This window comes from Nuphar pumila, chromosome 9 (genome assembly GCF_984573655.1).
Source record: "Nuphar pumila chromosome 9, dmNupPumi1.hap1.1, whole genome shotgun sequence".
NCBI lineage: Eukaryota > Viridiplantae > Streptophyta > Magnoliopsida > Nymphaeales > Nymphaeaceae > Nuphar > Nuphar pumila.
The window spans coordinates 121,760,547-121,832,635 of record NC_143257.1 but is presented as its reverse complement, the minus strand read 5'-3'; the positions used below and the strand labels follow the sequence as shown (position 1 = coordinate 121,832,635).

Below are 72,089 nucleotides of genomic sequence, written 5' to 3'. Positions count from 1 at the left end.
CAAAATCAGATGATTCAAGAGTGGGTTCTTATGAAACAAATCATGTAGATCACATCAGATTTAAGAGAAAAGAACAAACAATCTATGAAAATCGTGATTTACACATTAGTTCTATATTCTAGTGACTATATATATATATATAAAGAGAGAGATCACTTGCTAATAGGAAGAGGTCTACCACTTTATACTTTCTTGGTCCTTTAACTTTTTCAGAGGAAATATACACAAAAAATTTTATTTAAGAATTTTATTTTCTAGTTGGTTTACCTAAAATCTTAAATTAGATAAAGAGCATATATATATATATATATATATATATATATATATATATATATATATATATATATATATATATATATATAGGCTCTGTTTGGAAACTGGACGCCCGAGGCAGCTGTAGTGAGAAGTGGGGAATACTGGGTGCCAAAGTTGTTTGGGATGGATGCATTTGTAGGAAATGATGGAACTGGTGTGGTATTGACTTCTCAGGTTTACATTTCACTTCCTACTTAGATGAGGCAGTAGTTCCCTTACGACTACTCCGACTCCCTTTTCAATGTTCTTCTAGTTCTAGTTGGTCTTTTTTGGTTTTTTGACAACATTACAAACCACTCATGTTCTTTAAACCAATAGATTAGATGTGTCAATGACGGTGAATCCTTTGCTATTTATGGTTGTAGATCCCATATTGACACTAAAATTTGCATGAAATCAATCACATTTGATAAATTAATCATTGAATCAAAATTAAAATGATTCATTGTAGTATACTAGTTATAACTCCACACATCAATAAATATTTGTCCCAATTATTGCACACTTAAATCATTGAATACATGATTATAAATTGTAATATATAACTAGCTCTTTTATAAACATGCTTCATGCATACTCACATATCACAAATTAATCATTTAATCAATATTTAAATTGATTCATTGTAGTATAATAGTTACAACTACACATATTAACAAATAACTGATATAATTAATGCACACCTAAATCATTGAATACATGATTATGAATTGTAATAATATATATATATAAAGCTCTCTTATAAAGATACTTTATACACACTCACATATCACAAATCAATCCTTGAATCAACAATAAAATTGATTCATTATAGTATACTAGTTACAATTAGACATCAATTGTATGAGTTAAAAAAATATTGCAATTTTTGTAGCCTTATAAAAAACTTATTATATGTTGTATCCAAACAATCCAAGAGTTGATTCCCATTAGATCACATCTATAAGGTCAATTTCATGAAAAAAATAAAAGAGGTGCTTTTACCTCATGATGAGATGTGTAAATATTAATCCTTTATATAGGGTTAATTTAACATTAGATAAATTTAACCATATTGCATATTGTAGACCATTGATTTTTTAAGCCTTATAAAAAACCTAATGATATGTTGTATCCAAACAATCCAATAGTTGATTCCCATTAGATCACATCTATAAGGATAGTTTCATGAAAAAAAAGGTGCTTTTACCTCATAGCATGATGTGTAAATATTAGCCCTATATATAAGGGTTAATTTAATATTAGATGAATTTAACCATATTAAAATAACTAAAATACCTTTAAAAAGGTGATAATTTTTAGAATGTATGATTAATTTTGAGGTTAAAAAGGTAAATTTGATGAATTCATAAAGTTATTTTTTTAAAAAAGGTGTTTGACTTTTCAATTCCTTTAAAATGCAAAACAACTTGTAATGCCTTCAAAATAGGCATGCATTTCCAAAAGTATCCTTCTTTTAAGGGTATTTTAGTTATTTTCATAAGGTAAATTTATCTAGTGTTCAATACAACTAGTTTAATGTTATATTGACCCATATATATAATAGAGTGTAATATGTCGTTAATGGACATGCGGCCAATGCTGATTTAAACAAAAAAAAACACTTTTAGCAGCGGGTTTAGTACAATCAACTTTACCTACAATCTAGTTTGAATCTCACGAAGCAATTGTTTTGACACAATCTAACCTCACAAATGTGTTCAACATGCTCGATTTAGTAGGAATCAATTTTTGGATCATATTTTTTTGATGAAAAGATATGTTTTTATGAGTCAAGAAAATTGATGCCTTCGTAGCCGTTAATTTTTGGATTGATAAAAGAACTTGTATACTGGTCAGATTTCGGTTATCCAAAGGCTGGTTCTCACTAAACAAAATCAGTAGATCACATCTATGGTGTTAGATATGAGAAAAAAACAAACAAACAAGGGGATCCACCCCATTTGCTAGGTTGTTTGCACCTGACAAGCAATATATATATATATATATATATATATATATATATATATATATATATATATATATAATCACTAGAATATGAGAACTAGAAATATGGGCATTTTCAACATTTTTTTTGCAAATCCAACCATGTAGATGTGTTTGGCATGGCGTATTTGCTAAGTATCAACCAGTGGATCATGTATTTTTTTTATGAAAAATAAGAGTTTTGAATGCTTGAATATTTATGAAGATTACCATTGATTTTAAAGCCTTGAAAAAACCCCGTTTATGCATCAAAATCAGATGATTCAAGAGTGGGTTCTTATGAAACAAATCATGTAGATCACATCGGATTTAAGAGAAAAGAACAAACAATCTATGAAAATCGTGATTTACACATTAGTTCTATATTCTAGTGACTATATATATATATATATATATATATATATATATATATATATATATATATATATATATATATATATATATATATATAAAGAGAGAGATCACTTGCTAATAGGAAGAGGTCTACCACTTTATACTTTCTTGGTCCTTCAACTTTTTCAGAGGAAATATACACAAAAAATTTTATTTAAGAATTTTATTTTCTAGTTGGTTTACCTAAAATCTTAAATTAGATAAAGAGCATATATATATATATATATATATATATATATATATATATATATATATATATATATATATATATATATATATATATATATATATATATATATATATAGGCTCTGTTTGGAAACTGGACGCCCGAGGCAGCTGTAGTGAGAAGTGGGGAATACTGGGTGCCAAAGTTGTTTGGGATGGATGCATTTGTAGGAAATGATGGAACTGGTGTGGTATTGACTTCTCAGGTTTACATTTCACTTCCTACTTAGATGAGGCAGTAGTTCCCTTACGACTACTCCGACTCCCTTTTCAATGTTCTTCTAGTTCTAGTTTTAGTTTTAGTTTTAGCTTTTCAGTTGCATTCCCATAATCACGGGTCAAGCCTACCCCGTCTGTCATGAGTTGGGTTTGGGTCAAGGTTTTAAGCTTAGGCTCATTAGTTACCAGACTCAAATTTGGTCCGTTATATACATGGGCCGGATCTGAGTCGGCCATGGGCTACCGAACCGGTTCAATGAGCTTAAGCTATTTATTAATTTTTAATAAAAAAAATAATTGCATAGTAACTTGTAATTATTACCTAATTAGTTGCATTAATTTTATAAAAACTAAAAAAATAATTAATCGGGTACATGAGAACTTATTAATTAATTGCACTAATTAATTGGGTTTGGGCTGATCCCCCCTCCCCCATTGGGCCAATGGGCCCATGACTCCTCAAACCCGAGCCTGTTAAGAACCGAGCCAAAGCCCTGCCCGTTAGTAAATGATTCAAGCTATTTCCAGGTCAGGCCGCACTTAAAGCCCCACGGGCCGAGCTCTAAATGGGCCCGGCCCGGCCCGGCCCGGCAGGGGCATTTTTTCATAAAAATAATCGTGTCTTTGTGAGATGGCAACAAAATGCCATGTGGTGTCATGTTCGTCATAAAATGGACAAAAATGCCACATTCATGACAACGAATTTATAACGTCCAGCTATGGTAACCAAATTCTTCAAATAAGGTGGTGTTTCTTAATTCTTAATTATCCAGAAAATTAAGATAAATCGAGTTATTGCATTACGGGAAGCGGCACAATAAACGAACGGTCCTGCTTTTCTGGATAAGTGGGTGTATCCAAACACCACCGAGGGGATTTATTTCCACAGGACTACTGTTGTTATAGGAAATGTTGTCAGTATCGGTATCGGCCTTGAATCGTTGGGCTGCCGATTCAGCTGTATCGGCAGATACTCAGAAAAAAAATCAAAATAATATTCAAAAAATATATTTAGGTATTTTTTAAAAATATTGTAAATTAGCTGAATCAACCCTGGATCGTATCGAAATTCTTCCGATACGCACCGATACTGATAACATTAAGTGCATGAACATTGGAAGTATGCAATCTCCCAAGTTGGGGGTGTCAAGGGATCGGGTGTCCCGTATCAGATCCGGTAGGGTCAGGGTTTGGTAACAAAGGAAGGGTTTAATTAACTATCCAGATGGGACCTGCGAGGTGCGGTTAGCATATGGATCCGTGTATGGTATATGAAATTTCATATCAAACGCGGGTCCCGCATAAGTTCTGATACATATCCACAATTTCTCAATGTAAAAGACATTAAAAATATATATATATTATTTTCTGGGCATGGACTGGGTTTGGTATATGCAATTTTTATCAGACCCAAGCATGGCTTTTCTTTTGGTAGATCCAATCGAGCTCAGGTCCAGATCCCGTACTTGGACCTCTTAGTCGGGTCCAGGTTTGGAGACCCACCCAATTCTGGCCGAGGTCCAACCCGTTGACATCCATACTTCCAAGTGTTCTCATAGGCTGTGTTTGGATCTGTTGGAACTACTCTTATGCTGTAGAGCTTCTAGTTGGTGGGAGATGGGTTTCGCCGGCTTGACGGAACTGTGACCGGCACCTATCCAGATGGCCACTTAATTTCTGGCCGACTCTGTGGAAAACAAGCTCCATGGAATTCATTTACCACCTATTCAAACATTTCCTCAATGGAGACCAAGAGGAGAAAATGTAAATTTACCAGGTATTACCAGTAACAGGGACACTCTTTTTTTGGCTCGTGTCAAGTGAGACATATGGGTAATATGTTATTGTTTATAATAATTTCTAAATTGTTTTCAATAATATCTCCAATAATAAACATATCCTTATATATTTCAAACATGTATTGTTAAACAATTAAATAACATAAATTGTGTCCTCTGTGTGTTATTTTTAAAATTTGTTGTGAACTTGCGTCCTGAACTGGCACAGGATCATGATTCGTGTCCGTGTCTTTGTGACATAGGGTATTACTTGAATAGGTGATACTTCTGTGTCCATTCCACAGAGTTCACTTTTGTCCTGTTTCCAATAAAAGTTGCACTGCAGGCAGGGGAAACAAACAAAGCAGTGGATCTCATGATTCTATTGTCACTTGTGTTTTTGGAGTACACGGTTTGGACCGTATGGTACTAGAGTCTTGACCTACTAAAGTGGGCCCCATTAGACTTATAAAACCCTAGTAGTAAATGGGTCCTGGACTGATTTATAATTATACAAATCATACATGAGTCTGACTTAGTACCCAATTAACATCCTGAAATTTACATGTAGAATGTTACAAAAAATTATGGTTTTCACTGTCTTGATCTTACCATTTGGACTGAATCTGGATCTGGTCCTGCCTAGACAGGTCTGATTTGACCCAAACCAAGTGTCAGCACCTCAAAGTTAGATCTGGATCTGGATCTGGATCCACCTTGGGTCTTAACTCTAACCTGTAGAGAGCCCTGATTCCACTGCCTATGTCTAGGTTGCTTCTAGTTGGGCCTAGAAGGCCGACTAGACCAAGAGTATTCCAGTTGATAAGGCCAAATAAACTTGGATTAATTCGTAACCCAAGTGGATCCAGACACGGATACATAATCTACTGGTCTGGTACCTGATCTAGATCAGTTCCAAACACATCCTGATGGACCTGTAATTATAACTGCAGCCAAATTCACCCAGATCCTACTTTTTGATAGGTTTCGTATACAAAGAAGTGACCATGTTTGTGTTGGACCTGGGCCTGGTTGTGTGGCCCAGATCCCGTTGTCATCATGGTTAGATTTATTTGAGAGGTTCATAAACATAACCCATTTTTGTATTGACCCTGATTTTGGGATATGGTGACCCATTAGGGGTGGGCAAAGAAGCTGACCCATCAACAAGCTGCGGCCTAGTCCGAGCCTAGGCTGCCCACCCTTTTCAGAGGGTAGGTCACAGGCCGGGCCCAGATAGCTTGACACAAGTGCATTTCGGACCCAGCCTCCCAGTCCATTCGCAGGCCGCAAGCTTGTTGACCAGCCCATTGCCCGTATGGAGGGGATAGACTGGGACCCCAAGAACCGGCCATGTAGGGACGTCAACGGTTTTGGCATGACCTGATCCTGACCCTTATCGGATACCGTAGGATCCAGGTTTGGTAATATATAAGAAGGTCCATTTAACAATTTTGATCAAACTAACAAGGTCTGATTAGTATATGGAGCCAGGTATGGTTTATGAAATTTCATACCAGGCCCGGGTCCGATCTGAGTTTAAATTAATATTCACAATTTTAGATGTAAAAGAACATAAAAATATATTATTTTACTGGGTATGGACCGAATCTAGTTTACTTTATCTTTACAAGACCTATATATTGTTTTTTCTATAATAGGCTCAATTGGACCTTGATCTGGAACAGTACCAGCACCTCAAATTCTAAACTCGGTTAAGACCCACTCAAGTCCAGTGAAGGTCTGACCGTTTGACACGGATGTAGCAAATATCACGATATTTATAAAAATATCACCAAAAAATCATGAAAACTTACCTACAAAATTTAAACAGTAATTTCTAATGACGTTTTCAAATTATTGCAGTTTTTTTGTAAAAACAAAAATATCACATTTTAAACATGATATTTATGTTTTTTAACATCTTTTTATCATGGAAAAATGTGTTTTTTTTTATTAAATATTTTTATTTTTATTTCTTCATAAAAAATATTAAATTTTTTTTATTTGTTTATTATTGCAAAAACAAAAAAACTCCACGAATGTATAACTGTTTAGTTATACACTGCTGGTCCCAAGCCCGAATAAAGGAGGAGGGTTGCGGTAGGCCTGTGACAGCCAGCATAAAAACTTAGTCATACCCTATGAATATGAACCAAATTTTCTTTTTTGGTTCATATCGCCAACCCCAATTGTTTTGGGATGAAGGCGTAGTTGTTGTTGTTGTTGTATTATTACAAAAAAAAAACATGAGTTTTTTTTTTAAAATATTCTCATGAGTTTTTGGCTGCCGATATTTTGCTATTTTTAACTTTTGTCACTATGTTGAAACCAATACGACTTAGGCAACTAACCGAGGCCCAAAGGGGTAGGGCCATGGGTGGTTGTGCCAGCTCCATCAATTTGGTCTTAATCTCATGCATATAATTACAAATAATTTAGGGATGTAATAAATTGTGCAGTTCATGGTTTTCTTTCAAAATATTGGGAAATTAGTGACACATATAAAACTACATGGCAAACATATGGCATATACAAAATTTGCAAAAAACAATTTTAGTGTATTATTTTAAAAAATGTAAATTTTAAAATATTGTTTTTTTAATAGCAAAATAAGGGTCATCGGAAATAACATGTTAAATTCACAAAAACAACAGAATAGTTATGTTTGGATAAAACGTCCTCCCTTTCTCTATATATCAGTGACATGCCATGAGAATTTGCTTTCCCTTTCTCAAAAACTCGACGATAAAGGAAACATAAAAACACAGTTGGTGTCCATTAATATCTTTCAAAATTTTCAAATTTATTATTTCTTGCCAACTTCTATTAGGAAAATCTTGTGTGGATTCTGTTCAACAACTTTGAGCGCAAGTTGTGATAGTAAATAAGGATAAACTCAAATTTCTTCATAAGATCATGAAAACTCTGTTTGGATTCTAAGGAATTCTGTGGAATTGAAAATCGATTTCTACTTGGTCACTTTTAGGGCTGGTTAATGAGTTGAACATTAGTTTGAGCTTACTTGGTTATATAAAAAATATCATTGAATTAGAGCTGGAAGAAATTGGAATACAAAAAAAATATGTGCAAAATATATCTAAAATAAAAATTTTAATACCTAATGAGCTTAGATGAGTCGTTGGCCGAGTACCTATTGTTCATAGCTAGCTTGCCGTGTCTATTTTATAAGTTTGAATGAGCTCTTTACGAGCCGAGCATGAGCCCAGCCACAAGCGGCTTGGCTTGTTTCCCAGCCCTAGTCACTTTCCAGACGAAAAGTGGGATTTAATGAAATTGGATTCCAATACATGCCCCATCTTTTGATTCTCATTTGCTCATGCCATCCTCATCAGCTCTAAGAAAACAAATGCAAACAAACATGGATCAAAGCCTCTTAGCCTATAAAGTACTTGTTGAAAGCTACTTTTTTCTTAGTATTAAATTTAGTTGTTTTGGTACTGCAACCTTGAGTCTTTTGGGACGACTTGTTTCTTTCCAAACAACATAAATTACATTCCATAAAAGATGTCTGCCATAATTCCCAGAGGTCATGGAAAGTATTTTCCTCCATGTGTATCCAAACCCAAGCTAAAAACAAAATCAACAAACTGTGTTAGCTATTTGCAAGGAAGGGTTAGAACCATTAATTTTAGGATCTAAGCAGGTGAGATTTACAAAGTTCTAGTTCTCTGCCTGACCAACCAAATGTCTTTTTGAGTCTGACCAGACTTACATGGTTAGGTCCAGATCCAACTATGTGAATATCCACTTGTGAAGTAGTTCCTATCCAAGCTCAATTTATTTAAAACATGAAAAAAAAAGTTCACACCTAGATGTCCCATCGGGTCTGATCTAGACCCCATGTACTTAAGGGGGTGAAATCACATGACTGTTTTATACGCCCCATGTGCCTGACACAAATGGTGGACACATGGGATGCCTAGAACATGACATTCCACCTATCTGGCGGGACACCTTTAGATGTCCCGTGGTGTTCCATCCCTCTCCATGGAGCAATAGTGTTCGGGACACCTGACACAAAAAATAAAATAAAATAAAAAGAAGAAGAGTGGAATACCTGAGACAAGCTTGACTTGTCTATGACAACTCTCCACCATGTTAGGATTTTCCAGACATGCCTGTTCTATGTGGTACTCTGCCTAATCAAAACACCCCTTAAAGGTTGCATTTTATTGCTTAGAAATACCACATTTTTCTGTTATGATCCTCCCGGCCCCTACCCCTATAGATCTAGAGATATATACAAACACATTGAAATTGGTGGATTTGAATGCTCATATTTGAATTCGAGTACTATAGTTTCAAGATAAGAAGCTGGTGGTGCTGTTCATGTTTGGCTCGGAAAGAGCTTATTTAAACTCATGAGATAAGTTGGGTAAGCTCAAACTGGTTAGTTCAACTCATTTACCGAGTATCCATTGACCCAACATTGTAGTTCCATAACTTATATCACAGAAGCAAAGAATACCCACTCAAAACTGTTTCCACATTCTAGTTCTCTTTAGTCTTAACTATGAGCTTGTTGGTATATAAAACTCAAATCCTCTTATATATATTATATATGAAAACTGAACATATTAGGCTCCTTTTTTTCGTTAGGCCCCATAGTTTGAAGTGTTTTATGATAGACCTGAACCGTTAGATGTGTTTATCATGCCCAGTTTAGTATGAATCGACTCTTGTATTATATTTTTTTGATGAAAAATATATTTTTATGAGACACAAAAATTTGATGCCATTATTATAGACATTGATTTTTGGATCGCCAGAAAAGCCTCCATACAGGTCAGATTCCAGTGATCCAAATGTGGATTCCTACTAAACAAAACCTATAGATCACATCTGTGGTGTTAGATGTAAGAAAAAAATACCAAAACTATGATTTTTGAAGGAGTCTAAAGAGACTTAAAAAGGGAACCTAAATAAACATTACTCTCTCTCTCTCTCTCTTTTGTTTCCTCTGCGCCACTGAATCCCTCGCTACCCACCGAAACCCTCCACCTCCGCCACTGAATCCCTCGCTACCCACCGAAACTCTCATCCTCCACCACTGAAACCCTTGCTACCCACCACCATCCTCCGCCACTCAAACCCTCGCTACCCACCGAAACCCTACTCCTCCGACACTGCAACCCTCGCTACCCACCCAAACCCTCCTCCTCGACGTCCTCATCTCCCTCTCTCTCTCTCTCGCTCGCCCTCAAAACCCTCCTCCTTCGCCACTCCAACCCTCGCTACCCACCGAAACCCCCATCCTCCGCCACTGAAACCCTCGCTACCCACAACCATCCTCCGCCACTCAAATCCTTGCTACCCACCGAAATCCTACTCCTCCGACATTACAACCCTCGCTACCCACCCAAACCCTCCTTCGGTACGTCCCTAAACCCCCTAAACCTTCCTCCTCCTCTGCTCGTTTGCTGCTCATTGACTGCTCCTTCGTCGTTCCTTTCATATCCCGCCCTTTTGTTGATTTTGCTTCTGTCTGGTGAGGGCCTTTCATCTGCTCCAACCGGAAGCTCCTTCCGTTCCACTCCATCTCCCACTGAGTTTTCTCAGAGACGGGCCGCAGAAGCGAGACTCTCTCTCTCTCTCTCTCTCTCTCTCTCTCTCTCTCTCTCTCTCTCTCTCTCTCTCTCTCGGGGTCCGTCGATCTTCTTTAAGGATTTCGGGGTTCCGTCGACTTTCGTCAAGGATTCTGATCGCCACCGTCAATCCAACGCCCACCACCACACTCCCGGGCACCGGAGGTGCCATCTCCCTGTTTTATTCTGCTCAGATCGCAGAACCAATTGCTTGATCTCCTTTCGGAAGAACCTCACCCTCGCCTCTCACCCTGACGACCGAGGCTCTGATCTTCCAGCGCCTTCGCCCACCAGGCCACAACCACAGTATCAGCGCCATCGACCTGTGTCTCCCGGTGGTATCCCACTGGCCACAAAAATAGAGATTCTTCTATCTGTAAGGTTTCTCTCTCTCTCTCTCTCTCTCTCTCTCTCCTTTGGGATGGGTTTCACGTGATTATCCTGCCTGGCCCCATGCCTCCCCCCCCTTCCCTTTTCTTCTGGGGCTTGTGCCCCTCATTCTCTCTGTGTTCCAACCAGTTGGTCCTTTCCTCGATCCAAGAGGCTTTGAACGAATGGAGGCTCGCTTTCGCCTTGCGTCGTCGAGGCATCCTTGTTGCTCTCCTGTTCCGCCTATTTTTCAGTTTGTTCCTTTCCCTCTCAGAGGTGTTTGATTCTTGTATGGCCTCCGGTTCGTTGTTTCCTCGTGACGTCCATCACTTCATGCGGGCCATCAAGGTTGAACCACTTCAGGCTTGCTCTGTTGGTGCTCTTCTCCGGGCCCCATTTTTCTACTGTTGCTCTTTGCGTTCAGGCGGCTCTCGCGTTTGGCAGGAGGTTTTGCCTTCCTGGCAGCGGTCTTTTTCAAGGAGCATTTCTTGTCTGCATCTTCTTTAGGCTCAGTCGGGTGACTGGTGGTGTGACGCTTGTTTGGCACTCAATTTTTGTAAACGTCACGTGTGTCTTCATTGTGCCTCGCCCTTTCTTTCCAAGTGCCACCTGGTATGCAGGCGCTCTGGTGATTTTGGCTCTCCTCCTACTTGCGATTAGGATGCGTCCAAGGTTAAGATCCCGCAGCACAAGGCCTCCTTTTCGCCTTGGGTGAGGATCGCCAAGCTGCAGGATCCTGCCTCTTCCGTTCTAGCAATCAAGATCGGGTCATCTTGGGTGCCAACCCTTCCAGCGCCGTCATTTTTTTTGTCGTTCACAGGTAAGCATTTCCTGCTTGTTTTGGGTCATGTTCGGCCCGGTGATCCTCTAGCCCAAGTCGCCCCGCCTAGATCATGCAACGCCTTCTCTGTCCCAGTGCTCTCGTGTGCTGCCGCCGGCTATTCGGGGTCTCCTTTCGGTGTTGATTGCAAGTCTTGGAGGTCGTCCATGTGCTCGGTGGGTTCAAAGGGTGTCATGATTTCCCCTAGCATGCATTTTTTATCCTCCCCTACCCCTTTTTTTGCTTTCAGAGGTATTTTTCAGGCCAGGGGAATGGTGGGTTGCCCCTTCACTTTCCCTCGCCCTCGGGCTCGTTGTTCTTGCCTGGGGAGGGTGCGTGGGTTTATCGATGCTGCCTTTGGCCTTGGTGGCACCTTTTTTGGTCGTTGCTAGGTTCTCGTGTCAAGTTGAGATCTCTAAGGGGTCGTGGGTCGCAATCCTCTCGTCTTTCCAGGCTATATCACCTGTGGGTCTCATTTTCTACAGTGGTGCTCATTATCGTGCAACGACATATATGTTGCAACTTCATATTCAACCTATCTTAGGGCATGCATGCAACATTTTTCCGCCCCTGTTAGGTCTCATGCTGCTTTCCTCTACCACCATCTATCATTTGATGAGTGTGGTAGCCGATATTGATTGTCGTTTTTGGGAGGCACCTCGAGTCGCTTGGGATGCAGGGGCTCGTATGGGGGGTGGTGTCTGTAGCTCTTTTCCTTTTGTTCTTCTCCATCTCGATGACCTTTCTCGAGGCATCGAGCTCTATTGCGGTGGGGTTGGTGATGTTATCGGGTCTGCTATGCCTCGATCTCCCCCCACCCCCACTGGTATTGGGGGGGCTCAGAGGATGTTTGATCGGTGTGTTGTGTCCTTGCCGTTAGTCTTGGTGGTCTCTACCTCGGTGGTGCCAAGGGCTCTGAGCTTTGGCGTCTCGATGGCTTCTAGGGCTCTAAGCTTTGACGTCTCTCCTATTCCTGAGGTTTGCTTAGGTCGGGTGTGCTTGCTTCGGTCGTTGGCTCAGTTCTTGACGAGTTTAATATCTGCGAGGGTATCTAATCTATGTCTGCTTGGTGATTTGGCATCGCCTCGTATATGCTGCTTGCTCGAAGATGGTCCCTCGTTCGTGGTGTTATCTATCGGTGATTGTTGCTACACCTCTTCCTTATGTCTGATTTCATGCAATTTCATCCCTCCGTCCCCTTTCTTCGCGGTTATCGAGCCTCACTCATCATCTACCACGCTTCATCCCTTTAGGGAGTCAGGTTTCGTTGGGCAAGATGTCTCTCTCGTTCAGCCATTGTCTTCGGTGGTCAATCTGTATTCCCAGTGCAACCATCTATCTTCCTACTTGGGTTGTTCAATGGACGTAGCAGCTCAGTGTCTTCATCTCTCGCTCTCTCAGTCGTAGATTCACAACATCTCTATCCTGATGAGGGAGTCATTCACTGATATCGTCGAGGATTTGCCTTTGGTGGACGTTGATGCCTTCGATCTCCCTTTTGTCCCCTCGCCTTTCTTGTCTGCGGTCGGGGGGATTTCTCTGTCGGGGCTTAATGGTGCCTCCCTTAGGGATCAGTGACGGTCTTCGAAGTTCTTCATATCTCAGTTTGGGGTATCTCCAAGGCGTTCTGCATGGATCCGCTCTCCGCGGGGCTTTCCTGATTTCCTGACATAAAGATTCTATGCTGGAATATCAGGGGCTTGAACTACCCTCAAAAGCGCATGTTCCTTGCTAGTTGGATCCGACAGGAAAACTCGGACCTCATCGCTATTTGTGAGACCAAGATGGCGGAGGTTCCTCGCTCGGTAGTTTCTGAGATTTGGCGTGGCGCGATTTGTTTATTCAAGCCATCGTTGCTCTTTGGGGGCAGTATCCTTGTTCTTGGGAGGCCATCTCTTGGAGTATACCAACTTGATGAATGCGTGTTTTCCCTATCTGTCGCCATTCCTCTTCCAACTAAGCCAGTGTCGGCAGTGGTCACCATGGTGTACGGTCCGCACCGCCAGAATCGTCAGGAGAAATTTTGGGCGGATCTGAATAGGCTCCTTCAGTCGTTCGGGGACCAACACCTCATCATCGGCGATTTCAACTGCCTGTTGTCCTCCTCCAACTCAAGTAATCCTATCTTTTGCTCAGCTTCTATGTTTGGGTTCCAAAATTTCATTCAATCGAACAAGCTGTATTTTGTTCTGCATTGTGGCAAAGCTTTCTCTTGGTCTAATCGCCGCTCTCGCCCGTGTTACCGCCTGCTTGACCGTGTGCTCGTCTCCCCAGATCTGGTGGCCTCGCTAAATGACCGCTCGTGTTGTCTTCTCCCTCCATCTGTCTCTGACCATAGTCAGTTGGTTATCTGATGGGGTCATGGATTTTCTCGCCATATCAATTTTCGATTTGAGCAATGGTGGATCAGGGAGCCAGACTTTGAGTCTGTAGTTCATCTATCTTGGTGTGGCTCGTGCACCGCAGTTAGGGTGACTACTCATTGCATGGCTAAGTGTCGCCGCTTGTCTCGAGCAATTAAATTGTGGCTTATCTTGAGGCATATCAGCAAATTTCAGCATCTGGGGGATTAGGAGCGCGAGTTGTCGTCGATCCATCAGTCTCTCTCGGATTCGGCCTCCCTGACAAACTTTGATATTGCCAGCTTGAATGCTAGATCCGCAGAACTGACTTTGCTATTACGGTCGTGGTGCCTGAAAGAGGAGATTCATTGGAGGCAGTGGTCTCGTGCTATTTGGCTTATAGCGGGTGACAGAAATACTCATTTTTTCTATCTTGTTGCCTCTCATAGGCATCGGAGGCAGGCCATTCCTTCCATCTGCATTGAAGGTGTCTGCCATTCTAGGGATCATGTTCTCCCAGCGGTGATCGATTTCTTTATCAAGCTTTATGCCAGAAATCCTTCGATCGATGGGTCGATGGGTACGAACTTTCTTCGTTGCATTGACCACGCGTTATCCAAGTATTTGCAGGTGTCCTTTTCTAAAGAGAAAATCTTTGCGGCAGTAACAACTTTGTCCGGTTGGAAAGCCCCTGGTTTTGATGGTTGTCTTGTGGACTTCTATCGCACATTTTGGATGTGCGTTAAGGGTGATATTCTTAGTATGTTCGTTGACTTCCACCGCAATGGTCGATTACCGTCTATCTATCACCTGGCCATTGTATCTCTTATTCCTAAAGACGCTACGTGGGTGGACATAGCGCGGTACTGACCCATCTCTGTTTTAGGGGGAATCTACCAGATCATCGCCAAGGTATTGGCTACCAGGATGCGCTCTGTTGCTAATTGAATTTTTTTCAGATGCTCAATTTGCCTTCATTCCCCATAGACGATTGCAACATTTGTTTATTCTAGCCACAGAGGTGGTTCACTCTCTCAAGTCCAGCGGGAGGCCGCTCTTTACTCTTAAGCTTGACTTTCATAAAGCTTATGACTCGGTGAACTGACCTTTCCTCTTTCACATGTTGGAGAACTTTGGATTTGGTCTACGCTTCTCTAGTTGGGTACGTGAGTTGGTCACTAATGCACAATCCCAAATTCAGATTAACAGGGTCTGTGGTAAGCAGTTCAAGCTTGGGCGTAGTATTCAACAAGGACGCCCCTTGTCCCCTCTGTTTTTTAGCGTCATTTTCGAAGGCATTGTAGTCTTGTTCAAGAGGGCCGTGGGGTGTGGTTTTATTAAACCACTCAGAATTCAGGAGTTCTCAAGCAATATTCTTACTTACGTTGATGACATGATTGTTTTCGGTGTTGGCTCTATCCAACAAATGTTAAGAGTTAAGCTCATCATCCGCTTTTTCCTATCGATGTTGGGCCTCTCGTTGAACAATGATAAGTGTTGCATTTCCATGATCAATGTTCTTGCGCATACACAGGCCATTAGTCAGAAGATCTTTCAATGCGCCACTTCAGACAAGTTTTTCTCATACCTTGGTCTGCCGCTTCAGCTCTCACGTATTCCATCGACTGCTTGGAATGCCACTCTTCAAAAGGTTCAGACTAAGATTTTGACCTGGCAAGCCTCCTACATTTCGATTGTCGACAGACTTACCCTCATCAAGCATGTTTTAAATGCTATGTCATAATTTTTTATGTCTGTGTTCCTTATGCATACGAGGGTCAATAAGAAGCTCTCTACGTTATTGGCCAGGTTTCTGTGGTCTGGGCAAGGTAACAATAAAAAGTGTCACCTTGTAGGTTGGGACAACATAAGGCTGCCGCAGAATAGAGGGGGGTTGGGGATTTCAGACTCGAGGTTAAGAAGTATTGTTCTAGTTGTTAAGCAAAGCTGGCTTGCGCACCAATTGGGGTCCCCTTGTGCAAACTTCCTTCTAGCTAAATACGGATCGATGGAGTCTTTGTTTGGGGGTCATCGCACGATTAGGTTGCCCCTTTTGCACCTGCGTAGATCGTGGATTCAAGCTTGGTCTGTTGTGTGTGATGGCGAGAGCGATGATGTCGCTTAAAGCCAATTTCTTTGTAGAGCGATAACGCCAAATGACTCCTTTCGCAACAAAGCCACCTACCTTTCTCTCCTTCCGGCAGGTGTGAATCGATTCCCTGCGAGTATTATCTGGGTCAAAGGTCCTCTTTCGAGAGCGCGCTTCCTTGCGCTTATTCTGCAAGATCGGGTGAAGACAGATAGCTTCCTCAAGTCTATAGGTTTATGTATTGTGAGTAAATATACTCTCTGCGAGGTGGTCGAGGAATCTGCGCCGCACCTATTATGGGAATGTCAAGTCTTTCAAAATATCTTTAAGGTTACCTGAAATAAGTCGGTAGTGTGCATGCGCCAATAGTCTTCCGCTGTGGATTGCTTGTGGGGCTCCAAGCCAGTTCGTAGATGTAAAAGTTGACAGATCATTTGGAGAACTTGGTTGCTTTCTTTCTGGTGGGCTGTTTGGATGTCACACAACAATGCTATTTTCAGGCAAATCTCGATTTAGTTCAATAAGTTAGTTAATTATATTATGGCGGATTTATACGCCTTGTTACGTATTTGTCTTTTTTATCTTTAGCGCCACTTGCCGCTAAGGCCTCCCCCGGATCTAGATTGATTGCCTTTGTTTCTGTTTTGTATTTTGTGCTCTTTTTTTGGCTTATGTGTTTTTTGTTGTTCTGGGTCTGTTTATTTTGTTTGCTGGTTTCAATGTCTGTTGAACTCTCTCTCTCTCTATTTATATATATATAACAAAAACCACCTCACTTCTTTTTAACTAATAAGGAGTACACTCAGCTTCACCTCGCGAACAGCTTTCAGTTTGTGAGATTCTTTAAGTTTGATGGTGTTAGAGAGTCGCGCCTACTAGATCTGCGCTTGTGAGCATATACCTCATATACTTATAAACAAATATCTAGGGTTTTGAGGCTTAAACATGAGCTGTGGGGATTTGTAATCCACTGTTTATCTTTAATTTTAGCATGTTATATTTAATGCCGGAATGGGAGATCCATGACATTCAAAGTGTACCCGATATTTCCATTTGTAAAAGATTTTTTTTGACTGCACTTCTTTTTGTGGAGCCCACGCATTATGAAATCTGAAACATTTAAATGTTCCTTATTGTTAGCAGTAGCAGTTAGTAGAAAAACCCTAATCAAATACCTTTGATATCTTTAAAAAGTTACACTTACCAAAGAATACATACCTCCGTCAATGTATATTTATCATAAAAACATACTAATCAATAACAATCAGTTGTTCACGATATGTTATGAGATTCACTATGGGAAGTCCCAAGTAACACACTTTTAAGATTGTATTATTATTTATTAATATCAAAGTAACTAGTGATAAATCGATCCGTTTTTTTTTCCATCAAATTTCTTTCCATTTTATTTCGAGGAGAGAGAATGAAAAGAGGAGAGAGAAGGAACATAAAGAGAGGGGGAGGAAGCCAAGCCCTCCATATCTATATTGCTTCACGCTTCCACCCCTCCGTTTCTCCCTAGACACCATCAACAACGAGCAAAATCTCGCTTCTTGGTGGGTTGCTGTATCTTCTATTAGAGGTATGTGATCCCCATCTGTTCGTTTCCTCCTTTTTTCCCGATTTTTTTGGGGTCAATCTTTAGTATTCTGGATTTTTTCTGTGGTTTGATTTTGTGGGCCATGTGAATTATGTGAGGAAGAGGTTGGGATTTTCGTGAGTTTTTCGGATTTCGACGTTTCTGGAATTGGGTTTTTCGAAAATTGGGATTTTGATGTTGTTTTTGTGGGTTTTTGTGTGTTTTGGATGTGAAGGAAGGGGTTTTGGGGATCGAGAGAAATGGATGGGTCAGTTAGTGATGATAATGGGGCAGGGGGATCTTCGGAGGCCATCTCGAGCAGCCAGAGATGTCCGTCGGGCGATTCCCTGTCGGAATGGAGATCGTGTGAGCAGGTGGAGAACGGGACCCCTTCTACATCTCCTCCGTATTGGGACACCGATGACGATGATGATTGTGGTATGTGTAGTCCGTGTGTATGTATTACTTTTTGCTTTATTTGTTTCGTGTTACGTGGTTCCTTTCCTCATATTATCCTTATCGTTTCCTGTTTTTTTAAATATTTAGTCTAACTTTTATCACTTTTGAAGAAAACCCACCTTTTATGGTTTTGCTGGTTATGGGCTTTTGCATTTGTTGCTTGTTGAAATTTTGAGGATTCCCAATTATTTTAGAGATTATGAAACAACTCAACCGAAGGTATTCACTTAGTTTCCACTTTGTTTGTGGTAATATGCGATGTTTCTTCCTACTTTTCCTCCGTATACAGAGAAAATTGCTACACAGATACTGCACTGTATAAAATTAATATATTTATGATGTAATGCTGTGTGTTGAACTTGCTTTCATTAATGATAGAAATAGAATTTTGTTCATTGGCTTTGATGCCCTTCCTCTTGATTTTGTTTGATCTAATAGTATGACAGCTGCTGGTTATGGAGAGGTCACACTTTTCTTGATATAGTGTTTGATTCTTTTAAGATGTCGCAAGAGTAGAAATGAAATGTAAAGGTGCATGCAACATGGTGTGGAAGGAAAGCATGAGAATGAGAGCACTAGAAATGGGCAGAGAGAGTCTGCGGCATTTAAAATCAGAGACAACTTGAACAAAGCATCATGTAGTTTGTATCTTGAACAAACCAAAGTTCTCACAATTAGTTATTTTGGTCCACTCTTGATTTTCTTTTGCAATGATTTAGAAATTGGTTGCAACCAGTATGGCATGCATACATGTTATAAATTTGCTCACGCATTGAAGCTTTATAAGCAATAGTTCCTTTATTATCTATTAGGTTTAAGTCTATTTAGTTTTTCTTCATACTAATGGTACAACATAGTCATGTATATGTGCTTGGAGGATGATTTCTTTTTTGTGATTTCTGTTTGTCTAGGATCAAAACCATCTGAATTATATGGGAAGTTTACTTGGAAGATTGAAAATTTTTCACAAATAAACAAAAGAGAACTCCGAAGTAATGCATTTGAGGTTGGTGGATATAAATGGTAAGGACTCTTGCATATCTAATTGTGAGATTTTTTTTTCTGTATTGTTTTGCTATTTTTGTTGGTGCACTTGTTGCATGTAAATTGTTTTTTATATGAACAAATGCCAGAATGTGGAGTTTAATATCTTGAGCTGATAATTTGTAAAATACATTTACAGGTACATCTTGGTCTATCCCCAAGGTTGTGATGTGTGTAACCATCTTTCTTTATTCCTCTGTGTTGCTAATCATGAAAAACTTCTTCCAGGTGATGGTCTGATGATAAACATTGTTCTGTATATTGCATATTCTTTATCCTACATAAATAGAGGGCTCATGTGTTCTTTCCTTTTTATATTCATTTTCATTGGCAGGATGGAGTCACTTTGCACAGTTTACAATAGCTGTGGTGAATAAAGATTCAAAGAAGTCTAAGTACTCTGGTGTGCAAGAAATAGTTCTCATAAAATTTGAAATCTATACTTCAAGCTGGATTGTTTTACAGTTTACTAACATATGAAGGGGAACCTTTTCAGATACTTTGCATCGGTTTTGGAAGAAAGAACATGATTGGGGTTGGAAAAAGTTCATGGAGTTATCAAAAGTGTATGATGGTTTCATTGTTAATGACTTGCTTGTAATAAAGGCACAAGTTCAGGTTATTAGGTATGTTATGTTTCCTTTTTTTGAAAAAAAAAGAAAGGGTTGCTTCATTTTTTGTTAGGTATGTTATGTTTGTCTTCCATTAAAGCATTTATTAATATGCTGTGTTGAGTAGAATAGAATTCCCATATCTGTCTTTTGCCGAATTTGTGTTGCCACATATCTTTGTCCAGTAAAGGCTGTTTTAGTTGCTCGTTATGTACTCCTATTTTACTTTGGTTACAGTGATACAAATCATTTTGCTTTTCTTCTCTCTCTCTCTTTTAATCTTTTCTTTTCTTTTTCCTCTACAACTAGGCGAACATATATGTACATGCATCCACACTTACATACATAGGCATAACATGTATGTGTGCATGCATGTATCTGGCACATTTTAGAAGTTAAGCAGAACCAGTGACAAAGATAATATAGTTATAATGATTGTGATCATAACATAAAAGGTGCTTCATGAGTGTGGCTCCTAGATGCAAGCTTGTTATAAAAAAAATATTCTTTTTTAATATAGAAAACATAAAAAGTTAGGGTGAAGCGAGTGAGAAGTGACAAGGGAAAGAGAATCGATTTCAAAACAAGGAGGAAGCGGGGCGATATTTCGGAAGTGGGTTAAAGCTTCCCCTCCTTTTGAGGAAGCGAGAGTTTCTTGCTTCCGAACTGAGCTTCTAGGGAAACAAGCTTCCCCATATATCAAGAAGTTTCCAGTAACTATGGTCTGACCTATATATATACCTACGAAATGGGCGCAGTGCTAAATGAAAGATGCTATTGGATTTTTGGTGTTTTTTCGCAATTCCAACCCCATATATGTGTTCAACATGATTGATTTACTAGAAATCGACACTTGGATAATGCATTTTGGATGAAAAAATGGAATTTGGAGCCCAAAAAATTTATGAAAATTGTAGGCCGTTGATTTTTGAAACCTTATAAAAACCTATACATGCATCGGAATCAAATGCTCCAAGAACTGATTCCTATAAAAACAAGTATATAGATCACATCTTTATCGTCAAAATTTCGAAAAAACATAAGAAATCCAATAGCATGTTTCATTTAGCACTTTGCCCATTTAGTAGGTTCCCATTTCTCTCTCTCTCACTCTCTCTCTCTCTATCTATACACACACACACACACTACCAGCACCCGCACCCGCACCCGCACCCGCACCCGCACCCGCCCGCACCCGCATTTATGTGACATATATATATATATATATATATATAATGTTATCCTTCATTGGAAAAATCTTGTATTTGCCACTATTCTTACTAGTGTTGGTGAAACTTTTGACAGAAGCTGTAGCAGTAATTTGGGGGTGAATACGATTTGTATACTCACTGTGATTTATATGGATTACAATGATTGAAGATGTGCTTACATTGATTAATAGTTATGATTTATAATTGTTGTTCAAGAATTTGCACTAAAAATGCACGTGTATGTGTGTGACACTCTATATATATGTATGTATTTATGCATGTGTATGTGTGTATGTCTTATATGTATGTATGTAAAAGCATACGATCGTGCCATCATGTCCTAGTTTTGCACAACTATACACTTCTAAAATTTTAAGAAGCGAAAAGCGCAAGCCGACTTAAAAGCGAACCGGGAATCATCTCGGAAGCGAACTAGAAGCGACGTAGAAAGTGAGCCGGAAGCGAAGAGGAAACAAAGAGGGAAGCGATCTAGGATTCGACTGGGAAGCGAATAGAAATCAAGTTTTTCCGATATTGGGCAAAAAAAAAATGTTAAAGGCTCCAAGCCCCCCCCCCCAAAAAAAAATAAAAAATAAAATAAAAAATAAAACTCATTTCTTGATATTGGGAAGCGAGTGAGAAGCGAGCTTCCCATTAATGGGAAGCGTGCTTCCTCATAAATGGGTCGTTTCCCCGTGCAATTCGGAAGCAATGTGTTTCATGTTTCTTAAACACGATTCGCGAAAGCACACTTCCCCAAGTCCTATAGCGTTTCCGGTAGCCCTGGCCATATCATGTTCCATACCCATGTCCTTGTCTATGTGAGACAGCCATTCTTAGTAACAGGAATTAGCCTGTAAAGTTCCCATCATGTTCCAACAAGAGAAATTCCTTGAGGAGATGTCAATTAGGAGTCTGAGTTAAATAATAGTTAAAAATTTGGTATTTAGTGTAATCAATCACAACACACTACTAAGTGCCAAACAAACAGTTAAGATCATAAAAAGAAATCGATGAAGTGAGGGATACAGTGTTGACCGTGTGCATGAATTGTCATGTTGTGTCAACACGCGCTACACGTGCTAAGTGAAGTGTCTGTGTGACATAGGAAAATGGTATCTTGAGATGTTAACTCCTCCTTAAAAGTGGTTTGGGAATTTGGGCTATATTTCTGTGCTTCACATGAATATGGCATGTAATATTTGGAAAACCACTATTAGTGAGGATATTCAATTGGTGGAATACCATTTGGTTAATAAAAGTATCTGGATGCTCCACATATATGCTTTGTTTATGATGTTTTGGTTTCTTCTATTGATAAAAATGAAGACAAGAAATTAAAGCAAATATACATGGGCACATGCACACACGCACACACAAAGAGAGAGAGAGGTCATCCATTAAAACTGGCTTGCAATGTGCAAAGGGATGGAAAGAATCTCGGAATGCCACAATGGCAGGCACCCCATGAATGACTACATTGATATCGTGCTTTTCCTTATTGGCAATCATATAGGAGGCAAAACATACCTGCTTATGTAGGAGTGGGTAACCATCAATATTGGTTGAGGCCAAGTTATAATAAATGAAGAAAATCTACATCTAAGGTGGGTTTGGTAGTCTAGGACCTTTCTCATGGAATCTTGCATTCTTGAACTTACCAAATAAAGTGGCCGATACACAGTCTTTTCGTGGCTTTGCAATTATCTGGATTGGAGACTAAAACCAAGAAAATGTGGTGTTGACCAAAATAGTTGTAATCCCATTAGAAAAAAAGATATTACAGAAATTTCATTGAACAAACATTCATCTCTTCAGCATCATTTAGGACATGACATCTCGCATGATACTTGATCAACTGGATGATAATCCTGTGTAGATGGCAATAAAAAACATGCAGGATCAGATGATAACCACTTATGGATTAGAAGGATGAATGCATGATAACCCACAGCGTGAGAGGTGATGAGCTTGATCTCCATGATATGCCATCGAAAAAGAGGATGCAATCTTTATGTAATTTGTGAATTGCAGCCAAATGAACCAATCTGACTTGCCTATTTGACCCTGCAAATGCAGCTAAATGAACCAATCTTATTTTGGGAAGATTGGAGTTGACCTTTTTACCATCTCATGTATTTGGTTAAAAGGGGATACATGTCTTAAGCAAGCCTGCCTAGCAGCAAACTACTTATTGCTGGTGCATGGATGAGTTGGATTGTGAAAGTGGAATTCAATTGTTAGTATCTAGATATCATTCACCAAAGTTAATGATCATTTTCATTTAGTTAGATTGAGTTGGTTTCTCCTTTTCTCTTCTTATGTGCTGTCACTTGTTTTTGTCAAATATTTTTTCCTTACTAATGAACATTCAAAATTATGTGTGGCTTGAGGATGGAAGGTAAGCAAAACTTAGTCTTGGAAATGTAGGTCTGTAAGTGTTGTAGCATTTCCATTTTACATTCTGTCATTGGTGCCTTTGTCTGCGCCTTGAGGTCATTTGGCCTGTGAGTTTGTTCACTGGCCAGTCACACCTTTGATTATTATCTTGTGTAGAAAGACAAGGAAATTGTATTTTCATTGGTCATCTTTCCAGAGCTATTGGCGTGTGGCAGTCCCTTAATTCTTATATTATTAATTTTTCAATTAATTATACAGCATTTCTTTCCATTATTGCATTTAATCTTCCAAAATCCTGGAGTTTCTTACATTCTGTTTACCAGGGAGAAGGCACATCGTCCTTTCCGTTGTCTTGATTGTCAATATAGGCGAGAACTTGTTCGAGTATACCTAACAAATGTTGAGGGGATCTGCCGACGCTTTGTTGAAGAAAGGAGGAGCAAGCTTGGAAAGTTGATTGAGGACAAAACAAGATGGTCAAGGTATTTCTTGCTTGTTTTGTTTTATAGCTTCTGGAGATTATGATTATCTATGTGCTTGTTGCGTCAGACTGTTTGTGGCTTCCATTTCTGATGCAAGTTGACTATAATTTTCCTCATGGACTTGTAACATGAAGAGTGGTTTGTTGTTGAGCTTGTTGCAGCTTTCGTGCATTTTGGTTAGGAATGGACCAGAATGCAAGGCGTTGCATTTCAAGAGAGAAAAGTGATACCATCTTGAAACTTGTTGTGAAACAATTCTTCATAGAGAAGGAAGTCACCTCTACACTAGTCATGGATTCCCTACACAGCGGTCTGAAGGCTCTTGAAAGCCAAAGTTCAAACAAAAAGACGAGAACAAAATCAACGGAGCATGAGGAAATGCCACCTCCAATTGTTTGTGTTGAAAAGGATATGTTTGTCTTGGCTGATGATGTGTTGGAGTTGCTTGAGAGGGCTGCATTGGAGCCTTTGCCTCCAGGGAAGGATGACAAGGGTCCTCAGAATCGGACAAAGGTAAGTTTGGATGGTCATACAGCCATTGAATATTTTCTGCAGCATGGGTTAGTTTGTCTTGTCAACATGAACTTATGTGGATACTCTTCTCTGAGTTTGGGTAGAGGATATTCAAAGGAAATTTCAGAAGAAGAATTCATCTCTAATTATTAAAGTTGAATTAAGGCCCTGTTTGGATCTGTTTTTGTTTATTGCTTACAAAAATAAATTAAAGCACATTTTATAATGAAGATGCTCTTATTTTTAATTAAGTGAATGTTTGGATCACCAACTATTTAAAATCTAATGAGTGAGAAAATAAGATTAGTTATTAGTGGTAATGCTGGATGGTGGTGGTGGTAATGGTGATGGTGGTGGTGATAATGGTGGATGATAGTGGTGGTGAGGTGGTGGTGGTGGTGGTGGTGGTGGTGGTAATGTTGGTGATGACATAGTGATGGTGGCAGTGGTGGTGGTGGTGATAATGGTGGTGATGACATAGTGATGGTGACAGTGGTGGTGGTAATGGTGGTGGAGGTGATAGTAATGGTGATGGTACTGGCAATGGTGATGGTGGTGGTTGCGATGGTGATGATGGTAATGATGATGGTGGTGGTAGTAATGGTGATTGGGGTGGAATGGAAGAAAATAAGCACTTACAAAAGAAATAAGTAGGTCTCCTCTTATTTTTGAAAAAAAGGGTGAAATTTATAAAATGTCATTAAAAAGAAAATGTAAATGATCCAAACACCAAAACATGCTAAGCATAAATGGAAAGAAGCAGTTTATAAAGTGATCCAAACAGGGGGTAAAAACTTTGTTTCTCTTTACTAAGGGGACCTGTCTGGATATTAGTGGGATAAAGTCTTTTGGCTATTCGTTTAGCAGGACAATGCCCTGTCAAGTCAGGTCTCTCTCTGGAACTCTTGGTATTATATTTCACAATCGTGCAGTATAGAAAGTTGGCCAACTGAGATCATAAAATGTAAAAATTGACCTTAGGAAGCCCATCTATCTAACCGCGAAATCTTGTTTCTTTTCTAAGTTACTGCTGCACTTGTACAAGTTTTTCTAATTGCGCTGAGCTTTCTAGAGTCTATACAAGCTTCATATTGAATGATACAATTGCAACTTGCCAGATATATTCACATGGATGGGTTAGAAAACTTGAAAACATTGGTCACTATCAAGGATGGATTTTGGAATTATTCACTTTGCTTCAGAACTTGAACTCAGTTTGTCCATATTCATTTCCACAAAACTTGTGGTATGTATGTGTCTGTAATCATTTCATACTACAATTTCAAACAAGGGCTTGTGGTATGCATGTGTCTAACCATTTCATGCAACAATTTCAAGCAAGCTTTTACATGGAAATTTGAAATTTTGTGCTGATGAGTTATTAAAATGTTCTTCAGATTTTCGTTTTGGGCATATGGTTATGCTGCACATTCCAAGTGCCATTCTTGAATGTCATATAGTTGTGGTACTAGAACACAAACATCTAGGCAAACATGCTTGTCTATGATAGCTGTTGGGGTACTTGCTTATCCTAGATTTAAATCATTCAATTGAAAGACCACCAGTGCAATTGGTTGACTCCAATTTTAAGTTCCATTTGTATTGTTTAGGCTGTTGAAGATTTGAGTGGTTTTCCATCACATTTCTAACTTTGGCCTTTGTGGTACAAGTTTTTGGACCTTGTTCTGTCTTTTCTTTTTGCAGCGGTTGTCTTTGTGCATGTGAATTGTTGTTTTGCCTTGATTTATCTATTATTACCCTCCAATATGTTTCACAGTTCTGTTATGTTGGCTGTGCATTCTTAGGAAGGAATTTCTGGGGAGGACTTCAACAAAGACTCAATTGAACGTGATGAAAGGCGCCTTACCGAACTCGGACGGAGGACTGTGGAAATATATGTTGTAACTCAAATATATAGGTAAATTTTATAGTTGTATCATGTTTGTGTTTCAGGTGTGAATGTAAAACTTATGGATGTACAGTTGGAAATGTCTATATATTATGAGGATTTACAAGTGTAAAGAAAAGATGGAGGGGCAAGCTGGAATGCAATTAGTTTTCTCATGCAGCATATATTTGCAGCAAAATGAGTTTTTTTTGTAGATTTTAGTCTAGTTTGTGAAAAAGAAATCTGCAGGTGAAAGAGAGGGGAGAGGTTGAGGGAAAATGAGGCTTTTCCTTTTTTTCCCGTTTTCGGGGGTGAAGGGGGAGGGTTTGTTGTATGCATACAAGCCTTAACATCCTCTGGTTGACACACTATTGAATTGTTATAAGATAAACTATAAATTATTACGTAAGGGGAAGCTGGGAAGAAGAAGTGGATGGTCTTAAAGGCTTGAATCTACATGACAACCCTTGAATCTATGAGGAATGGAGAAACCAAAAGGAAACTCAAAAAAAGCTGAGCTAGATTGTTTGATGGAAACAAACTGATTCCTTCTCTATTTATAGACTGTAGGACTTATCTAAAACTTCTACATTATCATTTCTGAACTCTTATCTTTATTAGGATCTTATCTTATTTCATCTAGAACTCTGGAAACTCTTAAAAATTATCTCAATTTTAAATTCAAGAAGTTAATTTTTTTGTTAACCACATTTCATCTTATCTTGACCTTCCATATAGAATAAGGGCAACCTTCTACATGAATCTGCTCCACTTGTAGTGATTTTGCCCGAGTTAACTTTGGATTATGCTAGTTATTCCAATGGATGACGCTCAAATTGGTCAGCTACATTTAGAGAAGAAGAGTTGTTCATGCCTTTAGGCTTTAGAAGATCAACTACATATTCCTTGCTATTGATCTTCTAAATTTTTTGATAAAGTCCATAGTTATTGTTCTTTAGCTTATTATAAGTTCCTACAAAAAGTTGCTATTTTTTAAGATGAACCATCACAATCTCACCTTCGAACACCTTCAAATTTCTGTACGTATTTGCATCTTTCTGTATTTGTCATTTGTTTCTTATCATTTACATACACTACTTGAGTTCTATCAGCCATAGCTATAGTCTCACTAAGAAGTTTTGGTAGCTTCACAAGTTCTACAGTATGTTTTAAAAATTTCCCATAGATAATTTGAAATGGAGACTTTCCTGTACATTTATTCACTATATCCTTGTAAATAAAAAACAAAAACAAAAAAACTCAAGCTACACATTAAGGCATAGTCTCACAACTAAGATTTATCTCTAGAAAAATACCTATGCATATTTTCTAAGGTTCTTTTTGTTAACTTTAGTTTGTCCATCACTTTGAACTTTGAAGGTGATAACTACCACCATATTGCAAAGAAGTACTAATATGATCCATAGGATTCTCTGGAAGTAACCAAGAAATTTAGTATCATGATTGGGGATCATGGACTTCAACATGGTATATGGTCTAACAATTTCTCGAGAAAAGATAAATAATGTTGGGCCTTTGAGGTATTTATTCTGTTCTTACAAGGTATAAAATACAGCATTTTAGAGGCACAGTCCATGCCTCTTTGAGTTCGTAGGAGTCTAAATGCAAAGTCTATGGACAGATCGTTTTATGGAGCTTCTGGTATCGGAATGGGTCTAAGGGCCAAAAATTATGGGGTTACCATTTATTGCTTTGACATACAAGCACAAACTTGCCAAGGTCTCTTTGGAATACATAACCTTTTCCATAGAAAGAAAGCCTTATTTTATGTGCAAATCTCTTGGTTGACCTTAACATTTCATCCTCTCTTCCTTGAACAATACTTTTCGGCATGGCCAACCATCAATTGCTCACATGCTTCTCTTAGAAGGTCGATCCATCTAAGACTTGAACCTAGTTGTTATTTTCATGACTATCTACTAAGTTCTACATAGGTTACAGTATAACCTTATATTGGATAGCTCACTGAATGCCACTATCAAAATTGTCATACTGTTATTCTCTTTTAAACAGATGATTTGTGAGAGAAGTCGATAAAATTTCTATGCCTATTTTCTCATAGAACACTTTTCCTGTTTTCGATTTTGGTATTGATGGAATATGCATGAAGCTGGGTGATAAAAAGCTATTTCTCATCAGTTGCTTCTTCTTCTGTCTGGATTTCATGGGTACCGTGGCAAGTCCTAGTCAATTGTAAGTTCTACCACCCAGCTGAAGCTCTTCCTTTAAGCTTGTAAGCAACAAGCTTAACTTTTTATATAATCAGAGATTCCTTCTACTTTTAAGACAATCTAAGAAATCTTTAAATATAGTTGACCATTCATGATGTAGCCTCTCTTATTTCTCTGAGTTATTTGCTAAGTGTTATCCAAGACTTTGATCAAGAACTTTATCACTAAAATCAGCATTGTACATTGAGGGCCATTAAGGTGGTGGTGAAAGAGGCAGATGCCCATGAATAGGCTGGCCATGAGCTCCTTCAGTGATTAAAGGGTTGATATGTTTACGTCTTTGTGACTGTAGCTGTTGCGCAGGGTATTGAAATTTTCCAAATCCAGTGATAACTATAGGTTGATTACTAAAAGCATCACCACCGAAGTGGCAACTTTTTGGATCATTGTTTTCCATTGAACTGTAATGAAATCAAGAAGCCTCCACACACCTCATACAAGAGGCACAAAGCAAATCCTAGGCTATGTCACACGGACTCGGCTAGGGAGGTGCCGCACCCGAGTCGACACGCCCCGACACGGGTGCGGCTTCGGACTCGGCCCAGACTCGGTCAACGCCGAGTCGGACTCGGTCAACGAGTCAAGGCCGAGTCTGTCCACATTCTGGACTTGGTCAACTTTGACCGAGTCCAAAAATGCCCATTTTTAAGACAAAAAACAAAAAAAAAACATTTTTTATATATCTTTGACATAACAAGCACAAATTCTTCGTCTTTAGAGGAAGAGAGTTTCTTTAATCTATTATCTTTCATAGTCAATTTTTCTAGAGTTTCAAATATGGTAGAAACGCCTCCTTTATGAAGGAGAGCCGATTTGGTCCCTTCAAATTCGGGTCTAAGCCCATTAGCAAATTAGTAGAAATGCTCTATTTTGATTTGATTTTTATAGAGTTTTACGTCTTGAGGACAATGCTACTTAGGCTCTAAAAAAGACGATTCATCCCAAAAAAGAGGAAGAACATTGTAATTATTCCCAAATGCTCATTTCTTCTTAAGTTATGGTTGTAACTTTATTTTGAAAATTACATACATGAGCTATGTCTTTTAGACAATACTTATGATCCTTCCATGCATCACTAGCAAAATAAAATTGTCAAATTCAAACACTTTTTGATGTCAACAACAACACTATTGATGAGCCATCAAATGATTTTAGAATGGCCCATCCTCCATTCTTTTCATCTTCTTTGGTATTCGGCAATGGATTTCGACATTTTTTCTCCTTAAAACGCTACTTCTTTGCTATTTTCGATCTTGATAAGCATAAACTTAGGTTCTCTTTCGGTGCCATCAACCAAACCCCATAAACCCTTTCCCCATATTTTATGTTTTAATATGGATGCCCACATCACATAGTTTGTATCATTGAGTCTCACGGGAATGGAGATGACAACTTCTTGGTTATCATTTTTACAAAAAAGATGGAGAGGGAAATAAAAAAAAAGAAGGTAGAATGGAAGCGAAGTACTCTTTGGACACCACGATCACACGATATACGTTCTCACATCCACACAAACAAGTACTTTGATACCATGTAATGAAATCAAGAAACCTGCATACACCTCACACAAGAGGCACAAAGCAAATCCTCAAAGAGGTATAAACACAAAAGCCACTTAAGGGCTAATCAAGAACACTCAAACATAAAAAAATATATCCTTTATTGATGAACACATGCATACAAAATGCATAACATACAAGGGGGCAATGCCCTATATTTATATACACATTCTAGCTGTGGGGAGCCCCAACGGTAAATATGAGAAGACAATTCTGCCCCTAATGGGCAGATCCTATTACAAGAGTCAAAAAGATCAAAATACCCTTGGATGGTAAAATAAATTAAATCATATATATATATATATATATATATATATATATATATATATATATATAATGAGCACCCATATTCTAACACCTCCTCAAACTCATGGACTCACAACTGAGAGTTTGCCAAGAAGAAAGTGAAATCTGGGAGAGGGCAGTGCCTTAGTGAAGAAATCCGTCAGTTGATACTCACATGGTATATATGGTAAAGTGATGGTCTTCTTCATAAATTCTTCACGGACATAATGACAATTTATTTCAATGTGCTTTGTTCGCTCATGAAATGTAATATAGATGGCGCTCTTGTTATCACAATATAATCTTGAGGGTTCAATTATGTAAACTCTCAAGTCTTCTATTAACTATCTCAACTGCACCAATTCAAAAGTTGTAGTGATCATAGTATGATATTCAACTTTTGTAGAGAATAGGGACACCTTTGGTTGCTTTTTGCATCTCCAAGATATCAAGGAATCACCTACAAAAATACAAAATTCGGTGGTTGAGTGAATGATTTACATCTCCTAAATCAGAGTTTGAATATACAATAACATCTAATGGATATAAAGATGATAAAAGTAAACTAGGATTAATGGTATTTTTAACATATTTAACTCTCTTCGTTACAACACTCGTATGTACTGTGGAGGAAGAATACTGAAATTGACTAACAGTATGAATAGCATGAGCAATATCATGACGAGTAATAAAAAGGTAAGTCGGGTCACCAATCTTTTGGCGATATGGAGTTGGATCTTTCAGAGGTTCTCTATTATCTTTCTTTATTTTTTCATTGATGACTTCAAGTGTGTCAACTCTGTTTTCATCTATAAGACCTGACCTTTCAATTATCTGTGTTGTATACTTAGTCTAAGGAAATATCTAAGAAAACCATATCTGTCATATCAAAGTTATTTTTGAGAACATCTTTGATATGACTAACTTCGTATTTATCACCTCTTGTAATAATCATATCGTTCAAATAGATGAGTAAAATAATTATGCCTACATTAGAAGACTTAACAAATAATGCATTGTCAGTGTAACAAGATTTAAAACCTAGTTGAACCAATCACATTGCTAAAACAGTCATATCAAGCCTAAGAATGGCAGTGGACCGGGGCGGGGACGGGGGACAAGGTCTCCACCCCCACCCCGTTTCAAAATTCTGCCCTCCATCCTCGCATCCATCCCTGCACGATTTTTTATTTTAACCTCCATCCTCTCCTCCATTCCCGTTTCATGTCCTCCATCCCCAGTCCAAATAGGGCGAGGCGGGGTGGGCCCTGTTTCCCCCACTGCCACCTCTAAAGGAGAGAAAGGTTTACTAGCCGGGATCGGGGATGGGGCGGGGCAGGGGAAGGTGTAAGTCCATCCCTACCTCCATCCTCGCATGGGTTTTGATTTTAACCTCCATCCCCACCTCCATCCCCGGTCCAAACGAGGCGAAGCTGTACCCCATTTTCCCCCGATCCACTGCCATCCCTAACCAAGCCTTAGTTGCTTCTTATAGGCCATACACAACTTTTCACAAATGATTTTTTTTCCATGTGCCAGCCCTAATTCGGGAGGGGTTTCATATAGACTTCTTTATTTATTTTTCTATTAAGAAATGCATTTTAACATCCATTTGAAATATGAGCAATTTTTTAATAGATGCTATAATGATGAGAGTTCTAACAGTTGTCATCCTTGTTATTGGAGCAAATGTTTTCTCATAGTCTATCCCATACTCTTGATCAGGGTTATTGGAAGCGCTATAGCATATGGGGAAGCGCACTTCTTCGAAGCGCGAAATGTGGCGCTTTCGAAACGTGCAGGGAAGCACAAAAAAAATTGAGAACCGTGCTTCTCCTTAATTTTTCAAATTTTTTGTATTTTTTTCTTACTTTTTTTTCTTTTTTCGCTTTCCCCTCGCTTCCTAGGTCACTTTCGGTTCGCTTTCGAGACTATTCTTGGTTCGCTTCTAATTTGTCCTACACTTCCTGCTTCCTAAAATTTTGGAAGTGTCTCACTTCCCACTCCGGCTTCCCCGACTGACAACTTTGCTCTTGACTAACCCCTTTGGCCACTATCCTAGCTTTGTACCTCTCCAGTGATCCATCACTTTTAGTTTTGATTTTGTAGACCCATCTACATCAAGTTTGAATTTCTCAAGTTTTAGCCTTTTATAAAGCTTCTAATTCATTGATCATGGCTTCAATCCATTCAGGATGATGGTTTTACATAGGCGTGAATGACCATTAGGCAAACTCTATAGTTGAGTTCAAATGATTCATATGATACAAACCTTCTTAGTGCTTTAGATAACCTCATAAATCATGTCACACTAATTTGATCTATGTCTTGATTTTAAGAGTATCTCTTTAAGGCACATAGAACAAGATCTTGAGTCCGACGAGAATAAACTTGTAATTCATTGTGAGGTTCAACTATATTGATAGAAACATCGTTCTCATGTGCAGCATGAGTGTCATCATTGTCACTCTCATGCACAATATCATCAGCATCATGCTCAACAACATTATCATGCATCAGGTCAAACAAGAACGAGTAGTCACAAGGTTTTTTAGACTCAATTTTTTCAAAGACATTTTCTTTTTCAAGAAAAGTCACATTTTGTGAAACGTAAATTTTATCTTTTTTAATATCATAACATCTATATCCTTTTTGGTTTTCGGCGTAGCTTAATAAAACATAGGGAATAACTTTGGCAAAAGGTTTATCTCTTTTGTTAGAAAGAACAAAACATTTATACCAAAGATTTTCAATCTTTTATAATTGGGTGGAGTTTTAAATAAATTTTCAATAGGAGAAATATTACTAATAATGGTCGAGGGCATTCTATTGATTAAATAGACCGTTGTTAGAGCGACTTCGACCCAATTTTTTTTTGAAACATTTTTGAAAATGAGGAGGGTCTTAGTGGTTTCAACAATGTGCCGATGTTTTCTTTCGGCCAACCCCTTTTGTTGAGGGGTATAAGGATAAAAATTTTAATGAACAATTCTTTGTTGATCAAGGTATTCTTCAAAATCATTAAATAGGAATTCACCTCCAGAATCAGTTCTAAAATTTTTAATGAAGGCTTTAAATTGACTTTTGACATAGCTAGAAATTTTTGAAAAACAAACAAATACTTGAGATTTGATTCTAAGAAAATAAATCCATGAAATAAATCCATATATGTCTAGTAAAGTCATTCACAAATATCACATAGTAGGATACACCTCCTTTAGACATGATTGGTGCCGGTCCCCATACACCCGAATGTATCAATTCAAAAGGTTATTTAGAAATAAAATAACTAGTTTCAAAAGGTAGTGATGTCATTTTGCCAAGGATATAATCCTTCAGAGAACAATTCTTTTTCATTACAATTTTTGAGTAATCAAAACAAATACAATTTTGACATACTTAGCTGTCCTAATCTCCTATGCCAACTTTCAGTATCATTCTTTTAAAAAAAAATTACAAAAAGTTTGATTTGATAATTCTAATTTGTCCATGTGGTAGAGGTCACCTCTTCTATGGCTGCGCCCAATCTGCTTCTCGGACTGGAGATCTTGTATCAAACAACCATTAGATGAAAATATTATTCTACATCCATGGATAGTTATTTGAGAAACAAATAGAAAATTTAAATTTAGTTTTGGTACAACCCTAATGTTTGGAACAAAGAAAATTTGGTCATTTTTTAAAGTACCAACACTTTTGATTTTTAAAGAGGTTTTATTGGTGGTTGAGACATAAGAATCTTTTGAATTATTTTGATATTCGGATAATATGAACTCGTTAGGAGTCATATGAAACGAAGCACCGAAATCAAGAATCCAAGAAGTCTTACCAGGATTGACACAAGTGGAGACGACCGCACCGAAAAGGGAAGATGATTGGCTCTTGAGTAGTAGTGTTAGAACCTCCATAAGTTGTGCAGGTGACATGTTTTTTGAGCTTTGATCAACACCACCTCTCTCAAATGGTGACTCCATACAGGGCACTATCTTGTCTTTTCTTCTATCTTCTCTTCTCCTTTCAGGGCAAAAAGGCTTGATGTGCCCCTGTTCATTACAAAAGTGACACATGACTTTCTTTTTGGAATCATAGTCATATGAATTCTTTCCAAAATATTTCGGTTTGTATATCCTTGTATGATTTTCGGGCTTTGACATAACAAGCACAAATTCTTCGTCTTTAGAGGAAGAGAGTTTCTTTAATCTATTCTCTTTCATAGTCAATTTTTCTAGAGTTTCAAATATGGTAGAAACACCTCCTTTATGAAGGAGAGCCGATTTGGTCCCTTCAAATTCGGGTCTAAGCCCATTAGCAAATTAGTAGAAATGCTCTATTTTGATTTGATTTTTATAGAGTTTTACGTCTTGAGGACAATGCTACTTAGGCTCTAAAAAAGACGATTCATCCCAAAAAAGAGGAAGAACATTGTAATTATTCCCAAATGCTCATTTCTTCTTAAGTTATGGTTGTAACTTTATTTTGAAAATTACATACATGAGCTATGTCTTTTAGACAATACTTATGATCCTTCCATGCATCACTAGCAAAATAAAATTTTGTCAAATTCAAGCACTTTTTGATGTCAACACTATTGATGAGCCATCAAATGATTTTAGAATGGCCCATCCTCCATTCTTTTCATCTTCTTTGCTATTTGGCAATGACTTTCGACATTTTTTCTCCTTAAAACGCTACTTTGCTATTTTCGATCTTGATAAGCATAAACTTAGGTTCTCTTTCGGTGCCATCAACCAAACCCCATAAACCCTTTTCCCATATTTTATGTTTTAATATAGATGCCCACATCACATAGTTTGTATCATTGAGTCTCACGGGAATGGAGATGACAACTTCTTGGTTATCCTTCATTTTTACAAAAAAGATGGAGAGGGAAATAAAAAAAAGAAGGTAGAATGGAAGCGAAGTACTCTTTGGACACCACGATCACACGATATATGTTCTCACATCCACACAAACAAGTACTTTGATACCATGTAATGAAATCAAGAAACCTGAATACACCTCACACAAGAGGCACAAAGCAAATCCTCAAAGAGGTATAATCACAAAAGCCACTTAAGGGCTAATCAAGAACACTCAAACATAAAAAGTATATCCTTTATTGATGAACACATGCATACAAAATGCATAATATATAAGGGGGCAATGCTCCATATTTATATACACATTCTAGCTGTTGGGGAGCTCCCAACAGCTAGGTTTCTAGCCGTTGGAGAGCCCCCAACGGTCGCAGTGTCAAGGACAATAATGCCCTTGACAATGCTAATACAAGACACAACAAAAACAAAAATAAGAAAATAAGGAAACTAAAAATATGAGAAGATAGTTCCTGCCCCTAATGGGCAAATCCTATTACAAGGGTCAAAAAGATCAAAATACCAAAATACCCTTGGAGGGTAAAATAAATTACAATCACCATATATATATATACATATATATATATATAAACGAGCACCCATATTCTAACATGAACCAGAGATGCTTCTGGCTCTGATACCAATTCAAATAATAGGAAGTGTGTGAGAAAGAGCAACATCATTTTCTTAAAACTCTTGACAACCCTTGAATCCATAAGGAACAGAGATACCAAACTGAAATTCTAAAGAAATTCTAAGCTAGATTGATCAATAACTGACTGCATATCTATGCATGGATGAAATGAACGTTTTTTCTTATGTAATCAAGCGAAGTGAGGTATGGAGCTTCTGTGTTGAACCGAGCTATGCAAAGGTGCAAAGCCATGACACTGTCTATAAATAAGGTTCTGAAAGAAAGTCCAGCAAAGTTCCCTAATAATGAGAGTGGGGTTGCATCAGCAGTAGAGACTTCCCATTGGTTACATAGTAGCTTAACTGCCATTCATTGGCTTTTCTCCTTCAGTGGGATGAAGCAAGGAAGCAAAGATAGGTTACTTGAAGATAAACCACTCAACAGAAGTGCTGCTTGATGTATTTATTTAGATTTTAGCGAAGGTAAGAGATTTGGATGAAATTATCATGCATAAAATATGACTGAATAGAATGGAATAATACCAAACCTCTTGGTTTCTTGAAGAGCTTATTGAACTCCTACCTTTATCAGAACTTTTATTTTTATTACTCTTATCTCATTTAGAACTCCAGAAACTCTGATAAAAAAAAGCTCTAGGAACTCCTAGAAATTTTCTCAAATAGCAAATTCTTAAATGGTTATCTTTTATGTTGACACATCTTATCTTGACCTTCCATGTAGGATAAGCCTTTGATTCCTTGCATCTATTTGCATTTGTTAGTTAAGGTATAATGTGTGACCTGATTTTGATGTGGAATGTTTTCTTTTAAATACTGAGTTAGTTTCATGAGGTTCATCATCATGCATTCTTGCCTTTAATTTGTATTTACTGCATATATTGCAATTTACCTCGCAGCAACCGAATTGAGGTCTCATATCAGGAGGCTGTTGCTTTGAAGAGGCAAGAGGAACTTATTCGCGAGGAGGAGGCAGCATGGCAAGCTGAAAATGACCTTAAGTCAAAGCGTGGATCATCTGACAGAGAAAAGCGAACTAAAAAAAAGCAGGTTACATGATGAGATTTGGATGGTTTTGTGGAACTTCATTCAGATGATTGAATATAATCTTAAAAATTGTCATACATGCAATTGAGTTTTCCAATTGTGAAGAGTTCCTTCTAAATTCATATTGTTGCATTAGGCTAAACAAAAGCGGGGCAACCGCAAGAAGGATAAAGCCAGGGATGAGAAATCTGGAACACCACTTCATGATAAACACCAGAAGGAGATGTCAGTGGAAAGTGTCCTTGGGGAATTCTCTGCTAAGGAACAGTCTATCCTTGATAAATTTGATGCACAGGAAGGAGATGTTTTTGATGTGTCAGACACTGGAGAAGATACTGTTGAAGTTTGTCAACCAGATGCAGAAGACAGAGATGTCAGCCCAGTCAATTGGGACACAGATACATCAGAAATACATCCTGCTGCAGAAGCTAATAGCTCTGGGATAAGAATTCAACCTGTAGAAAATGGAAAATGTAACAAAAAGAATGGGGCTACAATGGATGACAGCTCTTCAACATGTTCTACTGATTCTGTTCCTTCTGTTATAACAAATGGCTCATACAAAGGGCATGCTTTGCCTGTCTACGGCAGCCAAACATCACCAAGCAGGTGCATACGGCTTAATGTACTGATTCTGGTTTTCTTTGATATTGAATATTTGCTTTGTCAGCCTTATCCATCTGTCCTTTCATTCATTTCTGCAGACGAAAGAATCAGCAGGCCAAAGAAAACCATGATCAAAATGGTTCGACCCATGATAGTGACAGACAATCTTTGGACTCTGTCCCAGATGCTGGCCTGGTATGTGATACCAGTAGCACCTGTGGAATCACTGGACCTGAGCCAGATTTTGTCCTCTCACTGAAGGATCAGATTCAGTTGCTAGAGCAACATTTAGTTGAGAAGGTTAAGCTCTCCATCTTGTCTGAATGTATGCTTGCATGATGCATTCATTCATAAATGCGTGCATGTGGGGGTGTGTTTTGGGATTATTAGAAATTTAAATTTTGGTGGAGACACCCTTACGAAAACAAGGTTACCCTATTTGAGTTTGCACTGATGTATCATATCTTCTGCTTTTATAGATGAAAACTTTCTTTCCTGGCAGAAGTAACCATTTGACTTGTTTAAATCATGTCTTGGGGAATTACCATGTTAGATTTGGACTTTGGAAAGAGATGATGCTTTGCTTGAATTGTATCACAGAGCCATGCTCCCTACATCAAGCAGTCTTGATTTCTTCACTGGAAAATGAGTGCTATGGTCCAATGATAAATTAACATTTCTTTTGTGGTTGCTAGAATTGTATGACAGAGCTATGCTCCCTACATCTGAATCAGTGGTCTTGATTCTTAGGTTCTTACATTTTGGATTGTTGGGGCATAGTGCTTCCATAATGTGACGAGTTTCTGCGCATATTTTTCAGGAAGAAGTTGTTTCATTACAAAGGAAAATAAATGTCAAAGATGACGATGATCTTGAAAGACCTTCAAAACAGTCATCTGAAACAGCAGAGGAAGTTTCATCCTCGCCCACCAGTCCACCTTCCATAATAAATATGAAGTCTACTTCAGCAACAGGGGAAGTAAGCAGCCCAGCTTTAGTTGAACCAGTTCCTGTTAGGCAAACATCTTCAAATAGCCGATCACAAAAAGGAATCTCGCTCCTAACCAGATCTTCTCCTCCTCTCCCATCCATATCCCAAAATGAAAATCAAAACCCCATCAGCACAGCAAAAATCCCGACAGATAACCATGAGAACACCTCACTGAAGCCAGTCACAGCTGATGCTCATACTGCACTGTCAAGACCATCAAGCGCCCCGGTTTGTGCTGCTTCAAGAATGACCACTTCAGTTATATCCATGACTCAGTCATCTCCATCGTTAGCACGGTCGGTCAGTGCGGCTGGAAGGTTAGGCACTAGCACTGATCAACAGCCAGCCACTTCATCCAGTGCTGCTGTTGCTTCTCAGTCCTATAGAAATGCCATTATGAATAGCCACAAGGTGAGAACTGCTTCAGGCATTCCTTGTTATACCCCTCCCTATTCCAAAGCACATCCAACTTCTTCCCACTTGCAATCACTCTCTTTGGCCTCACAATCTTTGTCATCCTCATCATTATCAGCATCTTCATTGTCACCAGCAACTGTAACTGCATCACTGCTGTCTCAGAGCACTTCTATGAACAAGACTGGCAACTCTGCAGGAACGAGTAACTGTCCAGGTTTTACTTTTGGCACAGTGGCACCCGAGATACTGCGCAGTACATCTCAATCAGAGTTGCTTCCTGAGGAATCCAGTTCATTGTCATGGATAAATGAATGCATGTTACAGGAAGGTGAGAATAACCTCTTCCGTGAACCATATTTTCAGGATATCCCAAGCCTGGAGATCTGTGCTTCTGGTAACAGGCGTCCCATTGTTCTTGCTGACTCACAGGATGAGTTCCCCCATCTTGATATTATCAATTACCTACTTGATGAGGAAAATAGCATCGGAAAAGCAGCAACAGTTAGCGACATGCTGAAAAACCCTGGGAATCATATTTTCAATAGGCAGTTTACATTTCCTGTCAACCATGGTTTTGGGCGTGGGAATGGAATGGGAATGATGGATGCAAGTACTTCACTGAACAGCTGCCAGTTCGAGAGGTCAATGAGGTATGCTGATAGCAGTCTCCAGCATGTCTATGGATCGCAAACCGGTGCCTATGACATGCAAAGAGGACATGATGTGGCACTTTCTGCATACATGGCACAGCCTAATGGGCCGGTAGAGAGGGTCTCGCACACTAACCAGTTGGGTCAGCTTCAGTGGTCTGCAGATTCTGCTGACATCTCGTTGTTGAGAAACTTGAAGGCAGATGGGTCTCTTTTTCAAATGCCTGTTGCAGACTACACGAACTTTGGTTGCAGAGGTGGGCTTAATGGATACTCTGCATTCAGACCAGCACGTTGAAGGCTTTTAAGATACTGCCTTTGTGTTCAGCTGCATGGCCCCAATCTTGATAATGTATTTGAGGTGTTGTCTTATTAAAGTGCGGCATAATCCTGCTCGCTAGGACATTTTGTAAGGAGTGATTCTCAATTTGCTTCTAGTCGCATTTCTGCTATTTATGTTTGCATTTTATTTGTTGCTGTGTGCTGATTGGAGTGAAAAACAGTGATTGGTGCATGTTTCTACCAGGATCAGATGTGCCCGCTCTAAAATCAAGGGAAAATGGCATACACTGGACTTTGATACTGAAGCTGCTGAACCATTCTGGTGTGGAGGCAAAACTGTTTGAATTGGCAGGATTAAGATAACACGGACAAAAGTCTTATTAGAATCGTAAAAGCCTACAAGGTTGTGTAATGTTGTTGTAATAGGTAGCATGCCCTATCCGTTTGAAGCATTAGAATGTTTAAGCTGATATGCAGTTGTTAAATTCCAAGAGCATTTAGATCTGAAATCCCCGTTGTCACCCAGGTCACCCTCATTTTTCTATTTTCTTTTTTCTTTTCCTCTTTTCAAGTGTCAATTACTGATGTTCCGACATGTTAGATTATACTGTTACTTAATATGAAGTTGATAACAGTGTTGCTGTATTGGTACCACAGAAGAGGTGGAAGTAACTAGTTTAACAGACCTTGAAATATATTAAGCTAACCTACATCTCTTCGAGCACCATCCTATGAAATAGTTACTGGAAAGGCTAAACATTTGTTGTATAGACGTGGACAGATATGAGAATTTATGATGTTAAAACAAGGGTTGATAGTTGAGGAGATATATTTGTTAGATAGGTTGTTTTGATTCGATATAACCTCATAGATGCGTTCAGCATAGTTGATTTATGAGAAATCAACCTTTGGATAATGTTTAGTCGATGAAAAAACATGTTCGCTTGATTGGAAAATTTGATGTATTACGGCAGTTGATTTTTTTAATGCCAGAAAAACCTGTATATGTTGGATTTTGGTGATACAAAAACCAATTCCTACTAAATGGAACATGTATGTCACATTGATGAGGTTACCATTACGAAAAAAAAAACAAAAATGTGAAGAGAAAAGGGTTTTGCTAATTAGATTACAGTAACTACTAATCCGATAGTTTAAACTAGAATGTGTTTAGCCAGTCATATTGTACTCTCAGGATTCCAACTTTACATGAAGGTCGGTCTTAATATGAAGCATACACCACATGAAAATTAAAACATTATCTTTTGTCCAACATTCAAAAGTTTTGGAACTCACAGTATGACCTTTTTGGAAATAGAGAGAGACCTAAGGAGGGAAACCAGCATGCCAAGAAGAGAATGTATGAAGGAAATGTGTAGCCAAACAATCTCATCTTCTATATCATTGTCTTGGACCTGACTTTAGCCACAGCAAATGCATTCTTTTTTGTGTTCATGTCCTTGTGCACTAAATTAATTTACAAATCTTTTAACTAGCAACGATATGTTTGTCCACAGTAATGGAAGTTGATCAACAGAAGCTTAAAATTTCTCACTTTTTGTTTCAGTTCCTAGCAACCTTGACTATTTACATATATGTCATTGAGAATGAAAGTTTTAGGGGCTTTAGTTGCACATTTTTGGAGAAATACACTTCGGAATTGGATAGAATTAGATAATTTTGTATCCAAGGTTTTCCTAAAAATAGCCAGTTTACATGTATGAGAACTGGTCAAAACGTACCAAACCGATAAAACTTGCAAACCATACTTTTTTTTTCTTACAAGAGCCAAATTTGGTTTTTCCTATGGTAGATCACGATGGACCCAGATCTGAACACAGTACCAGCACCCCCGAGTTGGATCCAGGTCGAACAGTTGACACTCCAATATGACCCTTTTACGGTCAAGTACTTCTTTAATTTAGTTAAAGGAAGAGTACCAACAGTCACCCAAGCTCCCTTTGGCAACAGGTCTTGGATAACACTATCCAATTAGTGCTCAGTCTTTCTCTGATCTTGGATTGCCAAAATAAAGGGAATCATAAGCGATTAAAGGCCAGAGTAGATAAAAAAAACTTACAAAGACCAAAACCATTACACTGTGGACCACCTCTACAACACATTTTACAAGCTGTAACTTTGGCTTGAACAATTTCCCACTGCTCTCTGCTGTTTGGGAAGCAGTGGCATTGCCGAAAGGAGTTGGCAACCCAACAGCACATTTCAACACTATTCACAAGAGGATGTTTCTGGCAATGCCATCCTCTACATCACATTCTGGCAACACATGAAAATGGTGTTTACATCTCAGAGCAAATCTCCCAAACAGAGACTGTGATCATGATATTGAAATTTTAACACCACCCTGTAATACAGGTAATTGGAAGATGCGTGATTCTCTTTCTTCAAACTAGAATTTGAGAGCTTTTGTGAGACTTATAAATCTACAAGCAATTTTGGAGTATACGGTGAACGTTGCAAACGATCCTGTCTGCCAGTATCAACAAGCAGGAGCAAGGTCGTTGCCGGATCCTCATCTTGAAGAGGTCAATAAGAAGATTACAAGAAGGCTCTGACCAAAATTTGGTAAATTAAGAGCTCAAGGAATCAGGTTGGAGTTCGTCAAACTAATGAGATATAGTTGTTTGGGAGAAGGTAATTAAAACAGAAGGTAGCAGTTTACCACTTTTTGAGCCTACCACCAGTGAACACAGGTGTTTTCGGGTTGTTTTTCACAAATCTGACCATACAGATGTATTCAACATGGCCGATTGGTTAAGAAATGACACTTTGATAATGTTTTTAGATAAAAAGATGATTTTTTAAGCATTGAATATTTTTGAAAATGGTTAACCATTGATTTTTAAATCTTATAAAAACCTAACAGATCCAGCGATCTAAGAGTAGATTCCTACAAAATCAAGCATGTAGAACAGATCTGTATGGTTAGATTTTAGAAAAAAGATCATTCAAAAGACCATAAGGCTGGCGGTAGGCTAGAAAAGTCTTAGGCTCGTACCACCTACTCTGAAATACAAAAGCAAAATGAATCGCCAGAAATTTACTTTGAGCAGATAACAGGGAACACAAACCTCACAAGGCAAAGCGTCCAGAAACAAAGAACTCTCCCTGGAATTTAAGGCCCTTACGGGCTTTTCTCAACAAAAGCCGACCAACAAAATGATAACGACCAGGAACAAAAATCACAATTTACTAAAGATGAGCCAAGTATTTCTCAACCAGCAAAAGTTACAAACTGGGATTTGATTAATCTTTCTTCTAATGAAACTAAACAAAAACCTACAGCTAATCAAACAAGCTGAAACCCATGTCGTCATCACTTTCTTCTTTTGGCTCTTCCTGTTGAAAAGAATACACTCGGTTTATGCGAGACGATGGTAAAACAGTAACAGCAATATTGTGAATAGCTATATATTCTAGGGCAAAGGCATTGAATGCCACAAAGAATGTAATCAGCTAAGCATAAAATGCTAGATTCCTATAAAAGAACAGCATTTCCAACAGATGTTACTTTGGAGTCGAAAGCATAGCAGCACAAAGCTCAGCAAGGCAACCATACTTGAACATTAACACCTCTGGAAATGCAATATCCTATCTGAACAAACAAAAATATATAGACCAAACAAAAGGACAAGATAAACAACAATTTCCTGAAGGCCTTATAATCGTTCAGACTTCAGACACTTTTTTTGATATTTACAGAGAAACCGCTCGCAGGATCAGAGACATAGCCGCACTGGCTCAGACTGCCGTACTTATGATCACTGTCCTGGCAGCGTAAAACTCTGTGGGCTTACGCCTTGAACCCAAGGGAGTCACCACGCTTCGGCTTGCACAAGGGGTGATGCCCATGGGATTTGAACCTAGACCGCCTGCCTAGCGGCCTAGGCCCCATCCCCACTGCACCAAACCCCCTTGGGGCGGCTTCAGACGCATAGGCGAAAGAAAAGGATGCTATACTGAAAAAACAAATCTAAGCATGCTTTTAAAGAGAATTTGACAACAACAACAAACAACAACACAACAACACAACAACAACTACGCCTTCATCCCAAAACAATTGGGGTCAGCGATATGAACCAAAAAAGAAATTCATTTTGGGTCTTCCACATGAATCCTTTTCCCTCAATCATTTCTATCCAACGCCATGTCCTCGGTGAGGTTCAAAGCATTCATATCCTTTCCTATCATCTCCATCCAAGTCTTCCTAGGCCTACCCCGACCTCTTTTAACTAATATATTTTCCCATTTCTCCAACCTTCTAACTGGAGCATCATTAGGCCTTCGCCGAATATGTCCAAACCACCGTAAACGATTCTCTCGCATCTTATTTTCAATGGGTGCAACACCTACCTTCTTACGTATCTCTTCGTTCCGAATCTTATCTTTTATTGTATTTCCACACATCCATCTAAGCATCCGCATCTCAGCTACACTCATTTTTTGAATATGATGTCTCTTGGCAGCCCAACATTCCGTACCATATAGTAAAGCGGGTCTAATAGTCGTCCTATAAAACTTTCACTTCAACCGCAATGGCATTCTACGATCGCACAGCACTCCAGTAGCACTTTTCCATTTCATCCACCCAACCTTTATCCTATGATTTACATCTCCATCAATTTCTCCATACTTTTGAATGATGGATCCCAAATATTTGAAATAATCATTCACCGGTATATCTTGCTCACCAAGCTTCACTACACTCCCATCACTACTTCGTTGCTTACTAAACCGACATTCCATATATTCAGTCTTACTCTTACTCAACTTAAAACCTCTAGCTTCCAATGTCTGTCTCCATAATTCTAACTTAGCATTAACCCCAGCTCTAGACTCATCAATCAAAACAATATCATCAGCAAACAACATACACCACGGTACATTTTCTTGAATTGATCTCGTAATCTCATCCATCACTATCGCAAAAAGGAAAGGGCTTAAAGCAGATCCTTGATGTAACCCAACCGTTATCGGAAAATTGGTTGTCACCACTCCACAAGTGCGGACATTGGTTACTACTCCTTCATACATATCTTTAATTATACTAATGTACTTGAGAGAAACACCTTTCTTCATCATTGTCCACCAGAGAACGTCCCTAGGTACTCTATCGTATGCCTTCTCTAAATCAATAAAAACCATATGCAAATCTTTGTTTCTCTCTCTATATCTTTCAATAAGTTGTCTAAGAAGATGTATAGCTTCCATAGTTGATCTTCCAGGCATAAAACCAAATTGATTCTCCGATATCATGACAACCTTCCTCAACCTAGACTCAATCACCCTCTCCCAAAGTTTCATAGTATGACTCATGAGTTTTATACCACGATAGTTTGTGCAATCTTGTATATCACCCTTATTCTTATATAAAGGCACCAAAGTACTCTTCCTCCACTCATTAGGCATCTTATTTGTTCGCCAAATCAAGTTAAAAAGATTTGTCAACCATTCTAAACCTTTCTCTCCCAAGCATTTCCAAGCCTCGATAGGTATACCATCTGGGCCAACTGCCCTTCTTGATTTCATTTTCTTCAAAGCCTCTGCAATTTCTTTCTTTTGAATCTTGCGCATGAAGTCACGATTTATCTCATGAAAAGGAATGGAGAAGTCTCCAAGATCTTGAGCATGACTATCATTAAATAGCTTATCAAAATAATCTTTCCATCTCTCCTTAATCTCCTCATCTTTGACTAAAACCCTTTGCGTTTCATCTTTGATACATCTAACCATACCCAAATCCTTCAATTTCCTATCTCTCATCTTTGCAAGCCTATAAATATCCTTCTCGCCTTCTTTGGTATCCAACTTGTCATAAACCTCCTTATATACCTTAGCCCTCGCGTTTCGAACAACTTTTTTAGCTTCCTTCTTTGCTATCATATACTTCTCCAAATTCTCATTATCACGACTCTTACTTAGATTTCTATAACACTCTTTTAACCTTAATAGCTAATTTGACATCCTCGTTCCACCATGATGTATCCTTACCTAGTAGTGCACCGCCTTTAGACTCACCCAATACCTCCTTAGCTACTTTTCTCATACCACCCGCTATCTTATTCCACATTGATTCTGAATCCTCCTCGAGACACCAATCAACTTCCTTAACTACCTGCTCTACAAACATTCCTTGTTTAGCTTCTTTCAGTGCCCACCACTTAATTCTAGGATCTATCCTATGTCTATCCCTTTTGCGGCATTGTCTAATTCTAAGATCTAAAATTAAGACTCTATGTTGTGTAGCTACACTTTCTCCTGGTATAACCTTACAATCGATGCAACAACCCCTATCTCTCTTTCTAAGTAGGAAAAAATCTATCTGACTCGTATTAACCCCACTTTTAAATGTTACTAGGTGAGACTCCCTCTTCCTAAACCAAGTGTTTGTTAAGATCATATCATAGGACAAACAAAAATCTAAAATCCTTTCTCCACTTTCATTTCTTTCTCCTATACCATAGCCTCCATGGATATTCTCAAATCCATCCCTACTAATGCCTACATGTCCATTAAGGTCACCGCCGATGAAAAACTTTTCTCCATAAGATGTCTCTTGTACTACTCCATCTAAATCTTCCCAAAATTGATGCTTAATGGAATCATCTAAACCTACTTGAGGTGCATAAACACTAATAATATTAATAATATCCGTACCTAATACTAATTTAATAAGTAAAATTCTATCACCCTTCCTACGGACCTCAACTACATTATCTTTATCCTTTAAAGAGAATTTGACAGTGATGAAAATATGCCTTTTAAGAAACACAGTACAGTAGCACACTTGAAACTATTTAGCCTGGAATGAATGAAAGAAAAGGCTAACTTATTGGAACAACAAAGAGATATTAGTTCAAAAACCGATAACTACAACATTACAACTAAAAATATTTAAGAAAGAACACAAGGTGAAAACTGGCTCAGTCTTACTAATCATTGAAATTTGAAACAGATGACTAAAGAAGATTCAAATTTGGTGACCACAAAAAAATATCATACACCAAACATTTGCAGCTTTTCTCATGGCAACAATTATAAATTCACCATCTATAATGGGCATAACCACAAGAGTAAACCAACCTTTTTAAGATTGAATGCAATATAGTTTATTACTTTATTATCTACAGGGGACACAATCACAAGGGTGGTTGCATGCACATGCATCTCCATGCAAAAAAACCAGTGAATCAATCAACTTGGGCTAGTCAGTCTCCACAGAGCCACACAACAGAGTTTTGAGAAACTTAGATCAAAGATGAAATCACCTTGACCAAAAAATGCATATATGAAACAATGATCCCTGCAAGTGTGTCCCATGATCTATACTCAACATACTCAGCTACAGGACTAATGCATTGAGCATGAAAGTAATCTAAGATACAAAAAACACATACAATGGAAACAAATGATATCTAAAATACTTGAAAAACAAGAGATTACAAGATATTACCTTCTTTTCCTCAGCAGCAGGAGCAGGGGCAGCACCACCACCACCAGCTGCAGCACCTCCGGCAGCAGGAGCTGCAACTACCACAGCACCACCACCACCACCTGAAGGAAAGAGCCACATAAAAATCTTACAAACAATTCAATAAAAGAGAACAGTGTTCTAAAAAATTACTACCAAGTTTGGTTTAGTTTACCAGAACCGGCACTCAAGATAAGATCCTCAATGTTCCTCTTCTCCAACAGCTTGGCAAATAGACTTGGCCAGTACGACTCAACGGAGACATTTGCAGACTTGACTAAAGTGGCAATCTTCTCAGCCTATTTCAGAAATGGATGAAAAAAACAGATTCAATACTCAATTCACAAACAAAGAAGGTTCATGCAAACTCAGACCATATCAAAGGGATTTGAAATGCCAATTAAAACACAATAAGCCAGAATCTTCCAAAGCATAGTAGGACTCAAAATCTCCTCCTGTTCCCAAAGTTATTCCATGCAAGGATGCTTAGGAAAGCAAATTGGAAAAAATTAACATTCAATGTCTCAGCGTCTACCAAATCAACTACATATCAATACCTTGAGCAGGAAAAGCTGGAACCAAAAGTTCCAACTCAACAAAGAGTTCTGCACACTTGCCTGCCTATCTAAGTGTACTATAATTCAATCCCTCCGGCAGAATTACAACTTTTTCCATAAACCAAAACCCGTTTTGAATACAAAGAAGCCCACAAAATCTTCCCAAATTCCAAGTCAAGCCAATCCGAACTTGGTAAGATGCCAGACTCTACATTCTTAAATATGCATCTCAACTCTAAAGAAAAGCCTCTATGTGGGTTGTAAACCCATCTTAGAGCCCGGTACTCTACAATTCCTACGACTAGATTCTCTTATCCTTACAAACAGGCAGAATTTTATCACCAGAGTTATACAATGGGCGGAAAATAGCCTGAGTGACACAGCCGACATCAAACCAAACCAGAAGAGATCTGATAAACCAAAGTTTCACTATTTTCTCCAAGACGGACACCGAGCTTCACCAGATTTTGAAAACTATTACCACGAGGAAGACATAACCACACCAACAATCTAACAAAACTCACACTTTTTCTGGTTTGAACCGAAAAAAGGTAAAAAAAATGATTGACCCGTGTGATCACTTGTTTAGTAGTCTGCAAGGACAATGAGACGGTGTAGTGCATCTCGTTTCACATGAATCCTAAACAACCTCATACTCCAACCATTAAAATGCACGAAAGAACACATTCTACCATACCGCGTTCATATCCACCCCACCAACCATCCAAACCACAGAATACCCAACAAAAAATCACAACAAAATCTCACACTAAAAACAATGAAAACGAGAAATGCGATAGAAAACGCTAAGGAAGCGACAAAGAGAACATAATTAGAAGAGGAAAAATGACGATATCTCTAGGGTTAGGGTTTACTGTGATGGGGATCCCATCATCGTGGAGGACCAGAGCCGCATAAGTGCAGGCCAGTTCTCCGGTCGACATCCTCCCCGGAAAAAAAGAGCCTACACAAAGAAAGGGAATTGTTAGGACTGCTTTCCGGCAAAATAGCAGACGAGATCCGCTTTACCTCTCTCTGAGATTTCCGAGATCAGAGGAGCCTTACCTCTCTCTGAGTTTTCCGAGATCGACTGAGATCAGAAGAACCCTAGCGCTACCCACAGTCTTTCTCTCTCCAAAAACCCTAATTCTATTGGTCCTTTTAAGGGAGGCAAAATGGGAAGGAAATATCTAAAATGCCCACGACTATCCCTGCTAATGTGTATCAATGCAAGTGACAATGGATCCGGTCCGAACCAGTTCTTGCTTAGTTGCATTTTGAAAAAAAGGGGCTTGGATCATGGATTGCATCTTGTATGGTAGTACCAAAATGCTTTAAGAATAGGTTTCAAGAATAATTTCGTTTAGAAGAAAATTTGAAAATGGTTATTTTCTTATTCCTTTGTATCTTGATCCTAACGAACGGACCCCGACCTGACCCGAATGTTCAAATGGATCTAAACGATTGGAACTACGACCCAATGCCACCAGTCGTAGTCCTAGATAGGGCTGTAAACGGGTCAGATGCGGGCCAAATCCTGCATTAACTCAATTTGAATCCTAATCTCAGTCCAAATGCAGAAAAGATCTGGTGATCTAAGATTGAACCAGGGATGAATGGATCATCACCTTATTAGAACCGCTGCCACTCGGGAGGGGGGTGTGTGTTTGGGGGTCTGGCTTAAATTGATTTGGGTAAGTTGGCACCCAAATGCAAGCCTGAAACTTATGTTCAGTAAACACAGGGATACTTATATGACACAATATGTGGTATTTTGAAAAGTAAGACAAGAGGTAAAGAATATATCGGCCGTACTGTACAACAAAAATAATGTGTTTTTCAAAAAAACAATCTTACAATTTTAAAAAATCTGCTTGATGTTCAAAACCACAATTTTTTTGGCTATGCTAACTTTGCTCTCAATTATCTAAATATGTGTTTTTTTTTTTGTATTTATGAATTTTCTCTCACATTTATTTATGAACGTCCTTATGCATACTTTCACACTTACCGGCATCTTGACTTTCGCACGTGAATGTCCTCACACATTTGCGAATGTTTTTCTGCCTGTACCTTTATGATTTTTTTAGTAAAAGAGTGGGCATTTAGCGACACTTCAAAAGCATCGTTAAAGTCTTTAGCAATACTTTAAAAGCGTTGCTAAAGTCTTTAGTGCCACTTCAAAAGCACATATTTGCGAAAAAAATTGCAAAATACAATTTATCGTTCACATGTTTTGAGAAAAAAAATATATTTTGAGAGAAAAATCACATATTTGGGAGGACATTCATATATTTTGGGAGAAAAATCCTATATTTTTGAAAGGACATTCACTATTCTTATATTTTAAGAGAAAAATCATAAATGTGTGAGATACTATTCTCATATTTGAATATTTGAGAAGAAAGTTTGCATATCTAAAGAAAATTTTCATGTGTGAAAGGTGAAAAGGTATTTTATAACAAAAAAATTATAATTTTGGTAACAATCTGATTTTAAAAATTGTAGAGTTTTTAGAGAAACACATTATTTTCGTGCCTACAATACAATCATTTTTCATATATATATATATATATATATGTATATATATATATATTTGTTAATAAGAATGTCATTAGAAATATTAATAATAATAAATGATGTCTAAACATGTCATATATCATCACCTAGTGTGTCAACATGTCGTGTCCCTTAAACGAAGGACCTTATATGGTGTGCCCCAATGATTTGACTTGAAAAAATCATCGGGCCAGGTCCACCTTTGTTATTTATTGCAGGTGTGTTTGCTAAATATTAGCCTTGACAATGGGGTAGATATGGATCCATCCAAGGGGTTGATAAAAGTGACTAAGATTTATACTTACTACCAGTATCGATGGTCACAAACATTTTCAATATTTTGAAAATATTACGAGTTCACAACAATTTTGAAGGATCTCCCTCATCTGATAGTGGTTTGCCGAATGTTTCTCCGGTGATTTCCTTGTCGTTCGCCGGTCATAAGGCAGCCCTGCTTTCTTCACCTGATTCTCGTTGCCTTGATAGTTGCTGATGGTTTCTTGCCTGAGGTGTCCCAATCATTGCAAGGATCTATCTTGCCTAGCGTGCTCATCACTTGGGCCTCTTGACCGTTGCATGGTCCACTGCTTGGTCCCTCATGCCAAAATCATTAGCCTAATTCCTTGCATCCCATCACAAATTAGCCTCATCGACTCCATCTCATTGGCCAATTATTCCGATGGTGGGTGGCCCCACTCCTACCCCGTTGCCTCACTTTCGGCCATGTAGCATTAGGGATGGCAGTGGACCGGGGGAAAGCGGGGGCCCGCCCCGTTTGGACAGGGGATGAAGGGTATGAAACGGGGATGGAGGCGGGGACGAAGGTTAAAAATCATCCCCGTCCGGGGGTGGAGGCGGGGATGGACGTGCACTTTTCCCCGCCCCGCCTCATCCCCGCCCCAACCCTGCCCCGACCACTTTTCCCCGCAATATCCCCGCCCCGCCCCGCCTCATCCCGGTTTGAACCGAGGATGGAGGACATGAAACGGGGATGAAGGCGGGGGTGGAGGATAAAATCCATCCCCGCCAGGGAGGCGGGGCGGGGGTGGAAGATAAAATCTTGAGGCGGGGCGGGGGTGGAAACCTTGTCCCCCGTCCCGCCCCGCCTCACTGCCATCCCTATGTAGCATATCCCTTAACTGCTAACCTTGCCCAACCATTTGTTCACCTTCTCAGACACCCAGTGTCCCGAGATTCTTCATGGTGTCCTTGGTGACTACCTTCATTTGGTCTTGGAGAGACTGGGTTGTAGGGGTGGCAATCATGTCGGGTTGGCGGGTTGGGTACCTGAACCCGACCCGTTTATTAAACGGGTCGGCTGTGGCAAACACGAACCCGACCCGTTTAATAAACGGGTAACCCGACACGACCCGCCAACCCATTTAATAAATGGGTTGGGTCAGGTAAACGGGTTCTTAGGTTGGCGGGTCGGGTTGACGGGTCGTGTTGGCGGTTTGGTGGGTCGTGTTGGCGGGTTGGCGAGTTGACCCACCCGCCTAACCCGTTTATTAAACGGGTCAGGCGGGTTGGCATACCCCTAACATGAACCCAACCCGTTTAATAAACGGGTTAGGCGGGTCGACCCGTTTATTAAACGGGTTCATTTTTTCCAAACCCGAACCTGCCTAAGAGGCGGGTTGGCGGGTCGTGTCAGGTTTTGCCACCCCTACTGGGTTGTATCCTCACCTCGGCGCAATTTTGTAACCTTGAGACCCAATTGCATGGACTAGGTTGTATCGTTGAAAGTGTTTGCACTTCTTTTCTTCGAGAAAAAGGAGTCCGCAGTTTGTTTGGTCTTGATGGGGTCTGTTGAAACACATGCCCGTTGATGATTTTCCATGAAAAGATCACCCCACTTTTGGTGACAAACAAACGGGCCATAGAGGAACCCGATCTTCACAAGAGAGCTCATGATGAAGTTTATAGCTTAGAAAATTACAGGGTTTTAAGTACCCCCGTAGGCAATTATTTATGGCAAACTGCATCTGACTCAATAGCTTTGATGTTCTGGGTATAATGGAGTACACGCAGTTTTGCAGCAAGGGATGCTCCTCGTGGGTTCTGCACCATGCTCGCCCTATGTCAGTTTTGTGTGTGTGTTTACAAATAAAAAAGATGTCAAAACGATATATTTTATTAATTTCAATTAGAAGAAATGTCATCATTTTCTAGTTTCCAAAAAATTTTATTCATGTCATGTATCTATATAGAATGTGTACTGAAAAAAAAATATCATGTCCTAATTTTCAAAAAATTTGGCTATTCATGTCTTGTATTTATATTGTGTATGTGTACTGTCCCTGAGTCCTTGTGACATGGGTTTGAAGATTCAAACAACACTTGAATGTGGCAGCATACATTAAGCTGCTGGGGCAACTCATTGGCAGGATACCAAAACTAATTTCCCGTTTTTTCCCCCTAAACTATGATAGCAATATACTAACTGTAAAAAAATACATAAAAGTCAAGATGTTGTGCATTGTCAAGGAAAAGTCAGAAAATTAGCAAAAAAATATTGGTGATTTGCAATAAAAAAGAATCATAGAGCTACTTAATTTAAATGAGGGTTACGCAAATCATTTTCTTTTCATAACCATGTTTAACTTCTTTGTTAACCTAGTGGTGGCCCTTGGCCCACAAGAACTCACACTTGGCTAAGTGGGTCAACTTAAGATGTTCAAATTGAAGGACATTGTTAAATACCCAGGATGTGCATCCCTTGCTACAAGGTCAAAGCCAATGGAAAACTATCCTCGGCGGGCAGGAGGGTCTAGTCGTGGAATTTTACATGGTGGACACCGAAATAGGACTGTGGTCAATGTGGCACCTCTCGACCCGACCCAAGAACCATAAAGTGGTTTCGCTTTGTTATAAAAAATCTAGAGCTGCCCACAAGGTCTCTGCTCATCTGGTAGGGGCGACTTGTGAATGTCACCAAGTTGACAGGACGTCAAAAGTTTGAAATCCATGGGTGGCGTCCCTTGCTGCGAGGTCGAAGCTGGATGTACTCTCCGGTGGGTAGAGGGAACCTTAAGGGTTTGACGGTGCGGTCAGTGATGGGGGGAGGGGGTCACTTGGATTATCCAAAAAAAAAAATCTAGAGTCCTTTGTCGATGCAAGGCAATGTTGGCTGTCAAAGCAATTGAGAAACGATATGCAAATCACAGTTTATTTTTGAAACTCTAATCAAATGCCACAATTCTACTAATGTGCTCAAAATCAGAGGGCAGTTGAGAAATTAGCAAAAAAATAAAAACTACACAAATAAATCTGACAATGCAAAATTGAGAATGCTTTTTGTCATATGACTTTGCAGTACACGGAATCATTTTGATTGCAAATGCTCTACTCATCTGGTACGGACGGCTTATGAACATCACCAAGCTGAAGGGATGTTAGAAGTTAGAAACCTGTGGATGTGGATCCCTTGCTTCTAGGCCAAAGCTGAGTGTGTTTTCTTCAAGTGAAGAATACTTGGAGTTTTTACACCAATGAGCTCACAAGTGACTGAGGTGCCTTTCTTAGTTATCTAAAAAAAGAGTTACCGAATCGATTTTCTTCATCAAATATCCTATCAGGCTATTATAACACTTTTGTATGTGTATGCCAATGCCTAGGGTTTTGTAGACAAGTTGGAAACATGCCAAGCTTGCCCAACCCACATTAGTTCCACTCATCCCCTATATGTCATCCATATCCTCATGCTCCTCATTGGATTTCATTGATGCAAGTTGTTTTTGTGGGGGTACCAAGGCGTCCGGGTCGACCAACATGAGATGTAAAGCCTATGTCCATGACCAAGTTAAATCCTCTCTGTCTCCCTCTTGTTCTCCTTTACATGAGAGGAGCTTATATCTATAATGGAGGGGGCGGTACATGTAGATAAGTCTCCAACCATTTTCACCTTCCTACTTTGATTGAGAGTCTCTTGATTACGAGTTGTTTGAATGCAATAAGTCTCCACATTTTTAGACTTCTTAAAACCTTCTTGGTGTTGGAGTTCTTTAGACTTATCACATAGGATCTTTATGTGGGACATGGACTCTAAGCTGGTTGAGAGTCCTACTCCTTCAAGACGCCCCTCAAGACAATCTCTATGAGACAATTTCCTGCATGACCACCTTTTATCATATAAAGTGGAAATCAAATTTTTACATGTTTTGTTATGGCATATAACTTGAGATTTGCAGCCAAATAGGATGCTCCTAGATTATCGCACTAGAGTATAGGAGGACTATGAGAATTGATTCCAAGTTGAAAGCCCCTTCAACCAAAGCTTTGTATTCAACTTTTGTGCTAGATTTTGCTACAAAATCTTATTTGGTTGAACTTTAGGATTACATATTAGGCCTCATGAATGTAAGATAGCCACTGGTATATCTTTTGTCATCTGGGCAGTTAGCATTTATATAAGCTTCAAGTTTAAGAGACTTAGAACACATGTAATCCCATACATGAGCCCAATGCATGTATGTAGGTTGATGCATGAACTGACAAACCTTGTTGACAGAATATAAAATATTAGGACTTGAAAATGTTGCATATTGTAACATACAATGCTTCGATATTTTGACAGATCATCTAAGAGCTTAATTTTCTTCAAACTTTGATAACTGAATGTTTTTTGCAACAAATGTAGTAAGAGGCTTTGCATTTCATCCTGGTCTTGGCCAAGAGATTGTAAATGTATTTTCATTGAGGCATAATAATTTCATTGTCAATGGGTATGACCTCTATACCTAGAAAATAATAGTCTCCAAAGATCTTTTATAAAGAATTCATTTCCAAAGCTTTCAATGAGTTGAACCTTATCGATTGAGTTACTTGTAACAATTATATCATCTATATAGACCAACACATATAAAGTTACTTCTTCTCAAATTTTGATGAATAGAGACGTGTCAGCATTAGAACTAACTAAAGCAGTATTGTCTCAACCTATCAAACCATGCTTTTGACCCTTGTTTTAGACCATAAAGAGCTCGATTGAGCTTGCAAACATAGTGTAAAAACTTTTTGTCTTCAAATCCAATATGTTGACTCATATACACTTATTTCTTAAGAAAACCATGCAGAAAAGCGTTGTTAATGTCTAGTTGATGCATTACCTAGCCTTGACTAATAGCACAAACTGAATAGTAGTGAGTTTTATGACATGACAGAAGGTCTTAAAAAGATCAACATCCTTTTGTTGACTATAACCTTTGGCTACTGAGCCTTGTACCTAGCTATATACCCATTATCATGTTATTTTATATGATAGATTCATTTGCAACCAATAATATTGTAAACAATATTTAGGAGGAACAAGAGTTCATGTATTATTTCTAATCAAAGCATCATACTCATATTTTATAGCATCTTGCCATTTTGTGTGACTTGATGCTTACTTAAAGGTATTCCTAGACAAGTTCACTTAAAGAGACTCACTTCAAATGAATATCTCAATGCTATAAAGGTTCTTGGTTTCACAGTGTCATCTTGGGATCTTGTCACCATGTGATGGGTTCGGTTAGATTGCAATGGTAGTTTTATAGACCTAACTTCTTCATAACGATGTAAGCTGACTCTTCTGGTTGGGATGACTCAATTTAGTGAGATTCAAGGTCGGTTATTTGAATTGACTCAATTTGGAGGCTCATTTGGTCTTGGCTAGGAATAGCAAATATATGTTGTTGGTTGGTGAGGTTATTGGTAAGCTCAACTGGCTGTTTATTCATGAATGAGTATTAGAAATTAGGTTGATCATTTGGTTGGTTGGTTAAACAATTTTGGTTGGGTAAATGAGTTGAAAACAGATAGTGTTTTTTAATCAGCTTGACACTTTATCACTAGTGACAGGAGCATATAAAAATTTGTTTTAATTAAACACAACATGTCTATAAATATGGACTCGTTTACCAAAAGGGTCAAAGCACGAAAAAACTTTATAATTAGAACCGTATCCAATGAACACACTTGCCTTAAACTTTGGGAGACAATTTAAAACTTGAATAAGGATCCAACAATAAATAACAAGTACATCAAAAAAAATTTAAGTGATCATACATGGGAGATTAAGAGCTCATAATGAGTTTTTTTATTCAATTTTGTGCTTGGGAGATGATTTATAAAATGTGTAGCATGTCTAAAATCATCAACCCAAAATCTCAAATTCATCGAAGCATAAGTTGGAATGCTAAGACCATATCAATAACATGTCTATGCTTATGTTCTACAATGCCATTTTATTGAGGCACACATGGACACGTGAGCCACCTTCAAATTCAATGTTGATCCAAAAAAATACTAAAACCATTATTAACAAACACTCATCTTCCATCACTATAAAATATTTTAATATTATGGCATATTTATTTTTCAATAATAATCTTAAAGTTTTGAAAGCATGCCAACATGTTTGACTTTTTTTTTCCAACAAAAATAACTAAGAAATTCTTGAGAAATCATCAACAATAAGTAAATAGAAGTTATATCCTTTTCTGAACATGACAGTGTTGGTCCTCATAGGTCAGTTTGTACCAACTCTAATGGAGCTTTAACTACATATTCATATAACTGAAATGAAAAAACAAGTAGAACAAATTTTTTAATGTTTATCACCAAATAAACTCAAATAGTTATTTGTCTAAGTAAATCAAGATTCTTTTAACTAGGATGCTCTAGTGTAATATGTCACTAGTGAACCGAAGAGTCAACTTCTTCTACGACCTGATCTTTCCTTGTCAATCGATCATACATAAACTCCTCCTCAATTCGTTTGGACCATATTCTCTTTTGGTATCTTTAATACAGAAACCACTTGGGTGAAACTCAACATAACAATTATTATCACTAGTATACTTAGCTATTGAAATCAAATTACCCTTTATTTGAGGCACATGCAAAACTCATTGCCCTAAGTATGCATAGCCAATCACATGCCAACATTTATTTACATAGTGAGTTGTCGCTGCAGCACATATTTTATAAAACCGGATCAACTAGCTGCCATTTTTGGATCGATTTGGACCTTGGAGCTGCTCAGGATATCAATATAAATTCTAGAAATGTAATCTTCTAGAATAACATTTTTTGTTTTTTAGTCATTGTTGTTATGTTTTAGGTATTACAAAAATGTGAGGGCATAGTTAAAATAGGTTTATTTAGGCTTTAAATTAAATCTTTGTTTTAATTAGAGTTATGCTATAATTAGATGTCAGTTAGATTTCGAATGAAAAATGTGAATGTTGAAAATTCGACTAGGTTAGAAAGTTTTTTTATCTTTATTTAATATGTTAGATGTTTGTTGAAGTGGGTTTAATGTATGTAGTTGAGTAGGTCTTAGTTAGGGGCAAGTAGACATTGAAAAGTTAAGTAGGCATTAAGATAAGCTTTTATTAGGGTCACTATCAAGGCCCATGTCTTTCTCTCTTCTCTTCTATAAAAACCAACTCCACCTAACATTAAAAAAATAGGTTTTTAATGAAAGTTAAAATTTTTAGAGCTCTATCTTCTTGTTTAACTTTTTGTGTGTGAGACGCCTAAGAGAAAGAGAGTTGATGAACCGACATAGCCTAGTTCGTCCATGTTACCGTGAGCTAGGTGTTAAGCACTTCTTGATAAAGCTAATCAAGTTGTTGAACCCTTGACAGATTTTCATCAAGTCAAGTCCTGACTTATTTCATGTGCTAATAGTATGCAATCTTGAATATTCCTTCCCTTCAAGAATTCTTGCTAGTTTTGAAAGATTATTTTCTCCAAAAGGCCACTCATTTTGTTTACAATAATCTTGGTAATGATTTTGTACATAAAATTATAGAGGCTTATGGGCCTAAATTGACTTAAGATGATCATCCTCTTCTGTCATTGGAATTAACACTATATGTGAGTGCAGTTTATTCTTCTAAAAAACTTTTTGGCCTTAAAAAAATCCTAAGTGCCTTGCACACATCTTTTCCAAATAATATGATAGTAAATCTATTAAAAGGCACCCAGGAACCCATCCAAGCCCAGGGCGCTATCAAGATCCAACTCAAAAATTGCATTCATTTCTTCATCTGCTACCTTAGCACATAGAGCATCATTGTCATCTTTTGTAATTTTTGACCCCACCGTGCCCCCAAATTCCTCATTGGATGTTACTTCCTTGTGAATAACTTGGAAAAGAAATCAGTGGCTTCACTCTTTATTTCCTATTTTTCCACGTGACTGATCCATCTTGTTTCACTAAGGATTTAATCTTCTTCTTCATAATGTTCTTGTTTACCAATGAATGAAAAAAAAAATCATACTTTTGTCTCCCTCTTTAAACCATTTGCATCTGGCCTTTTGTTTATCAAACAATTCTTTGCTAATACCTTTTAGTGTCTCCATATTCTTTTGTTTGACATTCCTCCAATTCAGTTTCGATTTCCTTAATCCTATTTGGAATATGACCAATTGTTGAACTTGACCAGCTAATTAAATTCCTCTTCATCACCCCCAGCTTGGAGACTACCATACTCAAGAAAAAGAATTCCCTCTGAAGGAGGATCCGTCTCCTCTCATTTGTCATTTGTTGTGATACATTTCTCTTTTCTGATTCCAGGGGTTGAGCAACTTCTAATGTGAGAGATACCCCTTTCCTCTTTCCTCTTGATACACAACAAACTTTTGGCTCTAATTCATATATCCACCAAACTTTTGGAGGTTTTCAATTAGGCACCAAAGGTTTCTCACTGTTAATCACATGCCCCAATTCCTAAACTGCCAGTTAGCTTGCCCTTGAGTTAAGGGCTAACTACTGTTTTAAATGTATTATTTTGCCCTTGCAGCAATTGAACTATACGTCTGGGTTTTTTTAATGCTTATGCTAACTCAATCCAACTTAAAAAAAGGATTTGGTTACTGAATCTCACTAATTGGATTACATCTTAACAGTAAGCATTTTTTTTTTGACATTGGATTTGATTTATAGTTTAGGTAATTATATTTTCTTATGCACTTTTTCCAAAAACAAGCATCTTATTTTAAATGCATACTAAATTTTATGTCTTCATTGATTTTTATTTTTGTTATAATCAAAATTTTATTTTATACTTCATTTATCTATGGTCGGCCCATTGCACCATCCTAATGTGAATAAAATAAGTTTGGATATAAATTAGGTTTTGTTTGGTAAGAAAAACCCAAGCTTGCAGTTCAATTGTTGCAAGGGCAAAATGTTAACTTTAAAACAATAGTTAGTACTAACTCAAGAACAATCTAATGGAAATTTAGGAATGAGAGCATTTGATTAACAGTGAGAAACACCTTTGGTGCCTAATTTGGTGGGCATATGAATTAGAGCTAACAGTTTGGTGTGTACTAGAAAATTTCTCAATTTGTGGAGTACTTTTTCCAATACATCTTTTCGGATCTATTGAGCAAAGAGCCAAACTAGAAGCTGAAGATCTTCATTTTAGGGTGGCGGCTTGCGAGTGTAAGTACCTCCTATATTTATCCTATAAAAAAACAAGCTCGATAGATAGCAGAAGCCATAAAGACTAAAAAAAAAATTAAAAGCAAATAAAATACATGAATGTTAGGGCCTTAACACTTATAAAAACATAATAAACAAACAAACAAAATAGCAAAAGAATTAGATCTCACCTTGAGCTTAAGTAACTCTTTCTACGTTGTTGACAAGTACAACAACACTCATGCTAGGTGCAAGCTATAAAAAAGGATGAGATAAGAGATTTGAATCCTATGTTAGGTTAGGTGAACTTGATTAGGCTAGGTTGTGTAGAGATAAAGTATGGACACAAACACCAAATACTAAAATAGGGGGTGATCCTCTATTTATAGTTTTTCTGGTTGCTCTAGATACATTTCTTGCATATTCAGGATCTGTCATTCAGGACCCAATTCAGATTGTGATGGACGGTTCTTATTAAATATTTTTTAATGGATAGTTGAGATTCATTCTTCATTTTGCCTTAGATAGAGAATTAAATTTTGTAAAAAGGTTTAAAACTCAAAATATTTTGTTTTGAGTTTAGAAGGAAGGTGGGACAATTTCATCCAAATGACATGCGTTTTGAGATTGTTGGCAAGTGTTGATGATGACAATTCACTAACTACTAACGGCACATTAAAAGGTGCTAACAATACATTGAAAGCACTAACGATAATTCATCATTTTTAAACCCTCTTGACGACATTAAAAAAAATTGTTAATGACAATCTCAAAACTGGTAACTAGCATTTTTAGTCAATTGCTAATGACAAATTGATTATCGTTAGCAAAATCAGGCAAACTAGGTTCGACAAGTTAATTTGTTTTAGCCATAACTTCTTATTTGGATGCCCTTTTAAAGTGATTTTTAATTAATCAAGAAGATAACATTCTCAAATTGAATTCATATTTTAAGTGCAAAACCAAATTCAATAATTTTGATAGTAAAAAATAAGTTCAAAATAAGACTTATTTGAAAAATAAGATTTTTACTAAACAAGTTACTTTATTTTAGTCATAACTTTTAACTTTGATGTTATATTGACTTAGTTTTTAGCTCTTTAAAAAACTAAGATTTTTTAGTTTAATTAATCTTTTAAAGACAAAAAATAAAGTTGAAATTTTTATAACTTTAAAATAAACTGAAAACACTGTTTTTTTTCAAGTGACTTGTAATATGAGATGACTTATTAAAATTTGGGTGTTTGGATGCCCTAAAAAACGTGTGTTTGTTTTTTTCTGCTTTTCTTCTATATTTTTTATTTTTGCTCAAAATTACACCTTTTGAGATAGAGTTTGGGATTGGTCCGGGTCAAATCCTTGTCCCTACTAATCATTTTGTTTGGGGTAGTAGCAAAGTCCAAGGGCTTTTTTGGGCTTTCACCTTCTTGAATGGGTTTTATAGCGTCCACTTGACTAAGTGGGTTCTACCAAAGATAATAGAGTTAAATCGTGGTCATGATAATTATCTTCCTCTTTATATTTATCTTCTTCCCTTGGCCTTTTGACATGAAGTGACCTCTCTTTTCTTCAGACTGCCATCTGGACTCCTGATCCCAGATCCGTATGCCCTTTTTTACTGGTGATTGTCCTCTTCCCATCGGTATTCTGGAGCTTTCCCATCACCTGGACACGATGTCGTTGCGGACACAAGTCGCTCTTTTCACAGCTATGGCAGATTTCTCCATTCCTTCCAGTGTTTAAACGGACACGACTGGACACGATCGAACAGGTTGTTATGACACCGATACACATGGATATTATTGTAGTACTTTTAATATTTTTAAAAATATTTTAAAAGATACATTTTAAAACTACCAGCCCTAGGGGTGTCAATTGTTTGGGACTCAGGTGAAATCAAAACTTTGATCAGATTTTTGGATATGGTATCAGATTAGTTTAATCAGATCTACTATAAAGACACCATACCCGGACCAGATAAAAATACATGAATCAAACCAAGACCATACCCAGTAAAACCATATTTTTAATTATCTTTACATAAAAAATTTGCAGGTCTTAATTGGAATTTGGGTTTGGGTCTGCTATAACATTTTACAAACTATACCCGGGTCTATGTATTAATCGACCTTCGGGTCCGGACTCGGGTCTTAATCGGGTATTCTTAAAGTAGCTTTTCCTACGAAAACATGAAGGAGGCCCACATTTCGTGGTTGTTTTTTTAGTTCATGATGATTGCGACCCATTTTATGAAGCGTTATTTACAAAGATATTTTAAGAAATTTTTTATAATTAAAGTTGATGCTCAAAAGAATTGGTAATTCAAATGCATACTTTATTTATTATGGTTAACCCAAAGTACACTTGTGAAAATTTCCAAAGTTAGCCTTCCCTTAGGGGTGGACATCGGGCTAGGCACTAGTTGGGTGGTTGATTACCCGGCCCATTTTGAGTCAGGCTCCAGCTGCATTTTGCAGCCTCGGCCTAATAAAATTAGGACCCAGATCGGCCGATTAATATAATCGGGTCCGAAACATACTGACCCATATGAAAAATGGATGGGTCCGATAGGCTCGGCCCAGTTAATTAGATTGGGGCCAAAGGGCCTGAGCACGAGCCCCATTAACATTAGTTGGCCTGGGCTCGGGCCCATATCAGCCCCTAATCAGGCTAGGCTAGGCTAGGCTGGCTGGATGTCTGCTTCATTCTTGCTTTTACTCATAAGAAAAAGTCAATTTTACTATTATATAAATATGAAGAGAGATTAATGACGGTAAAATCTAGAATGAGAAACACATTTAGTGTGACTAGAGTCAAATTAGTGTATTTTTGAATTTATTAGCTATTAACTATAGTTAAAGGAAAATTAGTTATTAGGGTTAGGGATGGCCGGGGTGGGCGACAAGGTCCTCACCTCCGCCCCATCTCAAAATCCTGCCCTCCATCCTCATGCGGGTTTTGATTTTAACCTCCATCCCCTTTTCATGTCTTCCATCCCTGGCCCAAACGGGATGAGACGGGGCGGGCCCCATTTTTCCTCGGTCCATTGCCATCCCTAAAGAAGGATTGGGGACGGAGCAGGGCGGGAATTGGGATGGGACAGGATGGGATAAAACGTAAGTCCATCACCGTAAGGTGTGATTTTGATTTTAACTTTCATCCTCGATCCAAACAGGACTAGGCAGGGTGGGGCCATGTTTCCCTCGGATCCACTGTCATCCCTAATTAGGGTATGAATTTGAACAATTGACCTTAAAATTAAGTATGATTTTGAATTACAAGTATTTTAGATATAAATTTGAATTACCAAAAAATCCATGTATGATTTTGTAAATAACCATTTTATGATGAAAAAGGAATCGTTTTCTCACGAAACAAAGCAGGCTCTGAGCCGATTGTTTCATCCAACCCCCGGGAAAACGGACCAGTTTCATACCGTTCTTCTGCCATATTAGGCGAAATAAAACGCATCGCCGGTAGATTTTGGGTGGGCCCCACGTTTCCATACCAAAAAAAGTAACAAACGTTTTGCAGGTTTCCTTGGGAAGCGGTTTCATGCGGGGCCCACCTGAGTTGCGGGTCATTCTTTTTGAAGGGTGTGCCTTTTTCGTACGAAAGATACTTCACTTTCCCACCCGCGGAAACAGGCCCGCGTTGCATCGCAAGAAAGCATGACGTCACTTCAAAAGACCAGGCAAGGTGATGCTATTACGGATCGGGTACAATATCATACACGAAATTTCTGACCCAAATCCTGATGTGACATGCCAACTGTCCCTGTATGATGTGACTTTGATAGTTGATGTAGGATCCAAAAGTCATCTGACCTTTGCAATTGGTTTCAATGTGAGCATCACCGTGTCAGCGTATCCCTTGTAACCGTCGTCTATTCAGGATAATAATTTGGTTTCTCATGGATATGAAACCCAAAACAGCGATGCAATCATTGCGCTAATTGGATCTGAATATGACTTATTAACCTATAGGTGATGATAATTGACACGGGTAACAGACCTAGACTAAATCCAACCCGTCGAATCCTCACTTGTCTTGTAAAAGTCCTACTCCATGTTAAAATCAGTTTTTTCAACCCTTCCAAGCCAGAGAGACTTTTTTTAAAAAAGAGTTTTTTTTTTTTAAGTACATTTTTTTGACAAGATTTTTTTTTTATGAGGAAGGTGGAGTAATATTTCCTACCAAGAGAAAATTGTGATTTACACTTTTCACCTTCACCACCACCATTCGCTATCTTGTAGGAATAGAACAGAAGACCTAGGTCCATAAAAGTATAGTTCGATCCATTTTGGTTATTTGGTTTTCTTGTATTTATTTAATGTGGATCTTAGTTTAAGATCTTATTTTAAAGTTCATTTCATATAGGATCTATCTCATATCCATATTGATTCTTGAGTGTTGTTTGGATTATGATTTAAGATTGAACATATCTTAGATTCATATTTAAAATTAAGGTTTCTAGGGTTTTCCTTTTTCATTATAAATATTCATTATAGAAAGACAAAAAGATGAGAGATAAATAAATTAGAAGTGATTTTATTTAATATTCTGTCAATTTTTTATGGAGTTGTGTTATAGTGTCTATTCTTGCAAGGAACATGAGATCTCATCCTGTCCACCATCCTCCACAATGATTTTCCACCACCACCATCACCACCCTCTACAATGAATTTTCACCACCATCATCCACTTCTCTAAAACACACCTCGAAAGAGCTCCACCACTACTCCCTCCTTTCTCTTATTTTTTTTTAAGATTTTTTATTTTATTTTTCTCACGCTACTCAAGCAAGCAAAGATTTTTAATTTTGAAAAAATTATCATATCAAAACTTTTCTTTGACAAAATTTTCTTTTTTTTATGAGAGTTTCTCTTGCTTCCAAGCCATGCCCTAAGTGAATTGATTTTTTCAAAAAATAACAATAAAATCAATTAGTATCGCTTTTGGATTAGACCAACTCAAAGACTGATTTTTTGTCTAATTTTAATTTTATAATCTTCTTAAAACATTTAAGTGAATGATTCAAGCTAAAATCCTTTGATTCAAGTGGAAATCGTCCCATTATTTTTTAAATAACTACATCTAACCTTGAAGTTGCGTGTGACTAATACTTGATGCATAAAAAAAACATATTTTCTGTCGGATCCGTGAATCTGAAACCAGCAGTCACCTCGATTTAAATCAACTTCTTATCAAGATGGCTACAGTGAAATTGAGGGCCAATATCTCAAGATCCAAATTCGAATTGATTTGTGACTCTCTTGTACCGGCTAAGATTTTTATACCTTTGGTCGAGTTTAGAGTGTCTTGAGGATTAGAGTTTTGAGAGCTCTCTGTCTTGTCTTTGTATTTTCTTGCATTTGTTAGTGGATTTCTTGCTCTTCTTTTGTATTGTAGACATGAGTTTTAACCAGAAACCACACAAATCTTGTATCTTCTATTATTTTTTTTAATCTCTTTATCTTATGGTTTGCTTGATTTCTGTTGTGGTTTAGCATAACCATTACCGTTGTATTGTGTTTATTATTATTTTTTATTTTACACGCATGCTAACAGTAACTTTCGTGGGATTTGGATCCGAGTCACGAGTACCAAAGTCCGACATTTGTTGTGAAGGGTATTTTCGTCATTAAATTTGTAGCATAGGCCAACGAGTCTTCCTCTTCGCGTCAGTCACTTCCGCCCACGTTTTCATGCAACGTCAGACCTTCTCTTTCTTCTCAGAGTGAAGAAGAGGAAGAAGGAAGAATAAGGAATATGGAGAAGGAGAACAAAAGACCCTAACCGTAACCATGTAAAAGTGGGAAGAAGAAGACAGAAATCGATCGGAAAATCCTAATCCTTCTAATCCTAAACCGAATTCTCGACGTAAAGATGGAGAGAAAGCCGGAATTCTCGCCGCCGGAGGCTGAGAAGAAGCCGGCTTCTTCCTTACCGGCGGCGTCGCCGGACGAAACCCTAACCCTAGACCCAATAATCCCGGGTCTCCCCAACGACCTTGCCATCCTCTGCCTCGCCTTCCTCCCCTTCACCGAGTACTCCCGCCTGAAGCGCACCTCCAGGTCGTGGCGCTCCGCCCTCTCCTCTAGGTTCCTTTTCGACCTCCGGAGAGAATGGCGGAAATTCGAGGAGTTCCTCTGCGTCTTCTCCTCCGACCCGTCTATCTCCTCAGGGGCACTCTTCGATCCCCGCCTCCTCCTCTGGTCCCCTGTCCCGCCCATGCCTTGCCACCCGCACCGCTTCGGCCTCTCCAATTTCGTCTGCGCGTCTGCCGGCTCGTCCGTCTTCGTCCTAGGCGGATCCCTCTTCGACGCCCGAACCTACCCCCTCGGCATCCCGCTTCCTTCCTCCTCTGTTTTCCGCCTCAGCCTCCCTGATTTCTCGTGGCAGCCGAGATCGCCAATGCTCCATGCTCGCGCAGGCTTCGCCTGTGCGGTGAGGTCGAGCCCCACGGGAACCGCCATTTTCGTCGCCGGTGGCGGGTCGAGGCATATCGAATTCGGGGTGGGCGGATCGAGAATTGGGGCTGCCGAGTGGTACGATGTGGAAAGGGACGAGTGGTTCGCGGTAGACGAGGAATTGCCTAGCGTTAGGGCGGGGTGTGTGGGATTTTTCGTTGGGGAGGATGAATTCTGGGTGATGGGTGGTTATGGGGATTGCCGGACGGTATCGGGCTTTTTCCCGGTGGATGATTATTATCGGGATGGGGCGGTGCTAGGATTGAAGAGTGGGAAATGGCGATCGATCGAGCCTATGTGGGAGGAAAAGGAGCGTTGGCGTCTCGGTAGTGTTATTGCGATGGAAGGTGAATGTGGGGAAGCTCCAGGGATCTTCATGCTTGAGGGGAGTTCGATTTTCAGGTATTAACTCTGCTTCTTCAAAAAATTATATAGGTATAATTGTGAATCTTAAACTTAATGATGATGACTTTGTGGATAGTTTTTCGTTGCAGCTCAAGCCAACGATACTTTGTAGGCCAGGTTGGTCTTTACCTTTTTGGTTCAGGGCTAGTTTTGGCTTCTGTTTAAATAGAGGAAAAGGAAAAAGGGGATTGGTATTTGTTCACAGTTGCTGCTAGTTGTTGTTTTTTCCAAAGGAATGCTTTATGAATTCTAGCAAATTGCAAGCTGGGGTTTGGCAGACCCCCACCAGTTATACAACTTACCATTGGGATTTGAACTTGCAACGTCCCAACACAAGGTGACGTGCACTAACAGCTCCTACCAAACAATCGGAGCCCCCCCCCCCCCCCTTGGTGTTACAAGAAATTCTGATTTGATCATTTTCGTATCATTTTTAGGTTCTGCTAGTGGCAGCGCCGTTGGAAAAATTTCCTCTCTGCTTATCTCTCTTCTTTTTTAATTTATTTTTTTTATCTTTATCTGCTAAGGTATCTGCATTTGGCCTGGCACCTCCTTAGGCGACCATCTGTGTGTGCTATTAGGTCCAATCTCGCACGCCAAACATCTCTGTATCTCTGTGTATTCTTTCCCCTTTTGATTATTTATCTTATCTTTTTGGATGTGAAATGATAAATTGATGGACCATCAATTAGAAGCTGCAAATCTATGCGCATTCAAGGTTTTAAAGGTGACAAAATGGTGTCCTTCCCCCCAAAATCAGACAACAAAAGTTACCATATTCCTCACCAAACAATATTATTTCACTGTAGCAGATACCCAAGTTTGGCATTTTTTGACTAACTGATTGAAATCCAACATGGTTCATTCATGTTTGAGACCCTCATTTCCTAAATGCTCAAGTTTAGAATCTCCATCATAAATAATTCTATTGTTTGATTGTTCACGAGGAGAATGCCTCTTTGATGTTACCGATTTATTTTCGTTTGTTTCCTTTGGAGTATATAGCCTTATGGCCTTGGGTTGTATGTCATTGATTTGCAGATACTAGCATGTAATCATCTAGTTCAGTGATATTTTGGTTGTTTACTTACTTTAGCCTTTTGACTGCAACCTCACGTGAGGTTTTTGAAATTGCCTTGTAAAGATTCCTTCTTTCTTTTGTAATTCACTTCTATTCTTTGATTGATTTTCAAGAGTTGGCTGTTTTGATGAGCCTCTTGATAATAACTCTGGTACACTCATATAGGAGTTTTTCTTCTTCTTTTTTAAATTTTGATTGAGAGGGGTATATGTACTATTCACGACAAATCTTGCAATTGGTTGCGTTCAAAACACCTTTTACAGGGCTCCTTGAATTGCAGTCTGAACCCTAGAACTTGCCATATCCCTTTGTTAGCTCTCAAGTAGAACCCTTGTGGTGGATGATTTTTAACAAAAAAGGTCATTATTGTCTTGCAATTTTCTGTGTCCTCTGCTGTGGAAACTTGGAATACAATGTGTTCTCTTTTTTGTTGATATGATCTTATGAAGCACATCCGTTGGCTTGAAGAATATTTTTGAAGACTGATTGGACAGCCAGCAAAGTTGATGGTGGTGGATGGAAGCTACATGGTGGTCCTTATTGTTGGAGGGGAGTGCAATCAGGGAAGAATCTTGGTTGCATAGCTTTTTCTTAAGATTGGCCCTTGTTTGGCATGTTTTTTGGTTCCAATAGCTACGTTTTGTCTGTTTCCTCCACTTGGTATTTTGTTCTTCTTCTTGAGAAAAGTTTCTTCTTTACTTCAACAAAAAGCTTTTGCTCTTGACCTCTATGCCATCATTTTCCGTCACCTCCATCTTAAAGTTTTGGAGTTACCATGGACAATTTTAAAAAAGACCCATTCATTCACCTTTCTTCCCAACCCCCAACTCTACTCCTGATAGTAGAGAGTTAGATGAACAGTTGTTTCTAGTCTTGCTCTTCATCACTTATATTTTTGGTTCGGTTAGATTTTTGTTTTTCAATGGAAACCATAGCAGAAGCCCTGAGAGCAATGTAGAGGAGAATCATAAAATGTTCTGTTGTTGTGTGTGTGTGGTATTTTTGTCATATCAGGCTGGCTATCGTTTACATCATACGTACTACACTTGGAATTTCTAGGACAAGCGCCATGATCACAAAAAATGCTTTGGCTCCTGCAAACAATAGAAACATGCTGAAATAGGGTTTCTATTAAGGTTCCCAAGGAGGGGTATATATGCCGTGCATGGGTTCATTTAGTCAAAGCCATATTTTTTATGCTGTGGGTCTATTTTGAACCAGAACTTGGTTGAGGGTATTATCCACTTAAAGCTGTTGTCTTCACTAGGAATGTGGCATGGGGGGAACAAGATCTGGACCTCAAATTCTAGATTTGATTTTACATGCACATTGTAGATTCTTTGGCAAACAAAGGTGCAAGATCCCCTTGAGGGAATGCACGGACTCTTAATTGGCAGCAGGCAAACAATGCTGATGAAGGATATCAGTGACGTCTCTTCCATGAATGTCCATTGAGTTCGAGCTGTTATCATACTGGTTCGGAGGAGTAAAGCCATACTAAGAACCAGCGTACCTCCTCACAGGAGTTTGGCCGGCTCTGCTCTGTAGTGTATTTCACTTAAACCTATTGCAACACACCAAAAACTGTTGATACTTTATACAATTGTGAGGGTTGTTTTGATTGTTTATTGAAAATCTCTTAATTGTATATTGATACTTTCAACATATTAGAGATATTTTTGGGTCTCTACGTGTATGTGTGAGAGTAACATGATCTTTTATGTTGGCCTTTCAAAAGAGGGTTGCTTGAATGCAGTTCGTTGGTTATGTATGACAAATCTTGGGTTATTGAAGCTTAAAGTTCGTTACTGATGAACAGCAAAAACAATTGCACATATTTCTGTTTTTCATCAGTGTCAGTTTGGCTTGTCTAACCACTGTTGTGTGTCCTTGTACCACCAAAATCGTCTGTTCATTCTTGAAATATTCTGTTGCAGGTTCAACATTGCCTCAAATAGATGGGATATAGAGTCGCCCTTGCCCAGAAAGATTCCAGCAGATCCTTCATTTGGCTTTATTGCGCTTGATGGTGAACTTCATGTGATGTCTCAGCTAATGAGCGATTTCGATTCAAGGACAATACAAAAGTGGTTGCCATTGATCATTCAAGTCTATCATCCTAAAACAAAGACATGGAGATTTCTTCAGACCAAGCCACCTTTCAGCAACATTGATTTTCGGTATGGCGCTATGTGTTCTATTCGCTTGTAATGATACATCCAGTGTTGTATTCTATGTGATCATACTAGGTGTATATTCCACGTCTCCATGATGTCCATATATATATATATATATATATATATATATATATATATATATATCATTGTGTAACCTTGAACTCTGTCCTGCTTCCAAGCGTCTGTTGTAAATGTTTGGATTGATGTACATGTTTATGTATTTAACTGCACAAGAGCTAATAAATATGCACTTGTACTTTTGATTGTGCTCATACCAGATTTTGGTTTCTAATTCCCTTTGCTTTCCAACTTGCATGTTGACATCTTAACTTTCCACTGTCCAGTAGTTGTCCTTGGCTCGGAGGGGAGAAGTTCATTATCTTTTTATCATAACATATTGTATTATCTGCATTGTGCAATTCAGTTGTCTATACAGGGATGTTCATGCCCCTTGAGATCTACGGATTCACCATTTGAGATCGGATCCGGTGTGGGGCTGACCTCCATGCAATGGGGTGTCTCAGATCCCAAAACCTTCCAAATATGCACTTTTCTAATCCAATTGAGGGAGCAGGAAGGGGGGTTGGACCAGAAAACCTTGGATTTGAGATCCTTGGATATCGAGAACCATGGATCTGAGATCTGAGGCTCTCAAATGCATCCATCATGAAGATGGGGAAGGCTATTTTTCATAGTCATGATTTGCTGAACACTAGAGTGAGATCTAAAAGGGGTTTTTAAATCAAGTATGGTGGGCTTTGGGAATAAGATTCTATTGATTGAAGTGGAAGTTGAAGTCCCCCATTCGAGAGGGAGTAATTTCAACTCCCCTCTTCTTGGAAGCTTCATAGCAATTCCTGTGTTTGGTGCAGTGCATTTAAATTATGATACTGGAAATATATGATTTTACTTTTGTACCCACCTCTTCCATTTCCAGACTCCAGCCATGTTCTTGAAACCTAACGGCATCTAGGACAGTTTAATGATTCCCCTCCCATGAGAAAGAACTTCTGGGTTAGTGCTAGTGGTTAGGAATTTATACTTTTCTTTTTTATCATAAAGAACCTGATGCCAAACTTCTAACTTTGCAGTTAGTAGTTTGATAAACCCAAATAATGAATGAAGCTCTGCTTATTTCAGAATTCAGACAAAAAAAAAAGTTCTTTTGAGGAAAATTGGATCATGCTGACGGATTTTTTTAGAAATATTTTTCATAATAACTACAGGCATGTATTTTTCAAAAAATGTAGTTTTTTTTCAGATGTTTCCTTGTTGAAAAAATCATGAGAATGAGTTTTGTAACTATGACATGTATTATAAACTCCATGAGCATAAGTGGTGGTCATGACTGCTCGCAATGCCCTAACTTGACTTTATGAGACAACTTGACAAATCTTGGTTGACTCGAGTCATTCTCGGCGGGGTCTTCCTGAGTCAGCCAAGTCAACTTGGTATAGAGTCGAGCCAACCAACATCTATTTGGCTTGAAAGAGTTGCTCAAGGTTAGACTGCCTAGACTGATTGTTGGAAAGACTTGCCTCTGTCCACAGAGTCTTGAAAGAGTTGATCGAATCACACAATTGAATTGTCCGGCCACTTTGGCCTTGGGAGGCAATGAGTCCAAAGTCCAAGCAAATTCTTGGGTCCTCCAATCTCTGCATAAATTTTTGGTGTCGCTTACCATTTAATAAGATGAACGTTTTTTTTTTTTTGAAAGGCCAGCTGGGGTTGGGCAGACCCCACCAGTTTATTCAAAGTACCACTGGGGTTTGAACCTGCAACGTCACACCACAAAGAGACGTGCACTGACAGCTCTTACCAACCATTCCGAACCCCCGTTGGTAATAAGATGATAATCATTCTTAACTGGTTTTTGGTAAGATGAGTCTTTAGGAAGATTGGCAGCAATCTGAGCGGTACCACCCACCCTACCCTACCACATATAGGCTGCTGTCCATCCTACAACTGTTCGAAAAGG

The 72,089-nt window shown here is 38.6% G+C and overlaps 3 protein-coding genes across 3 annotated transcripts; 2 read left to right on the top strand and 1 right to left on the bottom strand.

Annotated features, from left to right (window-relative positions):
* Positions 1 to 17,575: 17,575 nt before the first annotated feature.
* Positions 17,576 to 40,116, top strand: LOC149829166 (TNF receptor-associated factor homolog 1b-like). The gene is made up of 13 exons (XM_090017927.1): positions 17,576 to 17,727; positions 17,960 to 18,162; positions 19,095 to 19,206; positions 19,367 to 19,455; positions 19,562 to 19,630; positions 19,724 to 19,853; positions 23,773 to 23,931; positions 24,093 to 24,444; positions 26,250 to 26,362; positions 36,853 to 37,003; positions 37,137 to 37,609; positions 37,705 to 37,906; positions 38,427 to 40,116. The coding sequence occupies exons 2-13, from the start codon at positions 17,985 to 17,987 to the stop codon at positions 39,960 to 39,962; spliced, it is 3,564 nt and encodes a 1,187-aa protein (XP_089874053.1). The 5' UTR covers positions 17,576 to 17,727; positions 17,960 to 17,984; the 3' UTR covers positions 39,963 to 40,116.
* Positions 40,117 to 43,130: 3,014 nt separating this feature from the next.
* On the bottom strand, positions 43,131 to 49,150 carry LOC149829165 (large ribosomal subunit protein P1-like). Its single transcript, XM_090017928.1, has 5 exons — positions 49,061 to 49,150; positions 48,871 to 48,959; positions 47,614 to 47,737; positions 47,421 to 47,521; positions 43,131 to 43,306 (listed from the first exon to the last, which is right to left on the bottom strand). Exons 2-5 carry the CDS (start codon positions 48,937 to 48,939, stop codon positions 43,253 to 43,255), a joined length of 348 nt encoding a protein of 115 aa, XP_089874054.1. The 5' UTR covers positions 48,940 to 48,959; positions 49,061 to 49,150; the 3' UTR covers positions 43,131 to 43,252.
* A 16,581-nt stretch (positions 49,151 to 65,731) lies between these two features.
* LOC149829164 (F-box/kelch-repeat protein OR23-like) lies at positions 65,732 to 70,383 on the top strand. The gene is made up of 2 exons (XM_090017298.1): positions 65,732 to 66,850; positions 69,872 to 70,383. The coding sequence occupies exons 1-2, from the start codon at positions 65,865 to 65,867 to the stop codon at positions 70,143 to 70,145; spliced, it is 1,260 nt and encodes a 419-aa protein (XP_089873424.1). The 5' UTR covers positions 65,732 to 65,864; the 3' UTR covers positions 70,146 to 70,383.
* The last annotated feature ends 1,706 nt before the right edge of the window (positions 70,384 to 72,089 follow it).

Excerpts from the sequence above, each read along its gene's own strand:
- LOC149829166 (XM_090017927.1), top strand. The coding sequence starts at position 17,985 with ATGGATGGGTCAGTTAGTGATGATAATGGGGCAGGGGGATCTTCGGAG. Across the intron at positions 19,854-23,772 it reads GCACAAGTTCAGGTTATTAG|GGAGAAGGCACATCGTCCTT; the intron begins GTATGTTATGTT and ends TCTGTTTACCAG. Across the intron at positions 23,932-24,092 it reads GACAAAACAAGATGGTCAAG|CTTTCGTGCATTTTGGTTAG; the intron begins GTATTTCTTGCT and ends AGCTTGTTGCAG.
- LOC149829165 (XM_090017928.1), bottom strand. The coding sequence starts at position 48,939 with ATGTCGACCGGAGAACTGGCCTGCACTTATGCGGCTCTGGTCCTCCAC. Across the intron at positions 47,738-48,870 it reads ATGATGGGATCCCCATCACA|GCTGAGAAGATTGCCACTTT; the intron begins GTAAACCCTAAC and ends TTTCTGAAATAG. Across the intron at positions 43,307-47,420 it reads CTGCTGCTGAGGAAAAGAAG|GAAGAGCCAAAAGAAGAAAG; the intron begins GTAATATCTTGT and ends TCTTTTCAACAG.
- LOC149829164 (XM_090017298.1), top strand. The coding sequence starts at position 65,865 with ATGGAGAGAAAGCCGGAATTCTCGCCGCCGGAGGCTGAGAAGAAGCCG. Across the intron at positions 66,851-69,871 it reads GAGGGGAGTTCGATTTTCAG|GTTCAACATTGCCTCAAATA; the intron begins GTATTAACTCTG and ends ATTCTGTTGCAG.